Source organism: Cupressus sempervirens, chromosome 9 (genome assembly GCF_028749045.1).
Source record: "Cupressus sempervirens isolate cs-2001-9-10 chromosome 9, ASM2874904v1, whole genome shotgun sequence".
NCBI lineage: Eukaryota > Viridiplantae > Streptophyta > Pinopsida > Cupressales > Cupressaceae > Cupressus > Cupressus sempervirens.
Genome location: NC_143126.1, coordinates 301,717,702 through 301,789,790, shown reverse-complemented (window position 1 = coordinate 301,789,790; position 72,089 = coordinate 301,717,702). Strand labels below are relative to the sequence as shown.

General features: G+C 34.9%; 1 protein-coding gene across 1 annotated transcript; it reads left to right on the top strand.

Annotated features, from left to right (window-relative positions):
• The first annotated feature begins 20,103 nt into the window (after nt 1-20,103).
• On the top strand, nt 20,104-67,453 carry LOC149538602 (zinc ion binding protein). Its single transcript, XM_089799914.1, has 7 exons — nt 20,104-20,361; nt 20,898-21,009; nt 37,262-37,336; nt 43,089-43,219; nt 65,837-66,524; nt 66,695-66,820; nt 67,062-67,453. Exons 2-7 carry the CDS (start codon nt 20,923-20,925, stop codon nt 67,113-67,115), a joined length of 1,161 nt encoding a protein of 386 aa, XP_089656040.1. The 5' UTR covers nt 20,104-20,361; nt 20,898-20,922; the 3' UTR covers nt 67,116-67,453.
• The last annotated feature ends 4,636 nt before the right edge of the window (nt 67,454-72,089 follow it).

The following is a 72,089-nucleotide window of genomic DNA, read 5'->3' as shown; positions in this document are numbered from 1 at the left end:
TATAGCTATGTACATAAGTATCTTTATATATACATTATGTGTCATTAAGGAGATATATGTAGAAATGTATATGCAACAGCTTTACAAAGATCAATTTTGAAAAACCAAAATTTAGTGAGTCAGTTTATGTACATATGTTTTGGCTTATAAGTGTTTTGTCACTAATGCCAAAGAGGGAGATTGTTGGCATTAAGTTAGTATTTCCATTAGTGACAACACTTATCCATATCAGTATAGCTACCAAGCTCAGCACTTAATTTTCTACACTCACTGAGCATTCCAGTGTTAACCAAGCTTTGAAGAGTTCAGCAGTTTACACCGAGCAGACAGTGGCTACCAAGCAAATACAGGCAATGTGAAGATCAACAGTGTCTACCGAGCTTCATAGTGTCTACTGAGCAGTAAGCTTGTGTCATGAAGATTCAGTGTAAACTAAGCATTGGAAGCAGTAGTGTTTATCGAGTGAAGCAAGGTAAACTCAGTGTGTAGTATCTACCAAGTGACACTACATCTACCAAGTCACCAATGGTCACCGAGTTCAAAACTACATCAAGTGATTAGTATGGACCGAGCCTTCACTTCTACTGAGTGCATGATGATGTTGAGTAATGCAGTGGATGCTGTGTATTAGAAGGTCACCGAGTCAGTTCAGTGAACTCCAGTTATTTTCTATTGGGCCGAATTTGTAATGTATTTGTTCACTTGTGTTTTGGCCAACCTTGTAGTTTTGTAAATTTGAAAGGCATATATGTAAGGTGTATTGTAAGATATCATATGTATGAAGCAATAGAAAAGTAATATGAAATATTTATGAGAAGTACATGTGAAAGATTATCAACAGTAGTTCAAGGAATACAACAAGGTCATTACAAAGGCAGAAAGGTTATATCCATCACATAAGGTGATCAGTGCATAAAGGATCTTATCAGTAATTAGTTGCAAGTAGATCCACTGCTTCATCTTAATAGGTGAATCAATTTCTAAATCCTCTAACAAGGTAGACTTAACAGTCTTTGTACAAATCTCTTAACCGAATGCATACTTCATTGTATGTTTGTAAATCCTCTAACAAGGTGGACCTAGCAGTCCTTTGTGCTCCTAATAGGGCAGATCACCAGAAGTGGTCAATGTAAGCCTTAACAGGCCAACTTTATGCTACAGTATTGAAGTTTTGTGTGTATCATCCCCACCCCAATTTTACTTTCTATTTGGAAGGTTTTTGGGTCACCAAAATATTGTGTTCTTTTGTGTGATGAATGTTTTAACTTTCAATATTAATGCATGCAATAGCATAGATTGATTTGTGGCAAATTTAAAAGGAAGAATTTAAAGTTACTACTTCACCCCTCCCCTCTTAGTAACTTGTCATATCTTGAATATTCCCAACAGAAAGGGTAGAACATGTCACCCAAGAGGAAATCATGACTAGACGAGCTAATCGGGCTAAGCAAGTTATGATTACGGTTGTGCTGGTTAAATAATGATATAATGCTTGGAATTAGGAAACTCCTAAACTTGAGCACACATTTCAATAATGTAAGGAATTAAAACTGAAAAGAAAAGGCAAAAAAGAATTCGAAAGCAAGGAAAAGGAGAAAAGAAATAAACAACCCAAGTGACTAGACTAAGTCTTATGCTGAGGCTCGGAGGATAAAATCCTTGCCTTCAATTCCTTTATTTGCTAAAATTTATGCTTCAGTATTACCTTCTTGATATATGTGTTGAAACCTAGTTTCCTCAAATTGATCTATTAAGCTAAGTACATTTTCAAGTTTTAAGTTCATCACACAATTCAGAGTTTTACATTTTCTAATGGCATTAATAATGATTTGGGAGTATCCTTCTATAATTATTCTTTTTATATTGTTTTTTGAACTTAGATCTAATCCTTCCTTAAGTGCTTCTAATTCTGCTATATTATTTGAACATATGCCTAAAGTTTTTTCTCTTTTAATGATCCATTCTCTAGTATTTGATCTTATAATGCAACCTATTCCTACTTTCCATAGGTTACCTCTTGATGCTCCATCAAATTTTACTTTCATCCAACCTTTTGGTGACACTTCCCATTTACATTCTTTCCATTTTTTTGGGTCTTTTTTCTCATAGACTAATGGTGGATTGATTAGGAAGGCCCAATTATTTTTCATACTCCCTCCCATTCTGAGAATGACCCTTTGATTTTGATAGATTTTCTTAAATAATTTTTCATAACTTATGTAATACTAGCTTCTACTCTGTTAAGAAGAGAGTTCGTACTCAATTCTATGTTGCTAAAGATGAGCCTATTCCTTTCTTTCCATATTTCCCACATTAGTATAGTGAGGGATATATTCCATAATTTTCCATAAATGCTAGAATTTTATTTTTTTTGTTTGCCATCCTAATAGATGACAATGGAGATCCTCAGGAAAGGGAGAGGTCCAACCTAGTTTTTGGTGAAGCCAAAACCAACTTTATTTAGCAAAGGGGTAGTTGTAAAGGAGATGCTTTGTTGTCTATGAACTTTCCTTACAAAGGTAACATCTTGACGGGCCTTCAAATCCCATCTTTGTGAATTTGTTTGTTGTTAGGATTATTATTTGTGTTATAGCCCATAGGAAGATTCTTGCCTTTGGTAGGCATGTTGGGTCCCAACATAACTTAAGGGGAATGCTAATGTTTTCCTATCTCTGTGAATTAATGATAAGATTATATCCTAACTTGAATTTGTAAGATCCATCTTGGGAAGCTTCCTAAATAAGTTTATCTTTCCTATCTTTATGATTCACCTATTGCTTCTTTAGGATGTTTATAGAGTACCCAAGCTAGGGAAAATTTGCTAAAATGTTGCCACACTTCTATGAATCATTACATGTAAGAAAACTCAAGAATGAGCCCTCACAAATCGATCCATAGCTCTCTACCCATAGAGTGCAAGGGTTTGCAATGGAGGCCCTCAGTTTGACCTATTTTTGTGCCCATGCAAGTACACCATGAGATGAGAGATTCAAAAAGGAAAAGCAAGAATGCTAGCCTCCATGATCTTCAAATATGCATGAAAATAAGATCTAATCTATGGAAGCAAAATCTAATCTATAAATGCAAGATCTAAGCTAAAAGCCCATGATGGGTGCAAGAGAGAAAGAGACAAGAAAATAGAAGTTCTCCACAAAAAGCTTTTGTATTCAAACTCCTTCAAAAATTAGTCTTCAAACCTGCAGCATAACGATAGCATAATCATGGGTCTCTAACATGAGGAGAGGGCTCTCCCTTATAAAGGAAATTATGGAGGTGAGAGGCTTCTCACAACCAATATGGGATAATAGAGCTTGATCCATGTGAGACAAAATTCCACCAATGAGAAAAGAGGAGTGGTTGAGAAGAAAGTGGTGATCCATGTGAGACAAGATTCCACCAATTAGAAAAGAGGAGTGGTTGAGGAGAAAGTGGAAAGATAAATCCCACTTAGATCACATTTTTAAGTGTAGAGAAATTAAATAAAAGGAATTTATTTTATTTCTTTTTTTCATCAAAAGAGATATTTAAGTGAGATTTTTATTTAATTAAAAGGGAGCAAGTTCTTTTTAATTAAGTAGAAGATATTTAATTAAATTAAAAGAGAGGTTTTTCTCTTAATTAATTAAATGTGGATGAATTGTTTAATTAAAAGAGAGGTTTTTTTTTAAAATTAAATGGGGATTTTATTTGATTTAATTAAAAGAGAAGATTTTCTTTTAATTAAATAAGACTTGGAATAAAATGATCAATCTTACAAATGAAATAAATCGAATTTGATCAAGGAAATTGATTTAATAAAATATTACAAACCATTGATTCAGAAAATTTGATAAATTGATAAATTGAATAATGGGGGCCCATAGTCTAGGCGACCATTTTTGGGTGCATACAATAGCCCATAGGAAGATTCCTGCCTTTGGTAGGCATGTTGGGTCCCAACATAACTTAAGGGGAATGCTAATGTTTTCCTATCTCTGTGAATTAATGATAAGATTATATCCTAACTTGAATTTGTAAGATCCATCTTGGGAAGCTTCCTAAATAAGTTTATCTTTCCTATCTTTATGATTCACCTATTGCTTCTTTAGGATGTTTTTATAATTCTCTTTTTCTATAGGTTTAATATCTACATCCTCCAAAGTTTTCCATGCCAAAATATCTTTCCCATTTTCCTTTCTGATATATTTGTAGTCCGAAACCTTTAAACCCCATAAATTAAAAAGCACATTTTTGACCATATCAAGGATATTAGAATTAATAAGGGGGCTTGTCCATCCTAGGAATCTTCCCAAAACAGAGTTCTGTCTCCTCTTCCTAAGTCCCATGTAGTAAAATTGCTAATCACTAGTCGACATTTTACCATGAAGTTCCATGCTTCTGATCCTGACGGTGGATTCCTTATTCTGAATAATGATGTTGGATCTTTCGCATTTAAGTATTTATTGTATAAGATTCTAGCCCATTTGCTTTCTCTTTCTTGGTACATTTGCCATACTAGCTTTGCTCCCAATGCCTCATTTTGCTAGCTCAAGTTCTTAACAACTAATCCCCCTCGGTCCTTAGGTCGACATATCTTATCTTCTTTTATTAAGGTTGATTTTTTTTTTTCTTTTGTTCCACTCCAAAAGAAATTTCTGAGCTTGCCTTCCAATTTCTTATTTATAAACTTAGGCAAAGGGAGGCATGACAATTGGTAAGTAGGAATAGTTGAGAGTATGGATTTAATTTTAATTGCTCTACCATCTTTTGTTAGCCACTTTCCTTTCGATGTTTCTGTTTGTTTATCAATTCTGTCTAAAATATTATTCCATCCTTTTTTTTTTTCCTTGTTCCTTTTTCTAAATGGATCCCAATATACTTACATGGGAAGTGCCTTTTTTATATCCCATCTGATTACATATGAAATCTTCCATTTCTCTTATTGTATTAAGAAAGAAAATTTATGATTTTTCTGCATTTATTTTTTGTCCTGAGGCTTCTAAATATTCTAGGATGATTTGTTCAAAATTTTGTGCTTCTTTCTTAGTGCTAATTCCAAGAAGTATAGTGTCATCAGCAAATTGTTGATGAGTTATGTTAGGGATATTTTTCGTTACCTTTATTCCTCTAATTTTACCAATTTCGTGTGCCTTCTTAACTAATCTTCCAAAGGCTTCAACCATGATTATAAATAAGAAGGGTGAAATTGAATCTCCTTTACGAATGCCTCTCGATATACTAAAAAATCCTTCTGGGGTTCCATTGATTAGTAGAGAAATTTTTGGTGTTGAGATGCAATTAAATATTATGTTGATCTATTGACGTGAGAACCCAAAAGCTTCCAAAGTCTTAATAAAAATCTCTAGTCTACTACATCATATGCTTTTTAAATATCTACTTTCATAAACATACACGCTTCCTTATTGTGGACCGCTTAGTGAATAGTTTCCTAAATTATTGATATCCTGTCCATAATGGATCTTCCTAGCACAAAACCCGTTTTCTTTTTTGAGATGATTTTAGGGAGAATAGCTTTAATCTGATTTGCTAATGCTTTTGAACAGATTTTGTATATAGTATTACACAAAAGGATAGGTCTAAAGTCACTTGGAGACTCTTAGGCTAATTTTTTGGGGATTAAAGCAAGAAATGTGCAATCGATTTAAGTTAATATTGATCATCCATTTCTGGATGCCTCAATTGCCTTCCAAAGTTCTTCCCTAAGATATCCCTATTTTTTTGGAAGAAAAAGGCTAGAAACCCATCCGGTCCAGGTGATTTGTCTAAGTTAAGATAAAAAAGGGTTGACTTAATTTCCTCTAAGGAGAAAGTTTTATTAAGTGTTGTATTATCTGCTGCTATGACCATTTTAGGAATTACCCTAAGCAACTTTTCTTGTACATTTTGATTGGAGAAATCAAAGTTGTTGAGAATGTTTTTATAACAATTTACCAATATTTCTGCTATTTTAGAGGGGTTATCTTCCATATTTCCATCCTTATCTTTAATTTTAGATATTGTATTAATTGTTCTATTCTGGATAGTGTTGTTATGAATTTTTTTAGTATTTCTATCTCCTTTTTCTAGCCATTTCCCCCTTGATTTCTGCCTCGAAAATATCTCCTATTTTTCTAACATTTCTTCCTATTTAGCTAACAATTCTTTCTCTTTAAGGAATTTTCCATTATCCATATCATTTTTAATTACCTCTTCGTTTAAATTTTTAAGTTCTGCTCCAGTCTCAATTTTTTCTTTGAATATATTATTAAAATGAGTTTTATTCCGTTTTAGTATTTTTACTTTGATCATTTTTAGTTTTGACACAAAACAATACATTTTTGATCCTATAAATTTACCTTCTTACCACTATTGTTTGATGCATTCCATGAAGTTATTATCTAAGAACCACATTTTTTCACATTTAAAGGGGTTCCTGGATGGTTTTTTAGATTCTATAAATTCTATTCTAACTAGATAGTGATCTGAACCAACTATCGGTTGAATAGTTGCTAGAATTGTTAGATCCATCTTTGTTCAATCTCCTTTAAATAATAACCTATCTAGTTTTTCTGCTATATAACTGAAGTCTTTCCTTCTATTGTTCCAAGTGAATATACCATTACTAGTTGGAATTTCTAGTAACTTATTATCTGCTACCCATTTTCTGAATTCCATGGTTGCTCTTGTGACAACTTGAGTTCTACCAACTATCGGTTGAATATTTGCTAGAATTGTTAGATCCATCTTTGTTAAATCTCCTTTAAATAATAACCTATCCAGTTTTTCTGCTATATAACTAAAGTCTTTCCTTCTATTGTTCCAAGTGAATATACCATTGCTGGTTGGAATTTCTAGTAACTTATTATCAGTTACCCATTTTCTGAATTCCATGGTTGCTCTTGTGACAACTTGAGTTCCTCCATATTATTCATCTAAGTTCAAAATTGCATTAAAATCTCCTCCAATGACAAAATTTTCAATAGGGAAATTATTCATAAATGTGTTGATTTCATCCCATAACCTTTTCTTATTTGTTGTGTGTATAGGTCCATATGTGTTGATTAGAATTAACTAAAGGTTATGTTTGTAGCTAAAAACTCTGCTTCCCATCTAGTTATTATTGGATTCTATAGTGTTAATGTCTAATTTCCGTAGGTTTGAAATGACTCCCAATCCTCCTGAATCCCCATTTGAATTCCTAAATTTTGTTTTCCATCTTCCTAATGTCTTTCCTAATTTATCTCCTTCTCTATTCATTTTGGTTTTTTGTATCAGTATTATTTTTGATTCAAATAAAGAGAGATTATGGTTTAACAAGCATTGCTTACTAGGAGCATTTAGGTCCCTAACATTCCAAGTTGTAATCCTCATTGATCATTGGGAAGGCTCTTCTCCTTCCCTGCATTCAGGACTTCAAATATCTTTTTTTGCTCCTTTGCTTGTCCCTCCACCTGTCTTAGCTCTTTTAATGACTTTCTTCCTCTCTTCATTTTTTGTTTTCCACATTTCGGTGTTCTAAATCCCTCCTGATTTATAAAGATGCCCAGGTTGTCCATTAAGTACTAGTCATTTCCTAGATTTATTTCATCTTCCATGTATTCTCCTTCTTCTATTAATTCTTTAAATATCTTATCTTCTAATTCCTTTTCTTCTCTACTTTTTCCTTTGTACTCTTTGACTTGTTGCTCTAACTTGTTAGCTTCCTCTATCTCCCTTACTTTATGTATGTCATCTAGAATCCCAAACTCTTCCCATATCCGACTGTTCCCATTATGTTCTGTTTCTATCCTTTGCTCCTTGTATGTTGTTATTTCCTCAGGTTCTAATGCTTCTATGTATGTTGCTACTTCGATTGGGATTAAAGTTCCTTCAATTACATTTTGTTCTTTTCTTACTTCTTCCAAAGATATATTTTCCATTCACTGGTGTTTGCCAAAATTTGTAGCCCTTTTTCTTTTCGTTTCTTTTCGATTAGTTATGTTGCTCTATTGAGCTTATGAAGTCGTTGGAATTGAGATTTCTTGATCTTGATTACCTGATCTCTTCTATTTTGACATTTTCTTGATTCCTTATTTGTGTCTTTCTATTTTGCTCATTTATCTGATCTTGATTGATACCTGCTATATTTTGTTTTAGTAAGGCCTCTCCTTCTAAATTTGGGTTCTCTTTATTAAGTATCCCCTAGTTCTAGTCCTCTTATGTTCTAGTTTTTGCAATTGTTCCTACTTCAGAGTTATCCCCTATTTTTTCCTCTCTATTTCAATATTGATTGATTCTTTCATTTTACTTCCTTCTCAAATTGTTGTTCCATGTTCCCATGATCTTTATGATTTTGCACTCTTATTGTTATTTCAACTTCAATATCATTTTGTAATAGTAATATATCACGGGTCATCTTGTTTAAGTCCTATAAGCTCATATCAATCTCTTTCAGTGCCCTATTCTCTCTTTGACACACCTTGCATTCTCTGAGTTTTTTCAATTTTAATTGGCTCTCATTATTATCCTTTGCTTTCTTGTCTGTTTCCCCTAGTGTTACTATTTTTCTTTGTACTATTCTTTGCTCTACTGGTAATCTTTCTTCTGTATGTCTACTCTGAAACATAATCTTCCCTACTAGTATTTTTTCTTTTTGTTCTTTTTTTTTTATCTTTACTTTTCTCTATTAGGTCTTTCTTCTACTTTATTATTACCTCTGTTCTTTCTTTCCTTTCATTATTGTTGATGTTTGGGGTTGGGTCTTGTCAACTTTGTGTTGTACCATCTCTCTCCTCCCTTATCCCTTCCCCCCCCCTCCTTTAAGGTCTGGTGGATCTGCATTCTACTATCTTATGTTCTTTTCTCTCTAGCATCCTGATGATGGATCATGTAGTATGACCCAAAATGTTGATGTAAAAAAATTATACACAATCAAATCCATAAATTTGAATGCATTAGTGTGGATTGTGGAAATCTAATAAATCTTATTGTTGATGTTGTTGAGTACCTCTTTTAAATTCGATGTTTTTTTCCTCTATACTCATGTTAGGTTCGATAATTCCTTTGATTTCTCCTTCAAATTTTGTAAAATATAATCTATATATGGATCTATTTGTTATTAATTTTTTGTGTTAAGTTCCTTCTGACCTAACTTTGTTTCTATTAAAAAAATTATATTACTAGATTGGTTAAATTTTGATTCAAATCCTATTAAATTTCCTGGAGATTTGCCAATTTTGATTAGAGTCTGTAGATGATTAAGTTCCGGTGGAAAGTTTTTACATTCAAACCAATTTGGAGCTTGATTTTTCTTAATATTTTCATCACTCTAGTTTGGTTCCCAAGCTAAAAATTTGATAGATTATCCTTTATAAAAACATAATGAAATTGAAACTAATTTATTCCCGAGTTCTCTATTTTTGCAATGCATATACAAAGAATTATTAGAAAAGGTACTGATACTTACCTATTTCTTGCAAATCTTTTCTAATCTCTTTACTAGGTTTGAGCAAAACTTACTTGGTCCGCTCCAGTATACAAATACACCTAGCTCGAAACATTCCATCCATTTTTCCTCTATGTGTTTATCACTTATGATTAGTGTATCAAAATAAAGTTTATTAGTATCTAGGGTTCCTATAGATGGAGGCACTGAACTTCTAATTATGTCCTTACTTCCATCTATACTTTTATGAGAGGGAATGTAGACTTTCATATTCAGAGGTTTTATGGGAACCCTAAGATCAGATACAGGTACTATGATCTGTTGTCTAAGGCCTAATCGAATACTATTTGCTACTGAGATTTTTCCAGGTCTTTGTTTCCTTACAACCATAACATCCTCAAACTTCTTTTTGGGTATTTTTTGTTCCTCGAACCTTGATATCTTCTTTGCATATAATGTTTTGCTGAAGAATACCTCTTGCCATTTGAAAATCACATCTTCTTCTAAGAGGATTGAGGCTTCTTCTATATTCTTTCGAGACACTGTTCCCCTCATGTTCTTCCTTTTTGTCACCCATTTTTTGCTTTATTGTTTTGTTTTCCTTGCATTTTGAGTATTTCATTATTCCTAGCTTCATATATTTTGACTACAATATTGAATGCCTCTCTCCTCTCACCTTTGCCTTCTTTCATTTCAATTGATAAGCCATCGAGTCTATTATTGGTAGGAAGGCAAGGCACTCTAGTTGACCATTTTTCCTAGGATATTGATGAATCGGGGAATGATGTTTAAGAGGTTTTGCCCTATTAGGGCAGAAGCCTTTCAATTGATAATTGTGCTCGGTCTTTTTTGGATAATCATAATTTGCTGACTGTTGGTTTTGCTCTTATTGTTTTTTCGCTATTATTACCATTTTTGCAAGTGTATCAATTCCTTGACTAGACTATGAGTCATACAATTATGAAGGAAAATATTAACTGTTTTTAATCCTAATTTGGTTATTTTTATTAATTTATAAAATTCAAAATGACATAATTACCAATACCTTTTGGCATATTTTTCATGGACATGGCCTTGAATCCTACCATCTCCTATTCTATATTTACATCTTTACATTTGGCATATTGGACAATCACAAAACTTATCTAGAACATAGAGGCATGACTGATATCAACTAAACCTACATACATGTAGGATTTAGGCACTACAACCACAAAATTATAGTGTTACATTTAGAATTCAAGCCCCTAATGCTAAAGTTAGGCATAAATCATGTTGACACTTTCTACAAAACAAAACAAAATTTGAACCACTGGAAGAGCACTCATCCTAGCCATTTCTTCAACATCTCCTTTTTACTCTTGTTCAAAATAAATATTTATCCACAATTTGTTGATCTTGGCCTTTTTGTTAGATTCCTTGTCTACTTCTCTAAAACCTCCTCCCCCTCTACATCTTGGCTTGTAGGATTTCCTCTATGTTATTTTCATCTTTCTTTCCCCTTATTCTACTTATGTTTGGAATTCAAATTCCTCTTCCTTGATTTGCATATACACTAGCAACTCCTCCCATACAACTGAAGAATTCTTTATTTGCTTCTCCTTAGATTTTGTACAAATCCACAAAAAGAAAGGGTTGGAAATCCCTATTTACACCATCCATGACCCTCTATGAGACTTCTCCTGTTGTAATTCCCACAGACTTTGCCTCTTCCTTGCTACCCAACTAGAACACCCATATGAGGAAAATTAAAGAGATGTTAAGATTTGGACATGGGTGAAGATTAGCCCTTAGATACTCATCTTTGAGAAGCTTCACTGCATAACCCTAGAAGCAGTAGTCATCAAACTTGAATAAACCCTTCATTCTCTGTACAATGATTTCACCCCTAAATACAGGCAACTAGTTTGATAAATTTAGATAAAAAGTTTATTTCTATTCTCACAACACTTTCCTTTTTCACCATTCAACTAATGCCATTTTCATACTGTTTGCTAAATTCCTAATTTCAAATGAAATATAACTTCTCCACTCTAGAAACTTTCAAATTCAACCCATATCTAAAAATCATCTTTCAACCTTGTCATACATCATAATGAGATTCATCATTGTATCTATATCTTCAAATTGACCTACCTTCTCTATCTCCTATCTCAATTTTCTATCCTTGTTACTTCATATAGTCGTAGCATTTTATGGCTCTCATTCTTACAAAAGTTTTGAATTTTAATTACTTGCTCTCATGATGGGGATTCTGCATCATGTCCTAATTTCAACACACTGCTCATAATGAAATATTTCATGTCATTTATCAAAATATTTTTCTTGAATGTATGTAAAGTCTCCAAAAAATTCTTGCTCTCGCTGCTTTGAAAGAGAAACCCCTAATTTTGACAATCTATTCGCTATTTCATTTGTCTCTCACTTAACATAGGGGAGACTTTGAATTCCTCATATGTTCCAAGTGTAGACTCGATCATACATATGTGCTTGTTCAAATTTTCTACTTTTTACTAAAATATGCAAATCCCCTTCTAGGTGTAGTTTTTTTTCACTTGCATCTCTTTGGCCATCCTTATAGCTAATAGTGCTGCCAAGCTTTTAGCTTCATTATTAGTTCTCCTCGATAATCTATTTGCTCCTATCTGGATATTACCTACACCATCTTTAGCCACATTGATGTAGGAGCATCCTAGGTTTCCTTGTAATCCTACACTTTTGTTCATTCTACCAGTTGCTGTCAAGTTCTTAGTTGGTGCCAAGTGATTCCTATGGGTGCATGGAGTGATTCCTTTCGGTGTCGAGTGATCCTTTGGGTGTTGAGTCCTTCGGGGTTGTTGAGCATTGGAGGATGCCGAGTTCGTAGCTGTTGCCAAGTGATTCGTTTGGATGTCGAGTTTATGTGGATACCGAGTGCCAATTTTGAAAAGCTTTCATTTGTCGAGTTATCTGTGTCTAGTTCCTATTTGGGTAGACTTTGCTTGCATTTAATTTCAGTATAGGTAGTTAATATCTAATGTGAGCTGACTTGTGGCTACACATATATTTAATGTAAGGGTTTATTAGTTGATCAAGCTGACTTGTGGCCTTTCTATGTTCTAGAATCTTCTATAAGTCATTTTGGAAAGTATTTAAGTGATGCAGGAGCATCTTAGGTTGTCTTGTTATCCTACTCATTTTTGTTCATTCTGCAAGTTGGTGCCTAGCAGTTCCTTCATGTGCCTAGCAGTCCTTCATGTGCCTAATAGTTCCTTCATGTGCCTAGCAGTTCCTTCATGTGCCTAACAGTCCTTCATGTGTCGAGTTACTATAGTAATTCCTTCATGTGCTGAGTTACTGTGGCAATTCCTTCATGTGCCGAGTTACCTAGTGTATGCCAAGTGACTCTTCATGTGCAGAGTTACCCAATGTATGTCGAGTGTTCCTTCACGTGCTGAGTTACTGTGGCAATTCCTTCATGTGCCGAGTTACCTAGTGTATGCCAAGTGACTCTTCATGTGCAGAGTTACCCAATGTATGTCGAGTGTTTCTTCATGTGCCAAGTTACCCAGTGTATGCTGAGTGTTAGCATTTGGATGTGATTTCTGCAAGTTGACTTGCAAGATTTATTTTCGATCGCGACATTTATGTTAAAATCCTTTCTTGGGATGTGTCCAGACTATTGTTGGGTCGACCCTCCTCTTATGTGATGTTCTAGAATAATCTATAAGTCATTTTAGCAAGTATATATAGAGTGTTTAGGCTTAGAGTTAGGCAAGTTTTTGAAAAAGAAGATTGGAGAGTAGAACTAAAAGTGTGAATCGACAGTTGGATCTTCGAATGTGAATGTATTTGTAATTGGTCATAACCTAGAAGGCCTTACAACTGGGCATGTATGAAGATGTTTTGATGAAACAATAAAAGTATTTCACCTCCTTTGGTTGTTGTCCCTTGTGTTTGCTTCCTTTGTGTTAACTCTTGCAGGGTGGTTTGGATAGCTAGGTGAACCTTTGGTCCTAGTTATTCATCATTTGCCTGTGTCAGTTGATATCAGAGCTTGAGGTTGATCCTTGTGGAGATTGGATCGTGTAGAACCCTGATTCAGATTTGGTTGTAGGGTTGCATATCTATGGATTTGACCTATAACTTGCAGAGGGCTACGATCTTGTAGGAACCTGATTTGTAAAGATGGTTCGTGGTAGAAGAAATGTCGATGATGTTATATTGGATAAATTGAGACAAATTGTAGCTAGATTAGATGCTATGGAGACAACCCAGAGGAGAGGAGCACATCTTGATAATGTAAGTGATGCTGAAGCAACAACACCAAACCATAATCCAGAACCTGAAGAAAACCAAGATGAGGAAAGATTGTTGCGAGTGTTGTCTAGCGAAAATTAAAAACCTACTATAGAAGTTCTTCCATATGATGGAAAATTGGATACCAATGTTCTGTTGGATTGGATCTCTAATATGGAGAAGTTCTTTGAGTATGAAAACAACCCTAATAATAGAAAGGTGAAGATTGCAGTCACTAGGTTGAAAGGTCATGCATCACTGTGGTGGGAGCACTTGCAAACTAATAGACAAAGGAGAGGTGAGGAGAAGATTAGAACTTGGCCAAAGATGGTGAACAAGGTAAAGAACAAATTCCTCCCTGTTGATTACCAAGTTAGCTTGTTGAGAAAGATGCAAATTTTGTTACAAAAGGACATGACTATGAAAGAATATACTGAGAAATTCTATAGATTGGACATCAGATCTGGACATGTGGATGATGATGTTGAGAAAATTGCAAGGTACATTAATGGATTGAGATCTAGAATACAAGATGAAATAAGTATTGTGAAGTTGGAAAGTGTGGAAGAAGCATACCAATATGCCTTGAAAGCTAAGGAGATCTTAACAAAGAAACATGAACAAAGACAAAGAGGTAGAGGTGGCAAATTCTAGAGAGGCAGAGGTAGATCTTATGGTGAAGGTGGCAGATCTGAAAGTTCTATGTAGAATAAAGGCAAATCTGAATGGAAGAATGATGACAAAGTCAAGACTGAATGGAAAAGTGGTGATTCTTATCGAGGAGGCACTAATTCTTACTAAGGAAGAGTTAATCCCTATTCTAGAGGTGGATTTCATGGTAATTGTTTCAGATGTGGTAAAGAGGGACATAGATCTTTTGAATGTAGATCCTCTAAAAGTAGGCAAGGTAACATAAATGTTGTGATTCAAGAAGATGATGAGGGTTCACCAAGTGGACCTGAGGCTAGAGAAAATCTGATGGTGAGAAGAACCTTATGTAATAAGGGAAGTAATGAGGAACCTATTTTAAGGAAAAGTCTTTTCAAGACAAGATGTAAGATGGCTAGAAATGCTGCAAAGTGATCATTGACAGTAGAAGTTCTACAAATCTGGCATCAAAAGAGCTGGTTATCAAGTTGTAGTTGTAGAGGCTGAAACATCCCAAACCTTATCATGTTTCATGGATCAAATATGAGCATAAGATATTGGTAAGTGAACAATGCCTTGTGAAGTTCAAAATTGGACATTACTTTGATGAAGTTTTGTGTGATATTATACCCATGGATTGTTGTCATATTTTGCTGGGTAGACCTTTTAAATATGATAGATATGTTGTACATGATGGAAGATTGAATCAATATACTCTGCGTAAATGGGAATAAACAAACATTGCTGCCTTTGATTGGAAGTCTAGATGAGGTTAATTGTACTACTGTAAAAATTTGCATGGTTAATGGGAAACAATTTGAAAAGGAAATGAAAAGGAATCAAGTCTATTTTGCCATAGTTCCTAAAGGATCAAGTGTTGGTAGTAATGGCCGAGCAACAAAAGCAAGTAATGACCAAGTGACACCGGATAGTGACAGCCAAGTACTAGTAGAAATTACAGAATTGTTGAATGAGTATAAAGACATTATTGCTAATGATATTCTTAATGGTTTACCTCTAGTAAGAAGCATAAGTCAGTGTATGGATCTGATTCCTAGAGCTAGTTTGCCAAACAAAGCACCATATAGATTGACACTTACAAAGAATGAAGAACTTAACATACAAGTGCATGAGTTGTTGCAAAAAGGTTTGCTCAGAGCAAGCTTGAGTCCATGTGCTATACCTACTGTATTAGCACATAAAAAGAATGGAGAATGTGTATTAATTCCAGAGCCATTAATAGCATAACTTTGAAATATAGGTTTCCCATGCCGAGGATGGATGACATAATGGATTTTTTGAGTGGAGCAAAGTATTCTACCAAAAATGATTTGAAGAGTGGCTATCATCAGATCAAAATTAGAGAAGGTGATGAATGGAAGATTGCTTTCAAGACAAAAGATGGTTTGTATGAATGGTTGGTTATGCCTTTTGGTTTGACTAATGCACCTAGTACTTTCATAAGGTTGATGAATGAAGTTCTAAAAATATTTTTGGGTAAGTTTGTGATTGTTTTTTTGGATGATATTTTGATATTCAGTAAGACTAAGGAAGAACATCTTGAGCATATTAGACAAGTATTGCAGAGGTTGAAAGAGGAAAAGTTGTTGATTAATCTGAAAAAGTATTCTTTTATGCAAGAGGAGATTGTGTATTTGGGATTTGTGATTTCAACTGATGGATTGAAGATGGATCCTGAGAAGGTTAAAGCAATTTTGGAATGGCCTACACCTGAGAATGTGGGTGAGGTAAGGTCATTTCATGGTTTGGCTAGTTTTTACAGAAAGTTTATAAAGAATTTCAGTGTTGTTTGTAATGCTATGATTGAGACAATGAGGGTAGATAAAAAGGAATTCAAGTGGACACATAGAGCTGATAAGAGTTTTGAGACTTTGAAACAAAAGATTGTTGAATTACTTGTATTAGCTTTACCTAATTTTAACAAAGTATTTCAAGTTGAATGTGATGCAAGTGGTAATGCAATAGGAGTTGTATTAAGTCAAGAAGGTAAGCCTGTTGCTTTCTTTAGTGAAAAGTTGAATGACTCTAAAAGGAAGTATTATGTGTATGATCAAGAATTTTATGCCATTATTCAAGCATTGAAGAAGTGAAGACATTATTTGATTCCTAAGGAGTTTGTGTTGTAAACAGACCATAAAGCTTTACAATACTTGGGAAGTTAACATAAATTGAATCAAAGACATATGAAGTGGGTTGAGTATTTGCAAAGTTTTACATTTGTCATGATTAAGCATAAGAGTGGAGTTACTAACAGAGTTCCTGATGCATCGAGTAGGAAACATTCCTTGCTGACAGAAATGAAGGTTGAAGTTCCTGGTTTTGATATGATGTTGATCCTGATTTTTCTGAGGCATGGAGAGAGTGTAGAGCACCAAATCTGACAAATCACATAAGTAAGTATGATGAGTATTTCATTCAAGAAGGTATGTTGTTGAAAGGTATTCAATTGTGTATTTCTAGAAGTTCTATGAGGTTGAATTTGATTAAGGAAAAGCATAGTGGTGGATTGGCTGGACATTTTGGAATTGATAAGACATTGAGTTTGTTGAAAGAGAAGTATTATTGGCCACAAATGTATAAGGATGTTCAAAAAATTGTAAAGAGTTGTGGAGTTTGTCAAGTTTCAAAGGGAGTGAGTCAAAACACTGGTTTATATACACCTATTTTTGTTCCTAAGAAACCTTGGATTGACATTAGTATGGAATTTGTTCTTGGATTGCTTAAAATAGTGAAAGGGTATGATTCCATATTTGTTGTAGTGGACAGATTTTCTAAGATGGCTCATTTCATACCATGTAAGAAGACATCAGATGCTGAGCATGTTGCTGAACTTTTCTTTAAAGAGATTGTGAGATTGCATGGATTACCAAGAAGTATTATTTCAGACAGAGACAGTAAGTTTGTTGGTTATTTTTGGAAGACTCTGTGGAAGAAGATGGGTACTGAGCTGAAGTTTAGTTCTATATTCCATCCACAAACAGATGGACATATAGAGGTTGTGAATAGAAGCTTGGGCAATTTGCTAAGATGTTTAGTTGGGAATAAGCCAAGTAATTGGGAGATGGTATTGGCACAAGCTGAATTTGCATATAATAATTATGTGAATAGGAGTACAGGGAAGACACCTTTTGAGATTGTTACTGGAATGCATCTTAGAGGTATATTAGATTTGAAAGATGTTGTTGGTGAAGAAAAGAGAAGTGATGTAGGAGAAGAATTTTCTAATTTTATGGAGTCTTTGCATAAGGAAGTGAAGTTGAGGTTGGAATAAAGTAATCAAAAGTATAAGGAGAATGCTGATCAGTCTAGAAGACACCATGAATTTCAAGTTGGTGATGAAGTGATGGTTCATCTGAAAAAAGGAAGATTCCTAGTTAGAACATACAATAAGCTAAAGATGAAGAAATTTGGACCTTGTAAGGTCTTGAAGAAGTTTGACAGTGGTAATGCTTATGAAGTTGAGTTACCTGATGACATGGATATATCTCCTATATTCAATATTGTTGATTTGTATAAGTATCATGAGTCAGAGGACGAAGTTGTTGTATTAGATGATTATCCTGAGAAGCAGATTGAAGAAGTTGAACAGATATTGGATTAGAGAGTTGGCAAGAGCACAAGAGAAAAAGATTACTATGAATATTTGGTGAAGTGGAAGAATAGACCTATTGAAGATGCTTCATAGATTTCTTAAATTGAGTTGGATTCAGCTCAGGTTGTGACATCTCAATGATTCAGGAGAGTCATTTCTTTCAACCCTGGTTGTCTGGTGAAGGAGCGTCCTGGGTTGCCTTGTTATCCTGCTCATTTTTGTTCATTTTGCAAGTTGATGCCTAGCAGTTCCTTCATGTGCCTATCAGTGCTTCATGTGCCGAGTTACTATAGCAATTCCTTCATGTGCCGAGTTACCTAGTGTATGCCGAGTGACTCTTCATGTGCCAAGTTACCCAATGTATGCTGAGTATTTCTTTATGTGCTGAGTTACCCAGTGTATGCTGAGTGTCAGCATTTGGACGTGATTTCTACGAGCTGACTTGCGAGATTTATTTTCGATCGCGACATTTATGTTAAGATCTTTTCTTGGGATGTGTCCAGACCGTTGTTGGGTCAGCCCTCCTCTTATGTAATGTTCTAGAATAATCTGTAAGCCATTTTGGCAAGTATATATAGAGTGTTTAGGCTTAGAGTTAAGCAAGTTTTTGAAAAAGAAGATTGGAGAGCAGAACTGAATGTGCGAATTGGTAGTTGGATCTTCGAATGTGAATGTATTTGTAATTGGTCGTAACCTAGAAAGCCTTATAGCTGGGCATGCATGAATATGTTTTGGTGAATCAATAAAAGTATTTCACCTCCTTTGGTTGCTATCCCTTGTGTTTGCTTCCATTGTGTTAACTCTTGCAGGGTGGTTTGGATAGCTGGGTGAGCCTTTGGCCCTAGTTATTCATCCTTTGCCTGCATCATTAAGGAAGTCTAGGATTGAGTTTAGGTAGGAGGAAAATAGGAGGAGAATGGAGAGGATTGCGACTCTATGATATCTGTCTGGAAGTACAAATTTGAAGTTGTATTCTTTACATTTGGCCGTAACCTAGAAGGCCCTATAGCTGGGCATGTATGCTGAATATTTGAAGAATCAATGAAAGTGTTTGCTCTTCCTCCTTTGGTTGTTGGTTCTATGTGTTAGATTTTCGCTATGTTAACTCTTGTAGGGTGGTTCAGAGAGCTGGGTGTGCCATTGGCCCTAGTTTTCCCTATCCTGCCTGTGTCACACATATCCTACGCCTAGTGGTTGAAGATTGCCTTTTAAGGAACAATCAAAATTAACCTTGATCCATCCTTGCTCTAGAGGCTTCCATGATTTTGTCTTGACTACAAAAGGAAGGTGAAGCCTTAAAAACCCATTAACACGCCAATAATAAGAAATGTTTTAAATACTTGGAAGTACTTTGAATTCTTCCTCCTCTTTAATTGATGTTGTGTCTTGAACGACATAAATGAGACAAATGCAATGTTTCCATGTCTACTTCTATGTTTGAAGCTTGCATTGTTGGTGTGTTGTCTTTAATGCATGTACTCTTATCAATTTGAATTTTGAATTTCATTGAATTTGCATACTTAATTTAATTGATGCTTTGTCTTTTGATTTGATTGTCCTTGAATGGAAAGTGGTGGCCAAATACAATTTATTTTGTGGATGTAGGTGGTTTTATGTTGAAGTGACCAATACCTTTGTGCTTGAATTGGAATGATGGAACAAGGTCACTAGAACAATGGGATAAGATCGCCCAACAAAGCTCGTCGTATCATAATCGACACAAGTTATCTTAGTATTTGCATTGCAATGCCAATTGTAATCTTCTTTTGGATCGATGGACTTCCACGTGACACTATTATGTTGAATTTTGGTCTGTGACTAGAGTGATGAGCCTCATTTAACTTTTTTGCTGGTTTTTACTTATTTATTTGCACAAATATGATATTTTGGTAGATACCACCCAATATTATGCATTACAATGCCTATTAATGGTATGAACAAGCATTGATTTGGTATGTCCCACTTGATTAACCAAAAAGAAATGTAATAACGCTCATTTAAAACATTAGAATTTCCCAAAATGTATACAAATATATATATACCTAGCCTATTGAGTGGCATGAGAGTGGAGGGGTCTAATATGTGCCACATTAGTGGGTTGGTAAAGGTCCACACCTCCACACCTACGTACCTCTAAATATCTTTAGAGTTTGAATAACTTAACCAACCCACTAATGTGGCACATATTAGACCCCTCCACTCTCGTGGCTGCTGAATAGGCTAGGTTATACATTGGCACCCACATGTCGATGGCACAAGAAACAAATTACATAAACCCTAAAGAGAAGTCCACTCATAGGGTGGAAAACGTCGAGGTCTTCACGAAGCGGGGTGCCAGGGTTTAACGCAACCCTCTCGGACTCGTCGAATCCCCACTTTTTCTTGCCTTCTAATCTGTGTGAACTGGCAATACAGAATTGTAAGTGATGCATTGGATATTCACTCCGAGCTTTATTGCTGTTTTGCTGCTTAACTACTCTGATCAAGTACTATGTGTTTGCAATGGGAGTACCCTTACTGTGTTTACGGGGCATAAGGAATTTCGCAGTTACCGAATTCTTTCAAAGTCATATTATAAAATTCGTAACTTTTTTTGTTGAGCTCAAGTACGGCTACCATTGTGATCTTAAATGAGTTCGTTTGTCTTAAATCTGAAGTTTATCGAATGTCACTTGCTATTGCTGAACGGGAACACCCCGATTCTTATGTTTACAAAAAATATCAGATGCGAGGTGTTCTCTTTCAATCATTTGTCTTGTGTGATATTTAATTCATTTTGTTGATTTCCAACAATCCATCTTTGAATTTTTTCCAAATTTTTATTCTGTTACAGGTAATCAGGAGTCTATGATTCTGGTTCTAGATATTTCCGTTGGCATTAACATTCGTAGACATGCAGGTTGAGATTAGCGGATAGCCCAATTAATGTATTTGAAATCATTCTGATGAATGCAGGAAAATCTACTAGGTTTCAACTAATATGGTGTGGTTTCAGTGTGAGGACTGCGGAGAGAATCTTAAAAAGCCTAAACTACAGAATCATTTTAGAATATGCTCAGCGTACAAGGTGTGGTGGATATGCTTCTTTTAGATTAAACATCTTCATTCCATAGTATAAATATTGACCATATGTTTCTGTTACTTAAAACATAAATTCTTTCTCAAGAATAAACCAGCAGACGTAAAGATGAAGATTCTTTTCAAGTAATTTATCGAGCTAGGGAAAAAACTGGGGAAAATAACCTGTCTGACTGATTTCAAAAGAAAATTCACGATGTAGATTCTTTTTGGCTACCTGACCAATATCTGATTAATCGTGATGCATAAATGATTTCTGCCACTATGGTTGAAAGCAAAAAGCAATAGCTGTAATGCTAAGTTAGGCTTTTCACGATGATTTGTGATTTTTCAATCGAAATATATATATATACTGATACTGAATACTGTTCCTAATTCATATTAACAGAACATGAATCTTAGCATTATATTGATTGGATATGATTAGTTTTTCTTTTAAATGGTAGTAAGGATATCATAATGGCCATATGTACAAATAAACATTTATTACATAGGAATTTACAAAAATAGAAATCTGGATTTTTTTTTTGGGAAGAATGGAAGAAAAATTGACATGCTTTTCATAAATGAGATTCTTGTGCAGAGATTCGAAAATATAATATTTTGAAAATGGAAAGTGTGTGGAGTGGTACTAGAATAGGTTTAGCAAGTAATTTAAATCCAATTAATGTTGACAATTCTATCTATTTTTATCAAATTACTCATATTTGTTTTGAAAGGATGATAGGCTGATATATGCTACATTAAAACATGAGTGAGATGAATGAAAATTGTAAAAGGGACGTTAGGTTATTATAGTAAATATTTTTGAGAAGGACAACCCTCAGTGATAAACCTATTCACTGAAGCAACGGATTATCTGTTATAGGCCCCCCCAGTTAACAACAGGCATTGCAAATCTGTTAAAGGAAAATCTCTATAGTAAGATAAAGTGAAGGAAAAATCATTTAGGGATGGGGTGGCCTATTCCTGTTCTACGACATAGATCTTTATAAATAATGCTTGTAACCTGTTAAAAATATATTTCAGGGAATGGTAAGCATGTGTACTTGCATTTTGTGTGATGAACCCGATGTCTCAGTAGTTAGTGTTTGGTCTAATAACTAATCTAATTTTATAAGATAATCACCACGTGGAAATAAAAAGAATAGAGACCAACAATAGATGCATAAGTTGAAGATGAAAGAAATTGGATAGCAGAAGAAAAGCACCAAACACAGTACTTGCCCAGAGTATTCCCACCCGAAATGAAAATGATCAGAAATGAAAACATGAGGTTCCTCTATGATCTGCTGTATACTGTTTGCTAAAATTCTGCTTGTCACCTGGGTAGTCAAAATTATGGAGCCATGCAAATTCACCCAAGAGTTAATCTGCAATAGAAAGTTTCAGAAGGAATTCAGAAACAAACCATATATGACTCCTTGAGTACGAATGGTGATGAATATAATGCATGTCTTTAAAGAGACAATACCACCCCTGACAACCGGGGCCCTTGTACCATGAACCTTTTATATACAGAATGTTTCAAGTTCGAATCTCGTGTTTTTAAAAGTTTCAAGTTTGAACCACTGCAAATTATCTCATATTTTTGCTTTATACAAATTAACATTTCTGTCATTTATGTTCTCATTTTGGTAATTCAAGTTTGAAGCAGGGGCCATGACCATTTGGTGAATTCTTTGGAAAATCTGAATTGGCAAAGAATTCACCAAATGATCGTGGTCCCTTGCCTCAGATTTCAATTTGCAAAATGAGGTGGAACATACCATACATGACTTCTTGAGTATGAATGGTGATGAATATAATGCATGTCTTTAAAGAGACAACACCACCGCTGACAACTGGGCCTCTTGTATCATGAACCTTTTATATACATAATGTTTCAAGTTTGAATCTTGTGTTTATAAAAGTTTCAAGTTTGAACCACTGCAAATTACCTCATATTTGTGCTTTGTACAAATTAACGTTTCTGTCATTTATGTTCCTTCTCATTTTGGTAATTCAAGTTTGAAGCAGGGGCCATGACCATTTGGTGAATTCTTTGGAACTCTGCAGTTGCAAAGAATTCACCAAATGATCATGGACCCCTGCCTCAGACTTCAATTTGCAAAAATGAGGTGGAACATAAAACGACAGAAATATTAATTTGTATACATAACTGAAAAAATTGAAACTATACTGCACCAATGATCAATGCCAAATGCCAAAATAGTGGTGAACTAGATAAATATTAAATGTCGATTGATAGTTACATACTTTATAATTATCTTTATCAATTGGCATTTGATAGTGATAATTTTAGCAGTCTAAGAAATTTGATCACAATGAGGGGCTTTGGGAGTGGAGACCAGAATCAAGAACTCAGACTACTAAAATTATCACTATCAAATTTCAATTGATAATTATAATTATAAAATGAGTAACCATTAATCAACTTCAAATATTTATCTTTACCACTACCATTTTGACATTTGGCATTTGGCATTAATCATTGGTAAAGTACCATTGTATCAAATGTTTTCAATTTTACAATACTGTATGTTTCTCTAAATCTTTGTATATATGTATGGGTGTGTGTACACACACATATACATACATGCACCTAAAAGGCAATTTTTTTTGCCTGTACATGTACTAGCAACTTAGTGCCCAACTATAATGCTCCTATATTTTACATTTTTATTAGTGTGAAGGAAAACAAACATAAGGAAGGTGACAATAACAGTCAGCCCTGCCCAAGGTTGCTTGTCCTTGAGCAATCAAAATCTAGGATGCTTTCTTATAGATACTAGAATCCCAAAATCACCCTTGTCGGTGAATTTATGATGAGCTACTTGGGCAGGGCGGACTATTATTATCACCTTTTTTGATGGGATTTGATGCTATTAGTAAATATATAATAATAAAAAATTAAAATATAAGAAAACTAAACTATACTACAATTAAAGATTTAATTAAGTCTAGTGAATGGTCAAAGGAATGCAATAAAGAGTTATACTATTGAAGGATCAAGGTATAAAGGAGATCAGTCTATGAAAGAGGACACGAAAGAAGCAATTAGTCAATTTGGATATAAATGATTATTCTCAAAAGGCAGGGATGAAGGGTGGTGACTTATTTCTTTTAAATGTTGATAACTCATTACTTTTAAAGGGTAGTGACTCCTTCAAGAAATGGATACAAAGGGCAATTCATTTCATTGAGAATTATTTAATAAATTGTCAATCGATAAAGGAAAGAACCATTCAATCAAACAAATTGGGAATGGAACATTATGTGACTTTGCAAGTAAACTAAATTATCATTTGAAGAATATGGATGGTTTAAGAAAGGGTGATGCAGAAGCATCCAGGGTGTAAGGGCACTCTTGTATCACCTAAAACAATATTGTCTAGTTTTCAATAATATCTTTGTGTAGAGTCACTATTTTTGGAAAATTTGCTATTTTTAGGAACTTGTTCATTTGAGCAAAGTTCTAATTTCTTCCTTGGAGGTTTACTTTGTTTACATAAGCCTGCCAGGAAAGTTTCATTGCAAGATCAAGTTTGGTTTTGAAGACATTGGAGTTTTTGGGTTTTGGCAAAGGGGTACAAAATGTTTGAACTCAGTTATGAAGGCTTTATAGACTCCGAAAAGGGGTCAAATCTCCTCGAACTATGTTGCGCTAGTCAACATTGGTCACTCACTGTAGAGTGCTTCGAGAGGTTTACAGAAAGTGGTAATCATAGGCAATCAAGCCAACATTTCAAAAGTTATGGCTTTTGGAAGTTGCACTACTTTGGATCAAAATATAAAATTTCTTCAAGCATCGATTATGAGTTTTGAAAAACCATTCGGGGCATATTATTTGCATATTCCAATGTAAAGAAAAAATAATTTAAGGATTGGTTTGCCTCAAAACTGGGGTTTAAAATTTCTATGACTCTCTTGGGCGGTTTAAATTCTCCTTATATAAATTATGCTCGTAAGGTTATCTAGGGGATTTCTGATGGTGTATGTAGTGGCTTTGTCTTGTCGAGTAATGTAATGAAAATGTCCATGTGGCTGTAGCATGTCATATGTTTGAATATTGTAATGTCAATTCATTGAAGATAACCGAAAACCTAAGTTATGTGGGTGCATGATTCTGATGCACGGATACACAATTTATTTATTTATTTTGGATGCGTTTGGGTGCGTCTATATATATATATATGTATATGCTATAATCTATATATGCAAAGAAACACAAGAAATATACTAAAATAAACCAGTCCATAGCATGATAGTTCACCATTGATAGTTCAACTTCAAACTTCACAAACACAAAGTGAGAAATATACAAATTGAAATAAAAAGGAGCAAAAAAGAATTAAAAAAATCAAATGAATTAAACACATGCAAAATAGTCACTTAAGTGACTTTGGGCTTCCAAAAGGCCTTTATATGTGTGGGTGCTGTCCGGATGCACCAGACGCTCGCAAGGTGCTCCCAGGACGCACATCTTGGAATTGTGGGTGCCTTCTGGATGCTCTTAAATGCATCCCAAGAGCACCCACAGTCCTAGGATGCGCTTCCTGGGCACACCCAGGAAGAAGTAGGACACATCCACGCACCCACATGCACTAGCACCAGTGCCCAACAAAAACCAGAGGGCACCTGTATCTAAGTAGAAAACAAGCGTTCTGGTTCTTGCAATTGTTTGGTTCTTCCAATTTGCCGTTTCTTTCTCTATTTTGTTGTGTGTGTTTGTGTTGTTAAGGGGAGTACCCTACATCAAAGGGTGCAATTCTTCCATAAGGAAGATACACAAATACACACACACACACACACACACACACACACACACATATCAGAGAGAGAGAGAGTTGCTGGTGCTATTTGTTATGACAGTTGTAATGTCAGTGATGTTTTGATGTTGCATCCTTCACTGCTGTATATTCAATTCTCTGTTCGCAACAACATATGGAACAATCAAATAAAACTATGAAGAGCTTAATCTCACAAGTCAAATGATTTGAGAAATTGAAGTCTTTCATATGAAGATGTCGATTCTACAGAACATAAGAGTTGTGGCAACGTCAACACATGAACTGTTTCTCTTTGTAACTGTCAATATTTCATGTGCCATGATAGTCAAGTTTTGAATGATTTCCTTCATGTATATTGGTTATTAGAAATTGAAGGGTTTATTATTGTGTGGACTTTTGGAAATCCAAGAGTTTTCGTGACTGTTGGGTCATGGCTTATCCATTGCAACATTATCATTCTTGTAACATGTGAATCACTTTGTAGCATATGTCTTTTGCATCGTGCGGGTGGTCATTCATTTTGGTATCGGTAACTGTTGTCTGCAGAAAAGATAACAAGTCTTTTGCTAGCGTTGGTCTGGTATCTTGGGCAATATGTATTTTGTGAGAATGATCTTCTTAGGACTATTACAGGAGTCTGCAACTTGTGTTGATTATAAAGGGTGTAATCATTAATTTGAAGTCGCAAATTACTACTTGTCGTCTATAGGGTGTTGTTATCATTGTATGTTTTTAGCAGAAGTTTTATTGAGCATAGTGTTGCTTCCTATAAGTGCTCATCACGTGATATATCATGAGTGTTGGAATTTCAGTTAACCATAAGTATTTTGGGTGAAGCTATTGGGTGTGTCTATCAGAGTATTATTGTGAGGTTTTCACACCATCACCCCAAAACTTAGGGGACCCCCTTTTTTCGGGCAGGCCTTGGCAATTTTCGTGGGTGTTGTAAGTCTTTGTTTGCCTTAGCAAAATTTGGAGTTGTCCAGAGGTTTGTGATTTGAAAATTTTACACCTTGGACACCTTCGGGCCAAGAGGGATTTGATTCGGTTTATTTTTCACTTGGTGCTAAACTTGATTTTTTGGAACATGTAATTTTATCCTTAGGCCAAACAAAATTCAACAACAACATTTTTTTGATGGTTAAAACAATATCCGGCAGGATAAAATTGCAAATTTTGGACTTTGATGATTTTTTTTGAAAATTTGAAATAATTGTATAAGCTTGAGCATTTTCAAAATGAATTTGTTAGATTTAGTCGTTTTGGAAATCTTGAATTTTTTTGGTGAAAAAGGAAAATTTTGATAGTGAAGTTGAAATTGGAGTTGAATTTTGAGTGCCAGGAAAAGGATTTGTTTTGTTAAAATATTGAAATTGTAAATTGCAAAATCACATTAAATTGGTTGAAATTTTGCCTAGGGGATTTTAGAAATGTTAAAGGAAATTGGTAATTTGGAATTGAAAATTGATTTTGGCTTGTTAGATTCAATTTTAATGATATTTTAATTGCCAAAACATTATTTAATGAAAATTTTGACATCTCCTAGGCTTACCTTGTTTCTATTTTGCAATTTCTGATCAAAACTAACAACTAAATGGGCCAATTTCACTATGGGCTAAGTAAATTTAATGTTGCATTTAAATCTGGGTCATTAATTAAGGGACTAATTTAATTTTGTTTTCCCCCTAGGCAGGTCGGCCCACTTGGAGAGGCAAAGAGTGTGGTATAAGAGGAGTTTCCCCTCTTATTTTCTCATTCCTTTTTCCTCCTCTTTGGATGTGCGATTTTCTTCTAGAAACGAATTTCAGACTTGGGCGATTTTTGGGGCAGATTTTCCATCTCTTGGCGACACTTTTTCTCCTTGTTTGGGCGAATTTCTGCCCTAAGATGATTTTTGGAGCAGATCTGATATTTTTCCAGCTTAGGCGATTTTTTTTGAGGTCTGATTTCTCCATCTTTGGCACCAATTTTCTTCTTCAGCTATGGCAATTTTTTTTGGTGAAGAGGCAATGTGATTTAAGGTCTGATTTTTGGCAAGTGTGGGCAATTTCAAAGAAGTTGAAATTCCGATTTTTGCTAGGGCATCATTATTTGCAAGGAGGATTGAAATTTTCAAGATCTGATCTGAACTTGAAGAGGGCCCAGTTATTGGTAAAGGCAGATTTAAGGTAAAATTCTATTCATTTTAAAAGGTGAAGATTGGTATTAAAGGTGGATTCTATTCCTTGTTCTTGCTTGGTTCGCTTCCCTTATTTTCTTCTTGCTCTCATCATCCACCATTTCATCATTCCATTGATAGGTTGAAGTTGGGAGATATAAGTGTAGATTTCATGATAGGACATTTGGAAAGGCAGAAATAAGCTAGACCACCCGAGGATTGAAGTTGGGAGAAATAAGCTAGATTCCATCGATAGAAAGAAGGTTGGAGATTGATAAGTGTAATCCATATCATTTAGAATGAAGGGGCATAAATAAGTGTTTAGGATGGTACATGTTAGTGCAAGCAAGAACCCAAACAGAACGAATATCAAAAAAGACAAGGAAGACATGATGCCTAAGACCATCTTCTTCTCGAAAGTGAGGCGAATAAGTGACACCAATATTGACACGGTGAACATGGTACAATTGAAGGATAGGTTGAAGGAAGGACAATCCCCCATGGCAAAGAAGATCTACAAGAGCGGAATTGTACACGAAGCGACTTTCCCTCCTACCTTGCCTTGTTCGGAATTGGTAATGGAATGTGCATCCTAGTTTGATATTGTTACCAAGTCCATCATTTTTGATGAAGGGAAGAGAGTGTTAGCCAACATCAGTGGACAAGTGGTCGAAGAAGTATTTAATATTCCCCAGTATAAAAGCATGACAATGGTAATGATGGATCAGGTGGGTAAGTTAATTCAGGATAATTAGGAGGCTTATTTCATTCATCTAAAGCAGAATTGGTTACATGAAGGCAAGAAGGGAGTCATCAAGGTTCACCAAGTCCAATTTCAAATCAGAGTACGATGATCTTATTGTGCTTCTTAGCCGAATCATGGGCGTAGCTCAAGGTATGCAATTCAAGAACTGGATATACTACTTTATTAATGAAATTGAAAATGGAAAGAGAAAATTTGATTGGGCTAGAATCATGAGTGAAAATTTAGAGTTGCAACTTAGGACAGCGCAAAATCAAAAGCAATTCTATATGGGGTCCTATATTTTCTATTTGATTGTGAGACTATATGAAAATTGTGGACTTAAGGCCTTAGGAGTGATTGGCAATGGGCTAGGGCAATGTTTGGTGCATGAGTGCTATCCACAACTTAATTTGCACAACGCCAAAGATTATAAGATGTTTTATGATGCCTTTTCCATGAGGACGGTAAGGATATTACAAGGGACACTTGCTAAGAGGCTCTCATCAGAAGCGGAAGCATAAGTTAGGAAGTATGGGAGTTGGTTCTTCCAATTTCCACAATTCACATATATTAGAGTAGCAAGAAGTACAGTTTGTCCCAAGAGACTTCTAAGGTACCCACTCAACAAGGTAGTTTTGATGGAGTTGGCTAGGCAACTTGAGCATTATGACAAAATGATGAAACTTAAAGGTGAGACAGGGATTACCTTCTCATTTGGAATAGGCAATGATACTTGTCCCAATCCTGTCGCCTTTGCAGCTGCGGAGAAAGAGTTAGAATGGTATCATATAGGATGGTATAGAGCAAGACAAGGATTTGATCCTAATGGTCTTATCAAGGCATTTCACAAAAACACATTCAAACATATTCCTAATATAGAAGATTTTTGGGCCAATGCACAGGGTGACTTTCATGTGAGAAAGCTAGCTCTCTCAAGATTGTTAGTGGGCATGATGAGGGCAATCAGATGGAGAGGCCTTGATATTCCCGATCAACTAGAAGATGATGAAAATGTGCTAAGGGAAGATTATGATACAGTGGATGAAATAGAGAGTTGGGTCTAGTGGATTGGGATGATCATCAAGATCTGTTCTTAGAGGCAGTTACAAGGGCAATGACCTACACACCAAGTCGTGGTACAATGAGAAGTTAATGCAATTACAAAGTTAGAAGGTTCACCTTACTTATGAGAAGATTAAACCAGAGGAAGGTGGTCTAGCAGAGTTAGTCGAACAAAAAGGTGAAGATAGTAGCCAACAACAAAGAGTAGTTAAGAGCAAGAAGAGAAGTTTGGAGGTTGAGAAAAATAAAGGTAATCAGGAGCCTCCAACAAAGAGGCAGAATGCAACACCGTCAAGGGAGAGCATAATTGAGGCTAGAAGCCAAGGGGATAATACAAGTGGACAAGGGGTTGCGGGAGAGGTGAGCTCTGGTTCGGAATCAAGTGGTTACAGTGACAGTACGAGTACTCTCCTCCCTCGGAGAACCAACATGGAGATGATGTGACAATCACTAGTGAAGAAGAGGATAGGCCAATTGATATTGAGGAAATAAGCCAGGCGCTCGGGGCCATCGACGATGGTTTGCTAGTCGAACCGAATCTAGATTTGGGGAGATGCACTACACCACTATGGTTAAGGCAAATGCTTATGCCAAGAGGCGAGGTGGTGACTATTTGAACAGTTGAAGATATTCAAGGGTTAGTGGAAAAGGAAGATAGCAGGAAACATAAACAAATTGCAAAAACGGTGGTAAAGGTAATCAAGAGCGATGATGTGGGTCATCGAAAGGTTCAGATTGCTATACCAAAGGTTAGCAAGGCAGTGGATGAGATTGGAGCTCAGGAGTATGAGATAGTAGAGCATAACTTGGTAAGAATCACAAATGACATGGAATGTGAGGAGATCTAGGAAGGCATGGTTTCAATCAGAGAAAGGTTGAGGATGACAAATGAGAGGATTGTAAAGTTGGAGGCCGAAAACAAGTATTGGAGAGATTGCTAGCCTATCCAACAGTTGCATCAGGTAGCCCTTCCGCAAGACAACGGGAGCAACATAGAAGAAATATTGACTCAGCTACACGAAGTCAAAGGTTGGATCCATGATATAATTCAAGATGTGTGAAATCTCTTGCCTTCCTTTATCTCGACATTTAGGTCATTGGTGGCTATTAGAAACAAATTTAGAACATTTGAAGGTGAGTGGAAGGATTTCCTTCCAGTCAAGGACTTAGCCATTTCTAGGTTACAGGCATTTATTGAGCTATCGAAGAGATATTTGGAGAGAACCAAGTTGGTAGATGAACGAGGAATGAGTACGGTGGAGTCTTGGTTTGTTGCCTTGTCTATCAGATTGAGGATACTTGAAGAGATACGGAATGAGATTGCACAACATAGCCCAGGCGTTGACACTTCCATTTCAACAATGATGAGCGATGTTGGGGCTACACTTGATTTTGAAGATATCAAAGAGGAGAACATCAATGAGACAGAATTTGGATCAAGATTGGATGAGTTGGGGAAGGTTGCCATCAAGAAGAAACATTTGGGCACCCTTGCCTCCCTTAATGCCTTTATTGGATATGCAAAAGAATATGAGAAGGATCATGAGAAGACACTGCAAGCAGTAAGCAACATGACGAATTCAACTAAGCTCAAGATGAAGCACACGCTTTGCCCTCCTATGAAGGAAATCAACGAAAGGCTAGCCAAGTTCATTGCCTTGCTAAAAAGATGAAAGAAAAGGGTAGAATTATATTAGAGGATCATTTGATGTTCCTTCTTGGGTAGGATAGGTGTCTGATTCTGATCGGCTACCATTTTGGTACCTTCTCATTGGTTGCCACTTTTCTCTTTTTTTTCATTGGTCCATTGATGAGGTGGTGTCTTCTCATTGATCAATGGGGTGGCAACCTTAAACAGGGTTTTTGGGATTCGATATGGATTGTTGATTTTGCCTCTTAATCTCTACCGTTGGTTGTAATTTTGACCCCTATATAAGGCCATTTGCTCTCATTTGTAAAGGGTTGAAGAAAATTGTTGCTTAAGATAATACCAAAATTGCCTCTCTTTATCATTGTTGTGACTTGCATGGTGTTAAGAACATTTGGTGTTATTGCATGGTTTCTACTTCCAATAGTTAGAGTTAAATTTCCTTGAAGTTGTTAAAGTAGATTTTATTTCAAGAAAGTTGTTAAGAGTAAGAGCAGATGGATAGTTGCATGGTGATATTAGTGAATGTTTGATAGGGATCTATAAACTAGGCCACTAGCATCCTAGCAGTTGGTTAGGAAGCCTTGCGTGGTAATCTAGTCTTTTTTCCCTTGAATCATTGCATCTTTGGACGTAGAGCCATTGGTAAGCTTTCATCAGATTCGATCCTCGTCCATTTTCTAATCTTTCCATTCATAGGAGTAAGAGTAAGGCAGCAAGTAGTATAGTAGTTGGAGTTCAATCGAGAAGGAAGTTAGGAGAAGCATCATTGGCAGACACACCCTCCATGATGTAGGAGCATCCCGAGGTAGTTGGCTATCCTGCATGATTAAGGGATTTTAGTAGGGTTGAGTGGACCTATTTGGGTCTTGGGTAGTTAATTTTGATGTATTTAATAAGTATTGTAAGCCTTTAAAGGCATTTGGTATTTAATTTCTGTTGAAGGCCGACTTGTGGCTTAGATTAGTATAAGTGGGGGTTGTGGTGAAGTCTTTAGTCATTATTCATCCATCTTGGAGAAGAGGAGGTGGTAGAGGAGCGAATTTTGAGAAAGGCTAGTAGTTGAGGCTTGGGAAACAAGGAGATTGCTTTGTGGGCTTGCGAGTACCAATTGGATCTTCCTTGGAGGTTTCTACCAGAGTGTGGATCTGGACTAGCTAGGGCTTGGATTGGATCTTGAGGGATCTTACACGACTATTACTTGTTTTGTATTTGGCCGTAACTGGGAAGGCCTTACAGCCCAACACATTTCATGTAATCAGTTATATCTATGAATAAATTATTGTGACTTGGCTTCAAATCTTGCATTGTTGTTTATCTTTCGTTGTGTGGTTATTTGCTAGGGGCTAGGACATCTCCTTTGGGGATTCTCCTACCTTGCACTACACTACTCCATCATCATCACCGACAACATTATTTGGTGCTCGTATACATTGCAAAACCAAACATCACCACCATCACAACGAGAGTTCAACAATCCTTGAATGAACAACGTAAGGCCGTCTATGTGATTAACCAGCAAATCACATTAATTTAACTAAGTTAGTATCCACAGGTGTAAGGAACATTGGAGTTTTTCTCATGTCTTCATGAGTATATACTTTTCAAGAGAGGGATTGAGTGTTTGATATTCCATATCAAGTATTCAATTGCTATATGTTATGTAGTGGTACAAAACTGACATCAACAAGTATCATTGAAGCTAGACAGTTTGTGCTGAGATCATCATGAGTATTGGTTTGAATATACAATGAATATTCATTCGATGACAACAGTAAAGTGTTTTTTATGTGATCATTATTAAGTGTGTAGCAACCATCACTGTAGGTTTTCCCAGGATAACTTTGTTGTTTTTGTGTTATCTGTTTTTTGTCTTGTTCTTTTATGCTGTTCTGGTCAAAATTTGACATGGTATCAGAGGGGATCTAAGTAAAGATCCAGAACCAGAATAGGATGATTGGATCCTAGAAGAATCGTGATGACAAATGGGTTTTGAATATGCAGTTTGGTGAGTTATTGAACACAGAGGAATCAAAAGAAGTTTTCTACAGGATGTTATGGATTGGATTTCCATAGAAGTGTTTGAACCTAGGTTGGTAAATTCCTTTGTGAATTTGTCAAAAAAAGGATTGAAGTCATATGCAGGTCCAGGTCTTGCCCGAGAAGTAAATTGAATTCGCTGTCATAGGTTCCATCTGGGTTGCAAAGGCATGAAGATTTACATTGAACAATATTTATCTGTACGTTATCACTGGTCAGAAAGCATTTCTGGAAGTTGATTACAGATATGATTTATTGGAGTTAGTACTTATCTTAATAGCAGAGCATAAATTAATGTTGGTGAATGCTGGTTATATACTGAGGAATTGTTAGGCCCTATTTTGCTTTAGTGAAACTAAATTCGGCAGCGACTGTATGATATAGAGTTATATAGTTAAATATTTGTCTTTGCCCAAAATTAGAAAATAAATAACTTATTGTTCAGAGCAGAACTATTGGCCAGACCATATGAAAAAAAATTCATACCTGAATGGTGATAAATTCTAGAGAATTTATGGCAGGATGCTGTGAATGGATTGCAAAGATAACTTTTATCTGGCAGGCATGGATGTCCCGCCTTGAATGATATGCTGATACTCACATTAATGGATTTTTTGGGATATATGTGAACAAAACCAAACAGCACAGTGGCAGTTGACATATTACACTAAGACCAGACGACATAGCAATACTATGATGAACCCAACTAATCTTTTCTGTCAGTCCTTATTCTCGGATCAACTAAGCTATTTAATGTTTGATGAAGTGTCAGTATTGTTGTCATGTGCTGACTGGATTGTGTTGCTGCTGAGATTGAGGACAGATGATTAGCTGATAAGACATTCAAAGTTTCATGTGTATAAATCATGATGGGTGTCGTTGAAGGTTCTTGAGACATCCTTTCACATTCCTCAAGTTTTCAAAGTAACTGATTGCTAGGAATTCTTGCTACTGCAGGTTGATGGGAATTAAAAAGATTATGATATGTAATGCAAACAACAGAAGAAATGAGGAATTCATATGAGAACGTGTAGTTCAAGACCCTTGGAGGGGAGAATCTGAGAAGAAGCTTCTTACCTTGAAGGGTATTTGTCTGCTACTATGATCTATAGATAGGTGTTCGTTGCTGGTGTTATAATCTCAGCCATTGGGGCTTCTCATGCAACCTTGTCCAAAGCTTCCATTTTGACATCAACATGGAGGACGCTATTGTGCCTGTCTATGCTTTACATGTTTGGCATTCATGTCTATGAGGATAGCGGCCGTGCTGGCATTTTAATTTTACATTCTCTGCCAATACTATAACTATTTACTGGTGAAAGAACAATTGGTGGATTGTGAGGAAGTTTAGGCAATAAAAAGATAAGTATTTTATATTTGTACCTTCGAATAATGTTCATGAACAAGTCATGCAATAATATTGGGAATAGTGAATCATGTATGCTTTTAGCATTGGTGTGTATGTTTCTCTTTAGGTTAGTTTCATTCTATGAACTATTATTAATCTCTCTAAAATGCTTCCAGGATGGATCGATGAGCATAAGAATGATGAGAGGTTGCATTCAAGGAAGGAAGAGCTTAAGACATCCAGTGAGGAAGCTATGCCATCTTAAGAGATGAAGAACATTTATGAAGTCTTAGCTCGCAGTCATGAGTCTAAGTTGATGTCACATGACAATGTTGGGTCAGCCTTGGGTGGAGAGTTTGCATCAACAATAAATTGAGAAAGATGAATCCACTAAACTACAAAGAACCTATCATTGTTATCAGTTACTTCTAAAGGAAGAAATGACATTCAGAAGGAGTTAAATCATGAGAATTCAAGGTACAAGTTGAGAGCTTCAGGTTTAGTCCTTTCTAGGTTATGTAGAACTGACATCGGGTTTAGGAATTCCATTCTTAAGCATGCCTTTGTCTTGGAGACAGAGTCGCGTCCCAAGATCTTGTACGACTCAAGAGTCTTCAAAATTGAGCAAAGACTTTGACACAAAGTCTCCTGCCACAAAATTTGAAGTCTCCCATGTGTCTCCGAAGGAAAAAGCACATTAAAACCAAAATATGTCATCTTTGAGTCTTTGACCATTTTTGGGCTCGACAACTTTGCATCTGGACTGAGACTTGCATCGTTTTATGCCCTAACCAGAGACATGGACCTTTGGAAGGTAGGTTAAATGCATTTATTTTTTCCATACCTTGCATTTGCATTTGGTTGCAAACAAACAATATATTCTTGAATTTCAATTTTTAATATGTAATTATAAATCATTATTTGATATGATCAAATGCGAATGCAATACTCAAAAATCAGATATTAAAGCTCTATGGTATGATATTTCTTGGAAATTATTAAATTATATAAAAAAGATTGCTGTGTCAAAGTACATGTCTCCTATTTAAAAAAAAAATGTCGTACCAGTACTGGAGATCACCAAGTCTCCCTGTTTCCAGGTGACTATGGTATGTACACACACACACACACACACACTCACATAAATATATTTATATATTTATGTATGCATATATGTGTGTGGAGCTTACGATATCTCCCCGTCTCTAGGTGACTATGGTGTGTATATATATATATATATATATATATATGCATATGTGTGTGTGTGGGGATCACCAAGTCTCGCTGTCTCCAGTTGACTATGGTATGCATAAATACCCACACACACACACACACACATATTTATGTATGGATATGTGTGTGTGTGGAGACCATTCCATAAAAGTAGTCAAATCAAGCATCATTCAAGTATCCACTTGCCAATCCATCAAGAAATATCAATTCACAAAGAGAAATCAAGCAACCAGCAATAACCTAGCAAATACATCATGCAGTCAATTCTGAATTTGAGGAAGTTTCTTACAAATAGGAAGGATGGAATTCCTTCCAAGTTCACGAGAGGATAACGGCAATAAGGATTATTTCTCTTGTTGATTTTGATCAAGTAGTATGAAGACCCTTGATGATAGATTTAAGAATTTTAAGGACAAGAATCCTTGAATGCTCTGGAAAAGTTAAGGATGGAAATCATTGATATTGCTACTGTTGAGTTAGGGATGCAAATGTCTAATTCAGCAGATTTCTTAGTATTTCTGAAGAATTTGTAATATGATTGATTTTGAGAATTATGCTATTATTTATTAATTTGAATGTTGTCATATATTCAAAAATCTTTGACAAAGCTTTATTGATTTGAGTTAAATTTTATTGTTTTAAGGCAAAAATCAGTAATATCCCAAAAAGGGACATTACATTTGGGCATAATATAGCTTTTGAGTTTATAAAATATGTGTGTCTCCCTTCCATAATGGCTTACTCCTTGGGGGATGTTATTTTAATTATCTAATTCTTCTCTGAGTAGCTGTAGAGCATTTGGGAAAACTTGAGCTTTCAAGTTAGTAAAATATTTCCAGTATTTCTTTCATGACTGGTTCTGTGTGCTTTAATGTTTTCAAGTGACAATGCAAGGCTGACTAAAAAAATGAGAGGTCATTTTTCCCATGTGCAAATATAACATTAAGCACTCATGCAGAATGCAAATATGAACTTTGTTGGTTGTAGTTTAGAAGTTGTGGGTTCCCAAAAGGAGTGACATTTTGAGTAATTCTTGGGAGGATTTTAGATCCAAATGACAAATTTTGATATTTTTGTTTATTGCCAATATTTCGATGAAAATGATCACAAACATGTACATTATGATATCTTTTGTTGAATTGTTGTTTTGCTAATGTCTTGGTGAAATTGTTCATAAACATTTTGATTATGATATTTTTATTGGCTTGTTTCAGCTATCGTGTATTGATTGTGGATTCACATTCAACAAAGAAAGTGTTCAGGTCCATACACAATGCGTCTCTGAGCAGGTATGTCATTTGAAATGCTCTAAATAATTAAAATATCTTGCAGACATTTTTAGATAGACATCTATCAAATTGCTACTAAACTATTTATGAAGCTGAGGAGAAATCATTCACATTTCATGTGTTAGATTAATGCTGGCTGGTCTCGTATTGTTGATTTTTCTCTTCAATATTTCTGAATATGAGTGGACTGAGACTTTGACCTGCATTTTATCTTCTCAATGCATTTTTTCACATACATAGAAACCTGAATTTATGTGTGAAACTGAAATTAATTCATAGATAGATCTGACCTGCTACATACTTGAAATATCTTAGTCCAATAATCTCTATTATAGAGTTCCCATCTTAGTGGATTCAGAGAGCTAATCCTGCTCCTTTACCACATGAATGTGTTTTGAAATCGTCCCATTTATTAGAATATATGGTGCATAACTGGAACTAAGTTAACATCTATTAGATTTCCACAATCCATGTTAATGCTTTCAAATTTCTGGATTTGATTTTGTATAGTTTTTTTACATCAACGATTTGGATCATACTACATGATCCATCATCAGGATGCTAGAGAGAAAAGAACATCCAAACTAATTTCTGAAACCTGATCCAAACTATCAATAATGAGGGCTGAATTCCTTGAAGAAGAGACCATTTTATCTCCTTTTGATCCTCTTAAGGGGGAAGATTTGCAAAGCTTTTCTAGATTTGAAATGTCTGTTCTCCTGAACTTTTATATCGATCATAATACATGGTAGAGCCCTGAAGAGAAACCAAGCAATCTTGCACCTGATTAAGCCCTAGACAAGAACTAGTCCAAAGTTTTGTGTTTATATCATCATCACTTACAGGAAAATTTGGAACCAACAACATCTTGAGCTTAGGTCATATCAAACCAAAGAACCCATATGCAGCTCATTTGTTGAGAAAAACTAAGAACATGTTGGCCTTTTAGATATTCAGAAGAATGCACTTTATCAAGCATGTTGCTCCTCAAAGAATCTCAACACCATTTTAGCAGCTAGAGTCAAGTTACGGTCCTTCAAATTTTTTAACTCTAGCGCCCATGGAACAACCTACATTCTCTATTCCAACTTGAACTTCTTATCTGCATCCACTCCCCTTGCCAAGGGAAGGTTCTATAGATAGCATTAATCTTCACAACTGCCAGTTATGGAACCTGGATGATAAACAACAGATAAATTGGAATTGCGTGAATACCCACTTGATCTTAAGCAAACAACTAGCTAAGATCAACCACTTTCTACTATAAGATGTCAACCTGTCTTAGTCTTGAACGCTGTCTCTTTCCAAAGTTAATTAGCTGGAAAAATGCCCAAATATTCAACGGGGACAGGTCACACCTTAAAACTCACAACATCAATGATACAATGTTGAAGATGAGAGCCAGCATTAAAGAAGAAAATACTTTCGATTTCTCCTTGTCAATGTATTGACCAAAGGCTGTACCATGACAAACAAGATTTGTTTTTCAGAGACGTAGCTTTTGTAGCTAAGGCCTATCCTAACAACATTATATTGTCCCCGAATTTCAAGTGAGCTCTTGAAATCTGTAATGTCCCCTACTAGGAGGCTGCTAATTTCCAATGATTAACATGCATCACTGTGTATTTAAATCGGATTAAATTAAGAAACAATGAATGTTTCAAAATACATTTGACAGTTAAAATACTTAAGCCCCAATTCCTTACTAATCTCATAAACATTAACCCTAAGGAAGATGGGGATTTGCTTGTCATAGGGCATTTCACACCAATCTACAAGTAGGCGCCCTCAAGGTATTGGGAATGTATGTTCATACACATCTCGGGACTTTCCCTAAAGGCACATTGGAATTACATGTCCTTACCCATCTTGGAACTTACCTACCTTGCGAGGAGTTACTCTGCCTCTCCCTACTCAATATAGCGACTAAAGAATAGGCTATGAATAATTACGTGTGTGTGTATTGTAATAGAATTCAGATTACACCATTATAAACAGATTTTATACTACAGCATACACACTAGACTGTACAAGGGTCACTTTATTCCTAGCAGCATTCACCTACGATATTCTTTAAATCAGTGTGTATCCATAAGTAAGTACACCATATCCATTTTCTGTTATAAAGTGCTTATGAGCAATAATTTATATTCTATTTCCTTCTGATCTATTTCTTGTGATCAGCATCGAATATATTTATAATCTCTTATTTTCCATGATGCTTGAATGAGAGGAATGGACTTCCTTCTTATGCTTGGTGTGCTGAAGCGAGATGTCCTTGTCGCTTTATAACAGTCTTTGTCTTTATTTGACCCCTTCCCATAATATTCAACCTATCAGTATATTATTTCTTAATCGATACCTTATTACATAGTAATTGATAATAATCTCCTCAAATATGCAAGTTGGTTAAAATGAACCAATCTAATACTTTTACATCTTTGTTTATTAGTGGATCACTGCCCATCTCATGATGTGATTTCCTTTGACCGCTTCCCTCAGATACTTCGATCATTAGTGGCATGCCTATAATGAATCATTAGTTGTACATGTTTATTGCCAGATATGATATAGGAACCACAGTCACTATGATTGTCATTTATTATTATCCCGTATCCCTCCAAACATTGACCTGTTACTATATCTTATTTAGTTGTTTATTTATGTTGATGGTATCGTCTTTGCTTGTACCAATTGTGCTAATTTGTAAGACATCGATTATTCTTGTAGATTGCATTCTTAGTTGTAATCAGTAATTGTAATGGTTTTGAAAGATTGCTGTTTGCAGTCTTGCTGTGTTGGTACCTTGGCAGATTGGTTTTCCTCATGATATCTATAACTGATGCTTAGCTTTAATATCTCCAATGAATTAAGTGACTGCATCTTTCCTTTCATCAGTATACTCCTCATTTTCTTATTTGGCAATCGCTATCTTTCTCGCCTTGAAATCTTTGATGTCTTGCATATCATTGCACTCACTGTTAGGAGTTGCATTCAGTTGTTACAATTACTGTGAACATAATATCTTTGACAGAAGTATTCTTCACAGTGAAGAGGATTATTGATGAAGAAATGTTTAATGTCCAACTTGTATGGGGGCATTACAAATATCTCCATTTCCACATGTCAATTTCATTTATCAACTTTGATCCTTAACCGTCAAGACAAACATGTAGGAGAAGTGAGGATCACCTTCACAAAAACCTCTGGAGGGATTGAACTTCACCCAGCCGATTGCCATCAGCCAAAACAATGAACCAAGCACTGGACACTGAACGGAAAGCCAATGCATTCCACTTAGAAGAGCAAACCAAATAATTTCAGCACCACATTTAGAGAATTCCGGCAAAGCCTATTGAAAACTTCAGAAATATCCAATTTAATAATCATTCCTTTCTCCTTCCCATTTGTTAAAGAATGTAGAATCTTGTGAGTCAACACAATACCATTAATAATCTGCTTTCCAAACACAAAAACTCTTTGTTCAAGGGAAAAAAAATATTGAAGACAAATCTTCAACCTTTTTGTTATGGCATTGCGTATGAAATCAGCAGAGGAAGAAGGATTTGGCTTATTTATTAAAATTAAGACTAATAGCATACATTTAAAACTCCTAAAATACCTTGCTTGATTTTATAGGTTCTTTAAACACATTTGGAATACCTATGCTCAGTAAATCATGAAAAGTCCAAAAATTTGTAACTCGGAACTCATTCAGGTCTATAACTTTGCTTTCCTTCAAAGGAAAACCCGTCACTAACATCCTGCTCAGAGAAAAGGAAAGTATTCACCCTTTCTATTCCTTGCAAACTGGACAAGGGATGGACCTAGAAAGCCTGTCCTTCAAAACCTTGCATGATTTTAATTTTTCATTAAACACAACTATAATACTTTTGCCGAACTGAGAAAAAGCTGGTTGGAACTATCTAGGCATATAGCTTTGCCCTGCTTCAAAACAAAAACCATTGCTAACATACTCCTCAGAAAAAGGGACCATTAATCAGCTTTTCCATTCCTCACTAAAATTCTATATAGTTTAGGGGTGTACCTTAAAAAACCTATTCTTAGTAGCATGATTTGAACCAACACCTCGAATCACGTATAAATGATTTAAACCCACAACAGGGAAATAAAAGCTTCAGGCAACCAACATTGATTAAACCAAGCTGTAGAGCTTAGCAACTTATCCAAAGATTTATTGTATTTCAGGGACTGGCTTAACAGTTGCTGAAAAGAGATAACAGAAACTGACAGTAGATTTTGGGTCAATGAGTTTGACTCAAAAACTACAGCGTTGAACCCTGATAGCAATATCACAATCTGATTAACAGAATTAATTATTAGCAACCATTTCTGAATCATTAGATTTCATATTTATACTGATAGTGCAACTACTACATTGTGAGTTAGGATTATTATAGAAAAATAGGATTGAATGGGACATTCCTTGTCGCTTCTCCTTGGTAGAGGTCTGCAGCCCACATCCCAAGCTGTCCCAGTTAGAGGGCTGCCTGCACACACACCTTCTAGAACTTGTCAATCTGGATAAGTGGCACTCAATTTCAGGGGTTCAGATGTACATCAACTCTCAGGGTGAGGTTGGGTTCTGTCTCTCTTCATGGGTTATTTAATGTTGTTCTTGCAACTTGCAGCAAGCAATCCCAAAGACTCATGTAGGAGGATTTGATAGGGTTTACACAAGATCTGAGGCCTTAAAAGGAGAAAGGCTTCTCATTTAGCATTTGAGCTAGACAACTAGGTTTCACAGCAAATTTTGTGGGATAGCAACAAAGATCATGATGCACAAGGGTGGCACCCAACTGTCACATGATCAGGGCCTGATGCTTATTCAAGGTCAACGTGGCAAGGATGAGACATACTCATAAAGAGATGAACAAGTTCAGTTTAGTCTGACACCATCCCATGTTGCATGACAATCTGGAACACAACTGTTAATCTGCTTGACTCACCTAAATTCTTGACACCCATTACACTCATTCACATGTTTAATGGAATAAAACTGAAGGAACAAAATATAATTCTGTCATAATACACATGAATTCAAACATTATAATAAAAGTAACCTGCACTCCTGTGGGTTCCTTAATACTCAATTCCAATATATTGATGTATAATTCCACTAGTTAATTCTCAAAATGCCACAAAAACAACATGATCAAATGTCACAAACTTAAATAGTTCACAAGGCATCACATACATCAAAATCCTCATGGTCACACATGAATGGCCAATGTTAAATCGATTTATAATCCATGAAGTCTCATACGTCTTTGATCACATTTAGTGCTTATTAAGTCCACATAAATAATTATAATTGTTCAAAGCAGATTATCATAAGTTTCTTCATATATTCCAAAATAACATCACGTGCTCATAGATATCTACCACAGACAATCTAAAAGAGAAATAAATAGTGTAACAAGTGTAGTGCATGGTTGAACCTTATTTGTATTCTATTATTGTATCAATCAAATTATATTTTAGATTGAGGGCCTTGAACACCATTTATTGTTTACACTTGGCTGTTTATTAAACCAACGTAAGGCTCTAGATTTGCTATCTAGTAGGACCTAGGAACAGTGCATGATATCTATATTTCATCTTAGAGCAGGCAAGCTAGGTGGATTTTAATGGTTCTTCAAGCTTTCAAAGATAATCTCCAATTCCAACAGCTGTTTTATGTCTTCTGTAATACCTAATAATACATTCAATTGGATGCAACAATTTTCAGGAGAAGTATGGGCCAAAAGGAGAAGGAAAGGGTAACAGCAATTCTGAAACAAAAGAAAAGGCCCCTTCAAGTCAGAATTGTGATGTTGATTTAAGTATTGGGCTGTCTACTCGCCCTCCGTGGTTTTGCAGGTTTGTGTTTTTCTTTCACTAAATTCAAAATTGCATGCCAATTTCCTTTTTCCCCTTTTGATCTAAGGTTGTGGTGTAAATGCTTACATGCACCAAATCAACAAGCTGTGAAATTGAGTATTTTTGGAAGTATTCTGTAGTCAACAGTAAATGCTTCTATGGTGTTGGTGAAATTTTTCTTTTTGCTAAAGGATAACTATGTGTAGTGTTGTAAAATTTCACTTGGTGTAATTTATTTTATGGGATGCTCCTATCTTGGCTGAAAAACAAAATTTCATCTCTTTATCTCCCATGCCCTTTTCCACTAACATTCTTGACCATGTGGTGTGGCTGACAGAAGACATGTGCGCATTGCAGAGATGTTTGCACGATGCACACTCGTCCTACAAATATGTCACAACTGCCACCCCCACAGTATAATGACTCATACCACTTGTTGATGTGAGTTAAATGAACACTTCAACATGTAGGATAAAACAGTCAATGTTCTAAGATAAAACACCAAATATCAAATCCTCTCTTGAATAAAGAAAGCTTAAATGCTAAAAAATGTATATGATTGTGTGATCAACTAAGACAACCTCAAGGTTCCTTCTTATTGTGGACTTAACTCAGTATTGTGATGTGATATGCTGGTAATCAACTGGGACTTACACTCTTCATTCAGTGAATTTGAACTTTGCAAATGTGAATGATTTGGCAATCATGGCTCTTCGACCACTTCTAATGAAACAAAATGCAAATATGAACGAGTTTAGAGAATCTAAGCTAACTCTAACAATGCAAGAAATATTAATGGTGAGGTGAGACTCTAATCAGTCCTTGCTTTGCCAAATCAACTACGCTAAGGAGGGTCCTTGCTTCTAAGGACGTGTGAATGATTTTCATATTGTCAATATTCATTCAAATACTCAATGATGGTGCAATTCAAATGAACATTTCCGTTTGAAGTTAAATGCTTGCAATAAGGCCTAGACTAACCTTGCATTGATTCTTTCAATCAACAAGTACCAACAGGTATGAACACTAGCTTCATAATGGTTCACTAACCAACATCTTTCATTCTTCTACTCCTACTCCTCAACATCAATGAAATCCTACGCTAAGTGAGGGAATGTAGAAACCATGCAATACTCCAAAACTTCACAAACATTCACCATGACAACAACAATGAAGAAGGAAGAATAAGGTAACATTATGGAAACAATCTTTGAAATGATTTGAGAGAGACTTATATAGTTGTTCAAGTACAATGAATGACCAAGATTAATTTGAGATCAATGGTTTAAGTACAATGAATGACCAAGATTAATTTGAGATCATTGGCATAGATGAATCCAACAAAATTCTAATTTAACTACAAGCTGCAAGCATTAAATGCTTATCCAATTATATAAAAGCTCACTTTGTGGACCAATGAAAAATTACTTTGCTTTTATTAACCAATCAGAAAATAAGCTAGGTGAAGACATTAGGTGGACTCCACACGTAAACTTGTGATAATTTGATTGGATGCTCTTGGACACATGAAACTGGATTGTTTTGATTTGTTGAATATGAGTGGGTGCCACCTTAGCATGCTTATCTTATAAACTTGATCAATTCCTTGGAGATCAAGAAATATCTCTTGATACTCAACATTAGTAAGTCTTTGATTGATTGTGATTACTCATATTCCCAAATTGCTTCATCTTCATAGTCTTTCATTGCTTGAAGCTCTTTATCTTGAAACTTTCTCATTGTTACTACTAGCATAGTACTTGCCGAGTTGCAAAAACTCTACAATTGTTTTGGCTTGGTGAGATTGATGACTTTTGCTGGCACCAAAAACTTGACGAAGTTTTGTTAAAAACTTGGTTGCAGTTTTATAACAGCACTTCTTAAAGGCAAAAAATGACCCAAATTAATTTCATTTCTCATTTCTTCACTTGTATTTTGGTGAGAGGGGGAAAATAGTCTCGCAAACACTTGTATCCCAAACACTTGCAAACTAATTTTCATCGATTTGAAATGGATTTGAGAAGGGTTTGAAGTGGATCTGAGGTGTTTTTTATAGAGGATGACATCAATGATTTAGAGAGGCAGGCTCTGGAGGAGGGTGGTGGATTTGGTTTCACATTGGATGACATCGAGTCAAACGAGGAGTCATTGCTAGTGTTAAGAGAAGGTAGAGGTAGACCTACATCCAGGATGGATGACGAGCCACAGACCGAGTCAAGCATATTGTGGAAGGAGGCACAGTCATGCCTATCAGGGACTTCTAGGAGTAGACCCTCCAATTTGACCTCAACCTTAGTTTTTACTAGAGTTGGGAAGAGGAAGATGTAACTGTAATGATGTATTTACTTTTAGTTTTGCATAATTTATTTACTATTTTGCTTCCAGCCATCAACATTCCTTGTGAGAATGTGATTTTGAACCCACTTTGCATTTAAATATATCTAGACTAAGCTTGTTTCTTTTGTGTTCTCATTTATTGACTCTTTGGAATCATCCTCTCTTTTAATTTTGCAAAAAATGCATTTCTAATTAAATATTTGTTCTTGAGTTTTTGCCAAAAACTTGTCGATTTTTCCCCCTTTTTTAGGACTTGGTGAGTTTTTTGCTTTGACGAATTTTCCAACTATGGGTGGACCATTTAAATTGAACTTGGAACTTTGAAGGAAATTCAAGTTTGTGATACCATTGCTTCACTTGTGAACTTGTTCATATTCTTTGCACAACTTGTTCTTTGATTTCAATGTAAATCTGTTGGCACAAATTTTAAGGTACGAAAAACGCGACACTTAGAAAAATACGAAGACAACCCAATTGAGGTCTTGAAAAACCCATAAAAAATCTATAAACAAAATAAGGTTTCAACTGACAGAAAATTTGAGGCAAGAAAAATGAGGTACCTAAAAAAAATCTAAAGACAACATACCCGAGGTTTGAAAAAAACCCACCAAGAATCTGTAGTTGGAATTTGAAATGGACTAAGAAAACAAAGAGTTTGAATGAAAACATTGACGATATGGCAAAAATCACTCAAAAATGGCAAAAAATCAGTAGTTGCAACTCATAGCTTGCTTGCACAAAAAATGGAGTCGTTTTAAGTAGAATCAACCAATAAATGACTTTAGGAAATGGTTGGGCAAAAAGAATGGTGCCTAGATCATAGTTTTGAGTAGATTAAATGACGAGTTGCAGAGATGGAGCAAAAGAATGCGAGTTGTATTCAACAGAAAAAACTTTTGAATCATGAGCCTATGCACAAAACAACCAAACTGTTGGGTGTAGGGCACAAAAACAACAATCTTGGAGAAAAAATGACCTAAAAATGGGATGAAAAGAGGAGCCTAGGCCCCCTATAAATTCAAGCACGAGTTTCCATACTGGATAAAAAATGGATATGCATGAGCAGAAAGTCATCCGTGGGTTGTGCTTAGAGAACTTAAGATAGAAAAATGAAGGAAAATAACACAAGTACGTGTATTTGCAGGTCGCATGGTATCTGTAGAGAAATTTTTCATGTGCGTGGAAGGATCTTGAAGATTTGCTATGAATGATTTTCGAAAAACATGAAGACTAACAATTTCATATATGAAGTTATAATTATTTTGAAAAAAATATGAACCTTGCTCTTGATACCATATTACTAGAGGTAATTGGTAAAATAATTGAATGATTATTTACTAAGAATGAATTGTTCTTGTAGAGATTACAAAAGAGATGTTTCTAAAAAGAAACATACAATAATAGAAATAATATATTTTACATGATATTTACAGTATCTAAAAGTGACCATTAAAATTAGAAATAATCTAATAGTAGGAAATATTATTTTAATACTAAAAAGAAACATACAAATAATAGAAATAATATATTTTGCAAGATATTTACAATATCTAAAAGTGACCATTAAAATTAGAAATAATCTAATAGTAGGAAATATTATTTTAAAACACATTCGTTGCACAACTTGTTATTTGATTTCCATGATTACGATGTTGAACTTGAACTCTGCATTTGTAATGTGCCCTATTGGGACCTTAAGTTATCCTAACTTTTCTGACTAGGGTTTGATTTGTAATGACCCCTGATAGGAATAGTCATTCATTTTATTGTTTTTAAGTTATCTGTACAAATTCTTTTCATCCATTATTACTATTCCAACTTAATGGTGGAAGGAGTAGGTGTTCTCCTAGTTGCCTAGATACCAACTTGTAATTGATTTCCTCAAAGTTTACAGATCCAAGCCCTTGACCTTTCTTGTGACATTGCTCGCAAAGCGATCAGGGTAGGTGATGCCTACTCTATCTTGGGACAAAGATCCATTGCTTTGATTTACACAGCCCTTCTTGTTTTTGATTAAGAAAAATAAGTTTTGAAGGGGCCCTGAAACCCAAATACAAACAGGTGGAAAGCTACACACCTGTGAGCCATACCCGAAAGTTATACAATATGCACAACAAAACGACACGGGGCAAAGACACCATGAGACAAAAAGGGATAAAAAACTACACCCAAACCCCACAAACAAATTGGTGGTCCAAGAAAGAACAATCACTTAGCAATTTGACCACCCCTCAAGACAACAAAAATTATGATTTCCCCTTAACCCCCAACTTGTGGGGTTTAGAAGAAGGATGAGAGGGAAAGTTTTTTGAATTTTTTCCTTTAACCGTGATCCATACCTCCTTGATCTTAGCTGCCATAGAATGCCAGGTCAACGACTTAGCAAAACGATCAACACAAACACAACCAGCATCAAAAGCAGCACCGGCTGCACATGAACCACCCAAAAGAATAGGGCGAGCTGCATAACTCTTATCCCTAGAATCCACCCTAGAATCACTACTACGTACAACAGCCTGCTAGGTTGAGCCAACAGAGTAATCATAATATGATTAGTCAGAATAGAAACATAGGCATCCGCAATGACAAGATCAACCACAAGAACATCCTTATGGTTGACATCAACAACCTATCTATCAAAAGGGACAACATCAACATCTTGACATTGAGAAACATCAACATCTCGAGTATGACCCACTTTAGAATCAATCACTTTAACCGCCGTATAATTTTTCCGTTGAGCTCCCATCCACCAAGTGGACTTCTTGGATTTGGGTTTAACAACCCCACAATTCGTTGCAACATGCCCGGTATTAAAGCATTTCCTGCATCTAAACGAGGGACCCTTATAATCTAACGACTGGGTCCAAGATCCAATAGGGCTACCACGTTTAACCTCCATTGGAAGGCCTTTAGAAGCATCTATATCAACAAGTATCCTTGCATAGGTAGAGTGCAATATATTCGATGAATCTGAATCCACCATTAAGAAACTCCCTAGAGCATCTCCAACTTCCTTAAGAACAAAATCATGCCAAAGGTGAAGAGGGAGATTAGGAAGACGAACCCAGATGGGCATTTTGCAGAAAGATTCAATGGCAGGATTAAAGTCCTTGTGCCAAGGTTTAACCATCAAAGGGTTACAGTTCTCCAAAGTGGAAAAATGATCACATAGAATTGTACACCTATCTTTTGAAGTATTAAATTTGGCAATAAAGAAATCCCTTGCTAGAGGGAATATCTGAACAGAGTTGGGCAAGTATTGGTCCCAATAGTTTGAGATCCAAGCATGGAGCTCCTTAAGAGAGGGCCAAAAACCTCTAGATCGGCAAATACGCTCATCCACTTCAAGAGCCTCAGTGCGTCGCTCTATCTTTGACACAATATCTTTATACAAATTGACAAAAATAGATTTACAAGTAGGAAAGGGTTTTGAGGCTGACTACTACGAGCTAACCCCCAAACCACCACCATTGCATAGAGTTTGGGCATAAGAGAGCCTAGCTGAATCTGCCCTCTAAGCGCCAACCTCCAACAAAATAGCAACATTTGCAGCAGAGAGGGATCCAAAAAAACGCCCCTCCTTAGAAGAGGGCATCCCAGATACCTGCTTAACCCCATCACTCGCTGAAACGGGCACCACCACACATGCTGCAGTCATAACAGGCTGTTTACTTGAATCAAAAGACCCATCAGAAGCCACCAACGGGGCAGAAGAGGACGGCGCAATGTCATGGAGAACATGCACGGACATAGTGGGATTCAAAAATTCACCAAAGCGGGAGCCCATCGCGCATTCAACCAAGAGTTGTGGTTTATTTTCAGATCAATAACCTTCGACCGGAAACTACAAACCCGTCCTCGTTAACATCTAGACTTGTATGCTCAAATATATTTATCAATATTTTAATAATATACTTTATATATATATATATATATATATATATATATATATATATATATATATATATATATATATATACACATGTTTATAAATCTACTATCTAATTGCATGTTCTTTGTAAAGTATAAAATATTATTCATATTATTCTTTGCTTCACATATAAATAATAATTTAGTAATCAATGTTATTATGCGATGTTTGTAGTCTTAAAATAGTTGCGGTGAAAGGATATATATATATATATATATATATATATATATATAATGTCTATCAATTTAGTTGCCGCTCTTTTAGATTGGTAGGTGACCTACATATATTCTTTGTTGTCAATCCCATCTCTTATTAATTGCTATTACAATTCTTCTAGCTATGAGTACTCTCTTAATTATTGATCCTATTATCTCCCCCAATTTCTATGTTCTCAAAACCATATTTATATATCGTCGAGGGAAGGGTCACGATTCACGATATTAAGTTGATTAAATATAGATGATTTTGTTAATTATATTACTTATATTGATTAATATGAATTAATATTAATTGTATATTTGATTGATAAATTGTAAATATTCATTATCGATGATGTATCTCATCATATCGAAAAATTGATTATACTCACATATGGTGTAATATTAATATCTATTGTATTAATAGATATTATTAATTATGTTTATTCATTTATTTTGTAATGTCCCCGCTACTAGTGTTATTTTGAGATGAGTGAAAACCTGCAAAAGAAATGTCAGAAATAAATATTTAACAAGTCTAACTATATATTCTACCTTCTATCCTAACCCCAACCTTTAAAGGCATCCCTATATTAGGTTTACTAACCCTTAGTTATTCAATTGTCTTCTCTTAAGTGCACCCCTTAAGGTTCTTCTTGGAAGGGACATTCCCTATTCAAGGCCTTATGACATATGCATATATTGACATCATTAGAATATTTTGACCATTATATCAATCCCAAGCATGTAGGTCGGATGGAGATTATATTAATCTCACATACCAATATTATAGAGATTATATCCATTTAAACGATGTTCGCTAAATGGGAATTATGCCCATCTCTAATACCAAACACTAAATATCCATCTCTGTAGTATCAGCCAAATGGTTAATTACACCCATCTTTGATACTAGCGCTAACAATTTATATTCCACCTCCATTGTGTGAGCCAAATGGAATTTAAACCATCTTTGATACAACACTAGGAGTTTGAGTTCCATCTCTATCGTGTTAACCAAACAAGAATTTCATATCAGAACATTTTGACCATTATATCAATCCCAGGCATGTAGGTCAGATGGAGATTATATTATTCTGACATACCAATAATATAGAGATTATATCCATTTAAATGGTGTCTGCTAAATGGGAATTATGCCTATCTTTGATACCAACACTAAATATCCATCTCTCTAGTATTAGCCAAATGGGTAATTACATCCATCTTTGATACTAATGCTAATAATTTATATTCCACCTCCATCTTGTCAGCCAAATGGAATTTCCACCATCTTTGATATTAACACTAGGACTTTGAGTTCCATCTCTATTGTGTCAGCTAAACAAGAATTTCACCCATCTTTGATATTGATAGGAAGAGTTTGAGATCAATCTATCTCCACCATAATAATTATTATTAATCTTTCATAAAATATCAAAGATATGTTTTTATATTTGTAATATATATATCAATAAGCTGAAGAAAAACTTTAAATATACAATATATCTTTAGTTACCTTTATGGAGTCTTAGTCCCTTACATTATAGCTGCAAATTATACCCCTTTAAATATTAAATTTGCTTTCCTTCCATGTATTTTTGGTGCTTCCCTTACTTTTCAGTTTTCTCTTTTAAATGTCAAATGGAGTTAATTATAAGTCTTTTGCTATATCCCTTCTTTTGTTGTTATAGTATATGCCTTTTATTTATTTATTTTACTGCTCTCCTCATCATATATTCATTTCCCCTTATCAATATTTTTCCCCCCGTACACTCCAAATCTTTTCCACTTAAATATCTTTTGGAACGGTTATGTTCAAAAGATAGATGTGATTGTCTTCCTTTAACTCACTCGTTCTCTTTAGTTTATTAAATGTTTAAATAATACTGTATATCAACCTCTTATTATGGACTTGCTTCATTGGGACATGGCATCCTTTATCGCTACCTATAGAATATTGTATTTGTTGTTTGATATTTATGTGCTTGCCATAAGAATTGGTACTAATTATTATAATTGCTAAGTCGGTTGGGTATGGTAATTGTTATCTTTTTACTTAGTTTGTTGATGAGGTAGTCTCCAAAGAATCTTCAATTTAATAAGAATATTGTTAATTTAGTCAATATAATGTTATTAAGAATATAATATTATTAATTTAATTATAATATTCATAATATAATAGTTTCAATCAAATAATTATTCATTTGAGTAGTATTATTAATAGCATATTGATTATTAATAATATTAATATTGATTAACAATGTTGGTTAAATATTGTTGATTTGATTAACATTAATAATATTGACTTAATTGGTTTATTATATTGATTAGTGTTATTGGTAATTATGACAATCAATTATTGACAAACATTATTAATTAAACAATATTTGAATAATATATATGTAGTGTGTTTGTATTATCCATTCATCAATTAGGGCTCATGACAAATTTACCATTCTTGATTATTTTACTAATAATATTTATCACTTATTTATTTTATATTTCAATTTTATTATGACCTAATATTTGATTTCATTACTTGAGGGGATTGTTACAGTCCTACCCTCTCAAAATTGCTTGTCCTCAAGCAATTACTTGTTTCTCCCTATTAATTGATAGTAATTGTTGGTGTTAATAAGTTTCTCTCATTTGAAGAGATGATCTGTAGTCCACATTATAATGGGCCTATTCAAATTTGGGCAACATTTTATTTAAATGATAGTATATCTCCGATTCATCCTCTCTCTAGTTATTATATTATTCTAGACAAAATCAAATAGAGTATATACTTGGAAACATATGCATGAATATGTGAAGATATGAAGTATACACACTAATGCATGAAGACACAAAGCATACACAAAGTATGCACATTAATGCATGAAAACACAGAGTATACAAATAAATGCATGAAGACACAAGCATACATAAAGTATAGGCAACATATGGCCATTATTATGCCACCAAACCGATTCAATTTAAAAACTAGATGAATAATTTCATAATACATTCAAGATATTTATCATATTTAAGCCTTGATTCCTTACGTCTCTCCTAACTCAACCCTAAGGAGTGCGTAGATTTACTTGTTGTAGGCCACTTAACAAAAATAGGCTTCCTCAAGGCATTGGGACTGCATTTGCATACCCATCTCGGGATTTTTTCTCAGGGCATTGGAAATAAATATCCTTACCCATCTTGAAATTCACCTTTCTTGTGAGGATTTACTTTTCCTTTCACTACACAACACCAACTATCAACTCCCAGGGCTGCATTAAGGAAAAGGCTATGACAATATGACTTATATTCCAACACTATAAATATATATTTATATGATAGATGACTATATATTATAATTCTCGTCTTATTCATATTATTTGTATGCAGGATTCATTTTCATTTGCGTAATTTTGTACCCTATAGGAAAGTAGAACCATGCTCTGATACCACTTGTAATGTCCCCTGTTGGGACCTTAATTTCTTCCAAATTTTCCAATTAGGGTATGGTTTGTAATGATCCTTGATAGGAATAGTCATTCAATTCATTTTTTAAGTTATTCGTACGGAATATTATCATCCATTACTATTCTAGCTTAATGGAAGAAGGATTAGGTGTTGTCCAAGTTGCCTAGATGCCAACTTGCAATGGATTCCCCCAAAGTTTATAGATCCAAGCCCTTAGTCTTTCTTGGGACTTTGCCACAAGGTGCTAAGGGCGCTAATCCCTACCCTATCTTGGGACGAAGACCATTGCTTGGATTTATACAAGTTCCTCTTGGTAATATCTAGACTTCCCCTCTTAAGTCAAATAGTATACAAGATTAAATATAATTACATTGTATAATTTTGAATATTACTTGTATGCTCATATATTTATCAATAATATTAATAATATTAATATAAATATATTTTTATACATTTATTATCTTATTATATATTCTATTCTTTGTACAATATAAAATATTATTCATATTATTCTTTGCTTCATATATAATTATTAATTTAGTGATTATCTAAATTAGTTATCATCTAAATGCATGATCTCATTTGATTATTCTTTTCCTCACTGGAAGACTGTTGTTAATATCTCTGTTATCGAAGATCTTAATAAGAAGTGTCGATGCTCCTCATAATCTTAAGGCATACTTGATCACTTATGAAAGTGTCAATCAATATTATTATATGATGATTGCAGTCTTAAAATAATTGCTGGCGATATATATATTACGAAGTAATTGGTAAATATTTGCTTATTATTAACAGAGACTGAGAGGCCTATATATACAAAAGAATAAAGTGATGTTTCCTTAGGAAATGATCGTAAAGAATAGAAATATTCTATTCTAGCTAAAAGAAAGTTAAAGAATGCTAATAGATAACTACAACTAACTAAATATTAGAAACATTCTAATATTTACAATAGATTACAAACAGATAACCATTAACTAATTATAGAAGCTTATCTATTATTGTAATACCCCCCCTTACTGGTTAACTATCCAGAGCACAAAGCTGTCAAAAAGCGTAAAAGGAAGATTTTGTCTGCTCAAAGTGCTCCACACTGTTTGCTGTGGGCTGCAAACTAGATTGCTTAGATAGGGCAGCTAAGTGCTTCCGACATTCAACCTTCAGATGCTCATACTTGTGGCAATAGTAGCATTGAATGTTCTTTTTCTTGGAGCCTTTTGAAGCTGGAGCAGAGGAATTCTACTAAGATGACTGTTGAGAACCAGAACCACCTTATTGATGTCGCGATATTCGAAGATGGTTAACATCCATTGTTTCCATGTGCCATAATGGCGACCGTTGAACTTCTGATTTCCCTTGAGCAAAATATTAGTTAGAGATGCCATAGCACATTTTTTAGTGAAAAAGTGTGAAAATATGTGAAGGCACGTATTTCAAGGCAAAAAAATAGAAGACACAGAAAAAATAGAGTTATCCAGAAGAGAGCTCGAAAAACCCAAAAGGAATATGTTGTCATTTTTTGGATCCGTTGGTTCAAAAATCGAGGCACCAAAAAACATATGACAACCTAGTTGAGCTCTTGGAAAACCCACCGAGAATCTCCACATGAACAATAAAGAATAACCCTCGGTTTTTAGAGGATTCAGTTGCGTTAGTTGCAGATAGAAGGGCACGAATTTGCAGACTGGAAAAAATTGTAGGAGTCATAGACAAAATGGCGCGATGTTTTGGCAGAAAACCCTAGTTTCGAAAATAAAAGGCAGATAATTTTAACCAAGAAATTATAATTATTTTTAAATATTTTTAGAGTATTGGCTTTGATACCATATTACGAAGTAATTGGTAAATATTTTCTTATTATTAACAGAGACTGAGAGGTCTATATATATAAAAGAATAAAGCGGTGTTTCCTTAGGAAACGATCGTAAAGAATAGAAATATTCTATTCTAGCTAAAAGAAAGCTAATAGATAACTACAACTAACTAAATATTAGAAACATTTTAATATTTACAATAGATTACAAATAGATGACCATTAACTAATAATAGAAGCTTATCTATTATTGTAATATATATATATAGTTACTGTCTATTAATTTAGTTGCTGCTCTTTAAGATTGGTAGGCGGCCTTCTTTGTTGCCAATCCCATCTCTTTTAATTGCTATCAAATTCTTTTAGCTATGACTGTTTTCTTACTTGTTGATCCTATTTTCCTACCTCCATGCAATCCTATATTACCAAAACCATATTTATATATCATTGAGGGAAGGGTTGTGGGTCATGACCATACTCTCCCCATCATTGCCAACGTTTTAGCATGAACAAAGTCAATTTGTTATTGTCGAATTAGCTTGTAGACTCATTATTATCAACTGAATAATACCATTGACTAATCGTGTCTTATTGACTTATATTAGTAGTTTATTACTAGTACTATTGATTTAGTATTAAGTTGATTAAATATAGATGATATTGTTGATTACATTGCTTATGTTGATTAATATGAATTGTTTATTTGATTGATAGATTATAAATATTGATTTTTAACTGCATCTCATTGTATTGAATAATTGATTATATTAACACTAATATGCTTTAATATTAATATGTATTATACTGATATATATTATTAATTATGTTTCTTCATATATTTACTATTCTTGATTGTTTTATATTTCAATTCTAGTATGACTTAATATTGAATTTCATTACTAGAGGGGGGGGGAAGGGGGGAATATTAGAGCATCTTGACTCATCTTTAACTTGGAAGCACCTTGCTTGCTTGATGAACAACTTGTGGTTTGATAATGCTTTAGTTCTTCATGTCGCCCTTGATGTCAAAAGCATGCTCACACGTGAACCATTTAGCTCCTTGTCACCTCCACTTGAACTTCAACTTGAAACTTGCATTCCACATTCAGACTGTTGAAAGTTTAGCATCAGTCAAAGTAATACTGAGTATCTGAATCTATTATGCTCTGGTGTGTGTGTGTGTGTATACAAGTTACACAGACATGATTCAGATCGGGCCTCTCTTATTGTTGTTGTCGAGTCACATTGGGTTACTTTCATTATTGATATTATAACATTGTTATCTCCGATTAGGGATTGAGCTCCAACTATATTGCCATTGATATACATATTAAGTATTGTTATTGAACATGTTTTATCAGGCGTGATTAATCACAGGTTGTTTATATTAACTAATGGTTGTGACGCGTAGAGTCATGCCCTTCACCTTATATAAGTATTTGCTCTCATTGGTGGACAAGGCAATATCAATAAATTACATACTTGCAGTCCCAATATCGACAGAGTAATATTGCAGATTATCAAATACATTCTTTTCAGCATTCAGTATTCTAGACAAAGCACATTGGAGCATTCTGAAGGTACACTCTTGCTACTCACAAACAATAAGAAGTAAGTAAAGTCTGATATAATCTGATACTCTTTCTATTAGAGATCTTATAAAACTAACATGGTATTAGAGCCATTTTGATAAGAAATTTTATTTAGAACTCATATATATATAATTTCAGAGTTTAACATTTTGAATTTTGAATTTTTCTTTGAAAATCAAAATCGTTAACCATGTGAGGTTTGAGGATAGATTGGAGGGGGCATCAAATTTTTCTTCATGGAAAATTCGTGTCATGATAATACTAAGAGAAAAGGAACTAGAAGAGTATGTAGAATCAAATAAAACTATTCCGGAAAATGATCTAGACAAAACAACGTGGAAAAGGCACAACAATAAAGCCATGAAAATAATTATAGACTCCATTAAGGTTCATATTCTCCTGTCTATTTCTAGCCTTTCTACAACATTTGAAATGTTCTCCACTATCAAGAACACCTTTGAAATCAATAATACTTCCAGGTTGTTGACCTTAAAGTAGGATTTATTATACATAAAAATGAACAGTGGGGAAACTATCACTTCCTATTGTTCTAAGAATCTTTGAACTAAAAGATCAACTTGCCACAATTCAAAGTCAAGTTGATGATAAAGAACTTACCATGATTGCCCCAAGGGGACTTCCTCTATTTTGGGAAACTTTTATTCAAAGACTAAGCTCTCGACTTGAGCTTCCTAAATTTGAATTACTCAAGAATGAATGCACTCAAGAGGAATCAAGATTAGTGTCAAGGGGGATAAACTTAAATCAAGAGGGAGACATTCATGCACTTCAAGTAAGCTCCAATAGGAAAGGAAAATTCAATCGAAATAGGATAGAATCCAACAAACCTTATAAGAAAAGAGATTGGTCAAAAGTGAGATGTTTTAAATGCAACAAAATTGGTCACTCTCATAATGTTTGTCTTGAACGAAAAAGAATTCAAGTTGCTCTAGCAGAAATAAAAGAAGAAAAGGAGGAAGTAGAAGAAAATCATGCATTTTATCTAGCACTCTCCAGTGAGTTAAATTCAAACAAAAATACTTGGATCATAGACAGTGGAGCATTTCGACATATAACAGGTTTTAGAGACAAATTTAAAAACTTCTCTGAATACAACTCAAAAGAGGTAACCATCGGGGATAACTCCACTCATCCAATCAAAGGTATTGGGTCTTGTTCCATTCATCTAAATTCAGGCATTACTCTTCAACTTAACAATGTTTTATATTTACCTGGAATTCAAAGAAATCTAGTCTCTATATCTGGCCTTTCTGATTAAGGATACAAAATTGCTTTTCAAGAAGACAAAGTTCTGTCTTGGCCTTAAAATGCTAACATCAAGAAAGCTATCACTATTGGAGTTAGAGATGAGAGTTTATATAAACTTTGTAATCAACAAAATTTTGCACTAAGTCATGAAATCTCAGAGTCTACAGAAATTTGGCATAGGAGATTAGGTCACCTACATTTCTAAGCATTGTCATCTATAGGGAAAATTGTCAAAAGGTTACTTAATCTAAAATCAAATCACTTAGGTGTTTGCAAAGGCTATGCTCTAGGTAAAAACGTCAATAAATCTTTTCCCAAAAGTGTTCATAAATCAAAAGCAATACTTGAACTTATGTGGTCCTATGTCTATACCCTCTCTAAATGGGTGCCTCTATTATGTAATCTTTATTGATGATTATTCTAGGAGAACTTGGTTCTATTTCCTGAAACAAAAGGAATCTAGTGAAGTACTCTCAAAATTCAAAGAATTCAAAGCCCTAATAGAAAATCAATCAAGAGTGAAACTTAAAATTTTAAGATAAGATAATGGAGGAGAGCTCTAAATTTTTTAAAGATTTTTGCATTACTAATGGGATTAAGAGGGAGTTTTTTGTACCTTATAATCCTCAATAGATTGGAGTTGCAAAACATAAGAATAGATCAATTGTCGAATCAGCCAATGCTATAATGCATGATCAAAACTTTCATACTTCGTTCTAGGTTGAAGCATCTAACACTGCAATTTACATTCAAAATCAATGTCCGCACCCGATCTTGGAAAATACCATTTTAGAAGAAGTATTTATAGGCATCAAACCAGATCTAAGTCGCCTAAGGATATTTGGGTGTCCAGTCTATGTGTACATTCCTAAAGAAAAGAGAACAAAGCTAGAACCATCTCGGAATAAAGGAATTCTCATCGGGTACAGTGAAAATTCCAAAGGTTACAGGGTCTATATTCCAGGTCAGAGAACAATTGAAATCAGTAGTGATGTTAAATTTGAAGAAGACATTGCCTTCAACCTTTCTAAAAATAATGATGAGCCATTCACAAAACCTACCACCGAAACAAATGAAGATCATTCGGTAGAGAATGAGAGGGAGAATGATACCTACTTCGGATGATGTTGAAAATAATAACAATAAAAAGAGACCACTTTGGGCTAGAAAATTCATAGAAGAAAATCATGTTGAACCTAATGAAGTATTAAAAGAAAGCAAGAAAACAAGAACTCAGTCTTGTTACGTTGCATTAATAACAAAACTTATGAAATCATAACCTTCTAACACTAAAGAAGCCTTATCAAGTCAACCTTGGAAAGAAGCTATGATTGAAGAATACAATTCAATATTAAAAAATGATGTATGGGATGTTGTACCCAAACCTAAAAACAAATCAGTAGTTTCTTCCAAATGGCTGTACAAAATCATTCATTCACTTGACGGTAGCATTGAGAAATACAAGGAAAGATTTTTAGCACGAGGTTTTTCATAGAAGGAAGGTATCGATTATGAGGAAACCTTTGCTCCATTTGCTAAGTATACATTAGTCAGAACCATCTTGGCCATTGCAGCATCTAAAGAATGGAAAGTCCATCAAATGGATGTTAAGACAACTTTTCTAAATGGTGAAATTGAAGAAGTGTACATTGAGCAATCATAAGGGTTTATTACTCACAACAAGAATACTCATGTATGTAAGTTAAAGAAAGCACTATATGGGCTCAAACAAGCTCCCAGAGTGTGGTATGAAAGAATAGATAGTTATCTTACAAAGCTAGGGTATTCTAAGAATGAAGCTAACCCTAATCTATATTTTAAAATAGATGGAGATGACATGATTACTCTTGTGCTATATGTTGATGACTTATTAATTACAGGTGAAGAACATCCAATAAGCAAATGCAAACAAGAATTGGCAGCTGAATTTGACATGAAAGACTTAGGTTTTCTCCACTACTTCCTAGGACTGGAAGTTTGGCAAAAGGAAAATTGCATCTTTCTAAACTACGAAAAATATACTATTGATATTCTAACAAAGTTTGGAATGATGGACTACAGACCAGCTTCTACTCCTATGGAACTTAATCTACATAAATTGAAGGATGACATGGATAAATCTGAACCTGCTGATCCTACTCTCTATAAACAGATCATTGGTTCATTGATGTATTTAGTGAATACTTGTCGTGACATATGTTGTGCTACTAACACCTTGAGTCAGTTCATGGTTACTTCGAAGAAGATTCTCCTGATGACAGCTAAACATATTCTAAGATATCTAAGAGGAACTATTGGCATGTGAATCAGACATGATCAAGTTGAGATAAATCTTCATGGTTTTTTAGATTCAAATTGGGCAAGCAGCTCTACTAAGCGTAAGAGTACTTCAGGATGTTGCTTCAGTCTTGGATCTAGGATGATTTCCTGGTTCAACAAGAAATAGTCCTTAGTTGCATTGAGCTCTACTGAAGTAGAATACATAGCCTCTTCCATAGGAGCCAGAGAAGCTGTATGGCTACAAAATCTTTTATTTGATCTATTTAAAGAACCGTTGAAGTCTACTATCATTCATTGTGATAACTAGACTTGTATTAAACTTTCAGCTAATCTAGTTTTTCACAATCGGTCCAAGCATGTTGAAATTCCCTATCACTACATCAGAGATATGGTAGATCGAGATATCATCAAACTTGAGTACATCAGTACTAATGAACAAACAATTGATATTTTTACCAAGCCTCTTGCTAAAGTGAAGTTGGTATACTTCAGAGAAAAACTTGGTTTGATTAAATTGCAATTTTGAACATTGAATTTAATTTCAATTCATATGTGTTTATGGTTTTGTGATTGTTGCTTTAGATATGTAATGAAAGGTGACGATCTTTCATGGACATATACATTCAGAAGGTAATCTTTGTAAGGTGACGATCTTACAAATGATAGGCTTGTTATTATGATTGTTGTTTTGAATGTTTTGGAAGTCATGAATAACAAATGCATTATGATTACTCTAGATATTGTTTCAGACAATTAGAGATCATAATTTATGTTATTTGACAAGTCTCTATTTCTTAGAGTGGTAGTGTCAAATTATGTATTATGTGTAGATATTCTAATATCTGGATTCTTTATTACTTCTCCCTTGCTAAAGAGGGAGTGTTGAAAGTTTAGCATCAGTCAAAGTATACTGAGTATTTGAATCTATTATGCTTTGGTGTATATATATATACATACACATATGATTATATGCATACGTATATATGTACAGATATGTATGTATACAAGTTACACAAACATGATTCAGATTGGGCCTCTCTTACTGCTGTTGCTGATTCACATCAGGTTACTTTCATTATTGATATTATAACATTGTCATCTCTGATCAGGGATCGGGCTCCAACTATATTGCCATCGATACACATATTAAGTATTGTTATTGAACATGTTTTATTGGGCGTGATTAATGCCGGTTGTTTATATTAACTAATGGTTGTGACCACGTAGGGTCATGATCCTACATGGCCTTTGACCATCTAGAGTCATGCCCCTACGGGGACATGACCCTTCACCTTATATAAGTATTTGCTCTGATCGGTGGAGAAGGCAATATTAATACATAACATGCTTGCAGTTCCAGTATCGACAGAGTAGTATTGCAGATTATCAAATACATTCTTTTTAGCATTCAGTATTCTAGACAAAGCACATTGGAGCATTCTAAAGGTACACTCCTGCCACACACAAATAATAAGAAGTAAATAAAGTCTGATATAATCTGATATTCTTTCTATCAAAGATCCTATAAAACTAACACAGTCACCATTTCACAATGTCATGTTGTTAAGCATTTGAGATTTATATTTTATTCCACATGGAAATTAGTGCTAAGAAATCAAAGCCCTTGATGACAACGCTCTCATTAGATAGATGTTATTAATATTTCTTGAATTCAAAACCTGATTATACATACTTGCTTCTGGGCTGAATGATAATTCCAAGTCAAATTAATCAAATCATACCCCCTATCAAATTTGAATCTCTTTGAAAATGCATTCACAATCCTTTTAACATCTATGGATTTCCCTAAAATATCTTACACAATTTTCTGTTGCTATTAAATTTGGAGTTTGAAACTTAAATCCAAAAGTGTTTGATTCTATAAGGCCTTCTAAACTCTAAAACTTCATACTCTCACAGACATACAAATTCACACCCCTATCTTTTACCTGGTTTCCTTTGTATTCTGTGATCAGTTTCATCACCATGGCTGACATTTTCAAGTCATTTGATCTAATTTGAAGGCAAATTGATATCGGGCAGAAGACATATTGGGCTCAAACTTCTTATTATTTTTGGGAATTTACCATATGTTGGGTGCCTTCAAAGGTAGGGCGGAAAATGTGTGTTCATTGGGTGCTTTACCTTGTAGTTTCAGAAAATACACTAGCATTGGGTGCAAGTACAAGCCTTATGGCAGAATTTGTACATCCCTTGGCTGCAAATGCATGTATAAACAATTGGGGTGGAAATTAGAGGTTGGTTGGGCCTGAGGAACCCCAAGAATTTGGTTTATTTTAATGTCAAAGATTTCTCCTTTTGAGTTGCTGTTGTATCAGCAGAGTTTCTTTATGCATTCAGAAGATATAATACCAATGAATTCTTTTCTTAGTTATCGGATTTGTGCCCTAGAGGCCAGAGCCGGATTTGGGTCCGATCCAGATCCGGATTCGTGCAGATCCGGGCAGGATCCTTGTTTTACACAGTGCATTTGTCTGGATCCAGTGTGAATCCTCAAGGACCCACAGTTTTAAGTGGGTCTAAGATATTTAATATGACTTTCTTAAAATATATGTTTTGCTTTCTTATCCTAAAATGACCCTTTTATGCATTATATATACTAAAAACAGAGAGAAATATACATAATTCTAAAACTAACTAACTAACTAACTAACTAACTAACTATATATATTCAAGAATCCTAATTGGGAAAAAAAGATCGTGAATCCACGGATCCGAATCACGTGCCCAAATCAGATTCGTATCCCGAATCGGTAACTAAGATTCTTTTCTATATTTTGTTTTGATTAGGATGTTTAGCTTTTTGGTTTTTAGCAGCAGAGTGTGCTGTGAGGGTCTTGCACAAGCACTGAGCAGCATTTTGGAGATTTTTTTGCAGAGGACAGAGATCTAATCTGCATCAATTTATCAGATTTTTTTTATATTAATATGTATATAGTAAAATACTTTAATATCTGTATGCAAAGTAATATTGTTTGTCATCAAGTTTATTTGCTCTTTCTTTTATTCTGATTTTTTCAATTTCTTTTTCTATTCTCTCCTTTCATACGTAGATGATAGTACTCATCTGTTTTTTTTAACTTGAATGTATAAATATATGAATTATACACTAGAATCTATAAAAGAATAACTCACGTAATTGTAATTACATAGCACAATATATCTAGACATAAATAAATGAATTTATGTATGTATATCAATCATATGTATTTGTATAAGAATATTACTGATTCCATGCCTCTCTCTCTCTCTCTCACACACACACACACACACACACACACAAAGGTTGGGGGGGAGGGGGGGGCAGGGGACAGAGGGAGAGAGATAATTGTATATTTCTTTAAACTTATAAATTCAAATTAACAAGTTATTTTATTTTCTTGTTAACTTATATGTTATATATATATATATATTTTGTGTTGTCAATTTTCTCTTTAATCTCCTCTTTTTTCACCTCATTATACTCTTCTTGGTGATGGATCACCGAGTGTGATTTGAAATGTGGATTAAAAAACAACAAAGGAAAGATTAGTGCAACCGCGAGTTGGATAGATGGGACTTTTTATCAGTTGATACAAAGTGGTATTATCTAGTGACGCAGAACACTTTGCCTCAAGTTCAACTATAGATAGAAAAGTAGTTGCCATATGCTCAAAGTCAGCCGTGTAGAACCATGGTAGTAAATGAAGATTATAATTGGGTTGTGTGATTTTGAAAGCAGATTGAGTGTATATGTTCCAGTTAAGTAGTGCAAAGGCTTGAGTTATAGAAAACTTCTTGTGCAAAGTAGATTTGACCCTACTAATGATCCACGATGTATGCTCTAAGGATCAATTCATCAACTTAGAGGAGTAGAAGCAAATGGGAGCCATTTTGTCTAAAAGCGTAGACATTGGGATTTCAGTGGCATCTGAAGAACTTGACTAGGAGAAGAATGGAGTCCATCTTGTCACACCTAGCTTAGTTGTTATTTGTGGACCATCTTATTACATTATTTGCAAGAGCATCTCTTGAGCACAGACTTACAGCTTTTTGAATTTGAGGATGCAACTATTCTTGTCAAGTCCATTGATAAACCACTTCTATACGTAGTTGTATAACAGTATGATTAGGTGATCTACTTAATAATGTGTTACATTGCAAAAGTCAAAGCAGAATTGATGAAAGGTTTCAAAAAGATAGATTTTGGTTATTTTCAATACTATTTGGGGAATGGAGTGGTTCAAAACTCCATGTATATTTTCATAGAATATGTAAACTATATAGGTGAAATTCTGAGCGAATTTGGAATCATATAATATAAACCACGTAGCATACCTATAAAAGAAATTTTAGAGTTAAATGGTTTTGCAGAGTTTGAAGATGGAACTAAGTATAGACAACTCATTAACAGTTTGATTTATGCAACCACAACCAGATTGATTTTGGTGTTCTCTCTAGGTTCATGCAAAAATTGAGAGAAAGTCACTAGGTAGCAGTACAGAAGGTTATTCAATGTCTGAAAGGAACTTGGAATTCTGGGCTTAAATATATGGCAGCAAATCTCAAACTAGGTGGATATTCAGATTCAGACTGTACTGTTTATTTTGAAGATGGGACTTCTACTTCAGCTGTCTTGATAAATTTTGGATCAACAGTCATCAGTTGGAATTCAAAGAAACAGTTAGTGCTAATATTTTCTTTTCTATAAGTAGAACATGTGGCAGCATTAGAGGCAGGTAGAAAAATATTGTGGCTTAAAAAGACTGAGGTTTCATCAATATCACTCATGGTTGATAATACTTCAGCAATCAAAATGGTAAGAAATCAAGTATTTCACAATTGAACCAAGCAGATCAACATCAAATTCCCTTTGGTTTGGCATTATGTGAAAAACAGTAGTGTCAAATTGATATATTGTCCAACTACAAAGTAACTAGCTGATATCCTAACAAAAGTGCTTATAAGAGAAATTAGAAAAAACAGGAGACATGCTTGGTCTTGTTATAACACCTATGGATCAAGGGTATATATATATATATATATTCCTTGGTTATAGACTATAGTTCAAGAACATTTTATTCTCTTGTATAACCTAAACAGCTATCTGAAGATGGACTAGACAGTCATCTAGGGAATGAACTGAGTAGTTGCTCTTTGTTGATAAATATGTAAATAACATCTCTTTAAAAAAAATAGATCTCAGGTTTGCATTTCCATTTTCACATTCCGATTCTCTGGCTTGATAGAGACCACTTAGAAGACTAGACAGTTGCATATATTTGGTTGATCATGCCCTTTGACCTCACTGGCTTTGAGTCAGTCTGGCAGGAGTGGCTGCTATTCTGACCTATTAGCATTACATTTATTCCTGATTTTGATATGAAAGGGCTATTTATCTAATTCCTGGGCTACAATTATAAACATTTGTTTTGTTTGAAAATTTTGATGTGTGTGAATAGTGACAACATATATTTTTATATTTGAGTTTACTGTTCACCAAAAGGATTTTAATATTCCTTGTTCCATGCTCATTGTTGATCTGAAGGTGGAATTTACACTACTAGATATTCCAATGCAAACTAGAGATGCTACAAAAAGCAGTAGAGAAGGTCAATTAGAATCTGAAGAGTTAGATTTACTTTTAGTGTATTATTCACTGTTGAATATAAGATATTGTTGTCATTTTTTGGTTTACATCTTTATGATTTTGGTTGTCTGCAGTGTTTGCAATGTTAAAGCTACAAGCAGGGAAACTCTACTATCACATTCTGAGGGAAAGAAACACAAATCAAAAGCCAGAGCATTTCAAGCTAACAAATTAAATCAAACTAGCAAACCGTCTTTAAATGGAAACATTTCTGATGATAAACTGGCAGGCAACCTTCATTCACAAGAACAATCAAACATTGAGGACATGCAAAGGGAAGAGAAACATGATAACGTTAGAGGAGTGGAAACACAGGACTCCCTGGATGAACGACATGATAACAAGCAAGATGTTGCACCTGGTTTAATTAAAGACTCAAAGGGAGAAGATGAACATTCCAAGAAGAGGAAGAGGAAAGAGGAAAAATCCAGATTATTGGATACTTTGAATGTTGAAATTAAGAAAGATCTGATAAGGCAGCAAGATCCTCATTTATTAGATACCATAGAGGACAGTTCAAATGCAAAAGGTTTATCTAGAGTCAATTTAAAGAAGGAAGGTAAAGAGAAGTTGCGAAATAAAATCAAGCAGACTCATCCTGAATTTGTTCAGGCAACTCCTGGCAATGAATGTGAAGTACTGGACAAAGGTAAACGAGATGACAGAATTGATGACACTGGGGCCAATACAAATGGAAGTGCTAAAGAACCTTCTAACTTACCAGTGAAATGGAAAAAAATTATTAAGTCAGTATTGAAGTCGGTAAGTGTTCCTTAAAATAAAGTAAAAACATATATTTCCTCAAGAAATACAAGTTGATTTTTCAACATGGATTTCCAGTCATGATTCTGAAAATATTCTGAGGCTCACAATGCTGGATGTGATCCCTGCGTGCTCTAAGGTTACTTATTTGCTTAATAATGGTAATGCAGAGTCCTGATGGAAGCTTAAGAATTAAGAAATTGCAAAAGGAAGTTGTTCCTCTTGCTATGAAGGCTCTTGAGTCAGCCGGAGTCTGTGCAGATGAAGACTGTGTAAAGGACAAGTTTATGAAGAAGGTAAGTTTGGTATATCTTAAATTGTTGTCTTTTTCATGTTGACCTTGCTTCATAAATTGGTTGCCATTGAACATTGGTCCACTTTTTACTTACTCCAGTTGATTTGGTGGCAGTATTCTTGAATCTGAGAGTTTTCGAGTGTAATAATTTTTGTATTATTCTGAGGATCTCCCTCGTTGGAAGTCCACTTCAAACCACGATGTACTGAATTTTTCTCCCATTGTGCTACCAAACATTGCAGGTTCTATCCAGTTCTATGTTTGTCATGGATAAAAAAGTTGTGCGGTTGGCCTAGGTAGAATGTGGAGAGATGCTCGCTGGAAGTTTCTTCTGATTTTTCAAATTAATCTGTCACCATACCGGCAACTTATCTAACTTTTTGATGTCCCTCTCTTTCTTATCTGATGGCTCTGGCAAGCAGTATTTACCTGAATTATAGTGTTTTTAAATATAGAAGTTCATTGGAGATTTCCATCGAAGGATTTGTACAGGTTTCATTTTTGTTGTGTTGGAAAGAAGATTTATTTGTCAGCTTTTTTAAATAGTCCCAAGTCCACTAAAAATCACATTGACTAGAGGCACAATTGTGTATCTGTTATTCAGTTCTCAATTCATTGAAGCTTTCATTATTAATTTATTGCAACAATTGTAAGAATCTGAATGTTGTATTGTTTCTTGTATGCTCCTTCATGTTTAGACATACAGATGGCTTAAAATCTGTTTGATGAAATGTCAAATGTACACTGTTCATCATAGTGTTTAGTGCTTGTCATTCAGACAATACTTAATGAGGAGTGGAGATTTTCCAAACAAAATCTCTTTGACCATGAGCAACATTTGATTTGGGTTGGGTAATTTGACTGTTGAGCTATAATTGAAAATTGATCTTGCCCAACAGACAGTTGTCACAGCCTTTGATTGTTGAGCTTTCTGTTTGATTTTATGTGTAGGTCCCTTTGATGGATAAGCTTTGGCTTAGATGAGACAACCTAAGTGTCTCTCCCATTGAGAAGTACTTAATTCCCCTGACCTTACTGCACAAGTCTTTGCATTTACCTCTGAAGTCAAACCATTCGCTCATCCAGTATCCTTGATCAAAATTTCAAGAGTAGTTGGAACTTTGCTTTGAGTTTGATTTGTTTGGTTATGTCTCAAAATGATTTGGATGCAAAATTCCACCTGGTTTCAAAACTTAATCATTGCTCCGGATACTTAAAACTGTTGCCCCCCATGAAAGGTCCTGATGGAGTCCAAAATTTTGCAAAATTTAGGATCTCCATTCTTGAAATAATGTTGGAGATTCACGATGGAAATATAAGCATTGGTATCAAATCAAAGATTCAAAATTTGAGGAGTTCAAGTGTATGCAGTAGGATATGGTTGTGTGCAATTATGCTACGTATGATGAAATACATTTAAAGCAACTATACAATAGCTAGAAAGCGAGGGAGATGTTGACCTCACATAAGAGGAAGCATGTATAAATATAAATGAAACATTAGTATATGTAGCAAATTGTATATAGAAGAAATGGATACCAATCTTACAATACAAAGACATTCAAAGTTATTAAGTGTTCAATCAGTTATGAAGATATTGTGGTTTTAGACCAAGTATTACCAAACCACAATATGTAATACAAATGAATGAATAAGCAATTTATGTGTCATAGACTCCAGCAGCAATCAAATAGTTTGGACATGTGATGTATACAGAATGGGCTGATAGGTAACAAAGTTTAATGACAGCAACACAGACCAAAGAAGAGATGACCGGTCAAAAACAAAGAGCAAGAGCTTTTAATTTTCAAAGTACTTGAAGGAAGAGTCAACATCCACATCAGCATGAAAGCATGATACTTTGCAATCTTAGACAGAGGCAATGTTCTTTTAAAAAAAACGATGGATATTATCAGCGGTGAATTACCTGAATGGTTCTAATACTCCAGAAACAAACAATGGCACAACCATATACAAGGATAGTTACTGTCATAATAATGCTACAGTCAGAATAAAACATATGAACGGCAGTACTTGTGATACCATGTATATGTGTAAGTCTGCTGCGTTGTGAATTTCTGGAAGCGTATAACCATAGATGTCCCAAAGAAATGAAGACGTTGTATATATCAATTTATTTGTTAACCAAATATTCAAATCGAATAGATTGAGGAGATTCACATGATATCGGGAGCAATTTATTTTTGGGAATAATATGTTTTTGACATACGAGCCTGGAGATGTTGTCAGTTCTAGAGATACGAGGGATGAGAACCATTTAGAGGATAACATAAATCTATCTGCTACCAAAGGCTGTAGACAAAGACAACAAAGTCTCAGGTTGTAGTCAATTTTGAAGAGACGTCATTTCAAGGGGTGCAATACGAGAATCAAATGAATTTGATTGTAATGTATTCAAAACTCTCTAAGTCGTGACTCCAAATTAGAGTACCACATAGAGCGTCATCTCATGGAAAGCATGCTTGCTGAATATGTACGTTTAGAGGATCTTTATACGCATTTTAGCAATACCATATACATGGCAACTATTGCAAAATGGAAGACATTGATGGATTTAACATTCATGCCACTTTGAAGAAGGCAATGATGACAAATAAACGATATTGAGCAGCGATGTTGGAGTCCAGTTGTGGAAGCCCGAACACAACACGCATTTCATGAATGAAGGTTTGAATAGGAAGGATATATGGTGTGATCCCCACTTGAAGAATCTCACGCTAGACTATGCATACAAGAGCATGATGAAGAGATCATCCTTGTTGAACGACAAACAGAGTCGTTAGGAGTTCTATAAAAACATATGAGAAGGGGGAACGATGGAAATAGACGATGAAGGATAATCTTTGTATGCTCAGCAAGGATGCTCCAGTAAATCCTTGTGCAGATATGGCCTCTTTGGAGGAGTTCGAAGGAATGGACACAAGCGTACCCAGATGTCCCTATTCGTTAATGCTCTGCTAGCATAGGAATTTAGTATTTTAAGGAATTGTATAAGGAGATTATTGATTAGTTAATAATTATAAGGGGATATGTTGTTATGAGGAGAGTCTTGTACCTCTTAGTATATATATAAATGGCGGATGCCCAAGAGAATTAGAACATATAAAAAGAAGACACATTCGACATTCAATAAGAGGAAAAGAGATCTATTCACTTGTAAGGAGGAATAAGGATCTTAAATATGACTTTGTAAAAGAATTTATGTATTATATTTCAATGAATAAATAAAAGCCGTTTATGCTTTTTGTTTATATTGAAGGCATGGAGATTTCAACTGCAGTTGATTCGTTCTTTATAATCATTTTTTTAATTTTGTAAACAATTTATGTTGGATAAGTGGACAAGGTCATCTATGACATTTTAAACTCAATCATCATAGATATTGTGAAATATTTAATTATTTCCAAATCTATGTCCAGTCTGTCTCCTCGATCTTAGGAGTTAAAGCACAATCTGCACTAGTTTAGAATTGCGTGTATATATATATATATTTGATCTGTCACCTCTTGATTATTAAACTGTTTATAGTTTATGTGCATAAAACATTATAAAGTTGTACATTATAATCTTCTTTGTGGTTGACTATGTTGCTCAAATAAGCTAAAAACCAATCATTGCTCGCACAACGATCTTGCCTGGGCGTTGATCCACAACGGCAACCTTATTTCGATCCAATAAAATGGGGTTCATGTCCCATCGCTACTTCCTTTTATCGTTGAAGTATTGAATTTATATTTGAAGTTAGAAAATCTATAACTTCTTACAAACCTCAAATCCATTGTTAAAATCCTATACAATTCATTCAATTCAAACACTCAGTATTCAGTTTCATTTTGATTGAGTTTGAGGACCTTGCCAACCAGAGAACTCGCAAAGTTTAAATTTGCTACAGAAAAGCCTTAAACCAAGCAGTCAACGTTTGAGGTGAAGGTCTACCCGCCTGGGTGTAGCGAAGCCTAAAGTGCAGGGGAATCAAGGTGATTCTTGTTCGTTGGCCACAATTGATTGCGGAATCCTAGTGGAGAAGTGTTAGACTCTTGGATTTCCAATCTGTGGTTTTGGAAACCAATAGGTCCAATGACTTACCGCTTGAGCTCAACCCATTTGACAATCTTTTAAGAAGAGATCTCAAAACTGTATCTTGTGTTTACATATTTTTCTTTTTTCCTCATGCTTACTATATGTCCGATAAGGGATCCTGTATTAACGAGAAAAGGGAAGTTCCTAGGATTAGATGAAGGCGACTCCCTTTACAAATAGGATGTTTATATGAAGAGTATGACTTTCGATTGTTGGATATAAACATAATAATATTTTCTAAACAGAACTATATTATTGCAGGGTATCTGATATTTATCAATCAGTGATATTGCTATCAGGATTCAACTATGCAGTTTTTTGAGTCAAACTCATCAACCCATATTTCATGAGTAGTGTTTCACACGAACCCATCTCTCATGAGAATGAATGGAACATTTAGCACTCATTGGGTCTAGGTGATGCTCACAGAGGGTGAAGCATCAAGAATTCCCATGAGGTCACCCATCCTAGTACTACTCCAAATTGAGCGCACTTAATTATGGAGTTTCCTCTTAGGATCAGATGAAAACGACTCCCTTTACAAATAGGATGTTTATATGAAGAGTATGACCTTCAATTGTTGGATATAAACATAATAATATTTTCTAAACAGAACTATATTATTATAGGCTATCTGACATTTATCAATATGTGATATTGCTATCAAGATTCAACTATGCAATTTTTTGAGTCAAACTCATCGACCCATATTTCATGAGTAGTGGTTCACACGAACCCATCTCTCATGAGAATGATGGAACATTTAGCACTCATTGGGTCTAGGTGATGCTCACAAAGGGTGAAGCATCAGGACTTCCTGTGAGGTCACCCATCCTAGTTCCACTCCAAATTGAGTGCGCTTAACTATGGAGTTTCCTCCATGGTTAAACCCACTCCGTGTGCAATCCCATTTGTAGAACCTTCATTGAGTGTTGTGCCTTATGATCCATTCATTAGAAAGCCCCTTAAGCTCATCAATTGATAAGTAGGCGATATTTTCCACAAGTCAAATTGTGATATTGCTACTAGTATTCAACTGTGTAGTTTTTTGAGTCAAACTCATTGACCCAATATTTCACAAATAGTGGTTCGCACTAAGCCATCCCTTAATGAGAATGAATGGAACATTTAGCAATCATGGAAAGCCCCTTAAGCTCATCAATTGATAA

Bases quoted from the DNA above. Each gene is read 5' to 3' on its own strand.
- LOC149538602 (XM_089799914.1), top strand. From the start codon at position 20,923: ATGGTGTGGTTTCAGTGTGAGGACTGCGGAGAGAATCTTAAAAAGCCT. The intron at 21,010-37,261 runs GTGTGGTGGATA...GGCTTGTTTCAG, and splicing joins GAATATGCTCAGCGTACAAG to CTATCGTGTATTGATTGTGG. The intron at 43,220-65,836 runs GTTTGTGTTTTT...GGTTGTCTGCAG, and splicing joins CGCCCTCCGTGGTTTTGCAG to TGTTTGCAATGTTAAAGCTA.